This window comes from Saimiri boliviensis, chromosome 18 (assembly GCF_048565385.1).
Source record: "Saimiri boliviensis isolate mSaiBol1 chromosome 18, mSaiBol1.pri, whole genome shotgun sequence".
Taxonomy (NCBI): Eukaryota; Metazoa; Chordata; class Mammalia; order Primates; family Cebidae; genus Saimiri; species Saimiri boliviensis.
In genome coordinates, this window is record NC_133466.1 from 36,549,818 (window position 1) to 36,621,906 (window position 72,089).

Consider the following 72,089-nt stretch of genomic DNA (forward strand, 5'->3'; position numbering starts at 1 on the left):
TGCTGGGTAGTGTCTAAATACGAGGAGCTTGACATGTCAGAGTTACCTGATGTAGAAGTTAATACAAAAGAGTTTGACACACATTTATTCTCTTTGTTTTCTCTAGCTTTTCAATTGTATTCCAAATAGCAAACTGTTAACCTTTCAGGGCCTGGTATGTAATTTCTATTCTGGCTAACAAGCTGATTTACTTTACTGAAAGTTTTGCTGATGTAAGGAGCAAAGAATCAGGAGTTTAATGGACATACACACACAAAAAGCCCAACTCTATGCATTTAAATCTATCTTACATCAGAAGAACTTATGATAAGTTTATAGCAATAAAATGTCAAGGTGTTAATAAGAATTGGCATCTTTCCTTGTGATTAGATGACAGAATTATAGCCCAAAATGTCATCTTTTTGTTGGAACTGTGAAAAACACATTGAACAGATGAATCCAGAAAGATAACGATTGTAAAAAACATCTGTGTAAACTCTAGTGTAAATTATTCTTTAAAAAGAGTCCATTTTGAAAACATGACTTCAAAAGAGATTTAAGCATTGAAATACGGTTTTCATTTGCATTTAATGGTGCTTTTACTTTGAAAAATAGACAACCTGTTTTCAGATACATATATGCTTTTTAAAAAAAAATAATTAAAACCATTAAGAAGTAAAATACAGATGCCCCTTTACATACCTTTCACATAGGGACAGACGATTTTCAAGTTCTTGGTTTCAATCAAAGACATCATATTGATTATCTTTACTGATTCCACAAATCCTACTTTTGCCTTTGTTGTTTTCAGCTGTGCATTTAGCATTAATTGCTTTTAGCCTCATGTCTTACTACTTCCTGAGATTGTAACCTCCATGTGGTCAGGAATCTTTTTTTACTCTCCACTGTATGTTATAGAATCTACCAGATAATTTATAGCATAATAATTTTAAAACATAAAATGAATACATTATTGCATAAAGACAAATACATATAAGTAAGTCCCTTGGCATTGTAATGGTATACATGCATTCTTATGTGTTTATCTTACTATTCATTTAATTGGTTTTCTATTCTAGTATGTTATTTTTTGAAGATACAACTTGATTTCTGGGCACATCTGTGTTTACTTTACTTCCAGCCAATTGGTTTATTAGAAAAGAAAGAGTCAGAATGTTTTCTGTTACATAGTACTTTCAACATAGAATTAAATGTCTGAATTTTTCCTTTTGCTTTTCAGTTTGTAAATGTAGATTTTTGTGGACACAATCTGATTGGCCAGCTTCTACAGGTTAACAGAGCCATCAAAAGAAACATAGTTAGGACCCAGAATGCTCCAAGGCCGTGTCTGATGATTAGCACAAAACAGTTTGCTGCTGATATTGTCAAGAGTCCTCTCTACCTCCTCAACTCAATTTCTTGCTTCATTGCTTTAAACCCCTATGGGACAGCAGGAGTTTAAGGATGTCAACAAGAATACACTTGTTCTCTCAGGAATTTAGTTTGAGAGGATAAACACTTACACAGCTGGCCAGACTAATAGGTATAAAAGTGTGGGACTTAAGTGTTTAATAACCGCATGAACATTTTATCATACAAGGCCCAAAGGACCTTCCTCAGAATTATTGAATTTGACTGATCTATGTGGAGTCTACTTGGTGTAATTTCTTCTTAAAAACAAATTTATAGATTCTTTCTTATACAAACACAATGTTGTTTTGGGAAAAGCAGCAAAGGAGAAAGGACTTGCAGAGTGCCCACATAAATTGGTTATGAGTAACACATACACAAAGAACAGACAACTGCAAAGGGCCGCAGGAGGCCTCTTCAAGCCTCATGTTCCGGTGCAGGGAGACCTCGGCTCCGTTACCATAAACACTGTGCTCAGGCCTCTTCCACTGTGCTACAAGACTTAGCCAGACTTGTAGGCTCCTTGTAAGAGCCACATTTCACCAGCTGCTCATAGACAACAAGCTAGAGATAACCGCATGTTCTTGTTTTGTGAAACTCCCACACCTCCACTGTTATCAATCCTTAGAATGACTCATGGATTCCCTCCACCGTCAGGTCACCCTCTCCCCACCATCACTCCACCCCTACTCAAAGTGATGATTACCAATAAATAGTGATCAAAGTGATTATTACCAATAAATAGTGTGGATGACCAGAGTTCAGGGGCCTTCACTGTCTCCTCCAGTAATAAGTGATGGTCGCCTAGTCCCACTTTCCTCTTAATCAATCTTTTTCTCATTCCTTTGTCACCACCAAACTCAGGGTACCCATGGGTGATGTAGGGCTAGTTCCCTACAATGTTGAATTCATTAAACACTCAGACATAAGGCTGTATTTTGTCAGATATTTCTGTGAGCACCCAATAATGTCAAAGGAAAATTCAGAGAAATACCTTTAGTTGATTTATTTTCTGTTTTGTGTATTTGCTATGAATAATGTTTATGAACAATTTAGGTCCTGTAATGGAAAATGAGAAAGCTATACAGGTATTTTCTGTATTCTTTTAAATACTTGCCTGTACAAATGTTACCTTTGTTAACGAATCTTCATTCTTTAAAAAAGTGTTACAGGCCAGGCACTGTGGCTTATACCAGTAATCTCAGCAGTTTGGGAGGCCAAGGCAGGTGGATCACCTGAGGTCAGTAGTTTGAGACCAGCCTGACCAATATCAGGAAACCCCATTTCTACTAAATATACAAAAATTAGCTGAGTGTGGTGGTGTGTGCCTGAGACAGGAGAATTGCTTGAATTGAGGTGGTGAAAGTTGCAGTGAGCTGAGATCGTGCCATCGCACCCCAGCCTGGGTGACAGAGCAAGACTCTGCTTCAAAATAAATTAAAGTATTAGAGAAGACCAGACTACCAAACGTAGGCACTGGAATTCTGTGGAACACAAAGTTGTTACTTTTATCTTAGGTGTAACTAACTATAATTTACCTGGAAGAGTACTCAGCTATAATATCCAGCCGTTGGGGGGGTATCATATTAGGGTCACACAAGCTTTTACTTGAACCGTTAAGATGCTCAGTGATTTAAATGAAAATCAGCATGATTGAATTACTACTTTTCTAACATGCCTGCAAAGAATTGATCATGATTGTGTGGTTAGGGCTGGGCTTTGACCTATGGATTGTTACTGATAGACCCATATTCAGTTCTTTCAGGTAGAGTTCATTACTCAGAATTCGATCAGTATCATTCTTTTTTGTCTTTTTACTAGTAACTGTAATAAAACTTATCCTTAAAGTGTAGGATATAAAACTAATTGAAAAACAGGGTAACACGTTAAAACCTACTCAGGAAGATAAGCCTTAGAGCACAACAATGAAAAGAGAAAACGAACATGACAGCATTTTACCACTCCCCCAAAAACTGCTGAAATTCACTTTCAAAAATAAAATGAAATGGAAATAATTGGTTCAAAAATATTAACAAGCATATATTCTCTCAATTTGGAGAAACAAATGTTTTTTACCTACAGTTGTCGAATATTTTATAAATAGCATTTCATACTAATTAAGCACACTGGCAGAAATAGATTCCTTTTCTTTGGAAACACTGTTAAAGTCTATTTAAAGCATTGGAACGTTTTATGAGGTCGGGAGGAATTACGTTCTGCATTTTTAGTTTCCTCATTCCACACAAACTGTTATCATTACTGATAAAATCACTTCAACTGTGTCTAAAATACTTAATGGCAACCTACATGACTTGTTTATTAGTGTGTAGAAAAAAATATCTTTTACATATCTTAAGTTTACTTCTCATCTTTAAATAGTTTGAATTAGGTTGAGTCCTAAAATGAGTACATTGCCCAGAACAAGCCTTCAGCAAAATTTTTGATAAATGTAAAGTTTTTCTCTCCATCTTCCACCTCTGATACCCTATTCAATAATTAGTCATGCATTTTCTTAGAGTCTTTTAGCTTCAGTTCCAAGCCTAGGTATATCATCCCTTGATGTTCCTTATTTTCTGAAAGGACCATTCCTTCCTTCTCTTTGCTAACCCATAACCTCCATTAAAATGCTCATATTTTTCAGTGAAATTAGGAAAAAGGTAATCAGATTTTAAATGGTAAATCTCTTGAAGTATTTGATTTTTTTTAAGAACAGATTTTCTTTGCACAAATCTATCATCAGTAATAATTTTCTTAACAGAGATTTAAACTAAATTACTTTTTAATGTCTTCTTTCTCTCAAGATACTAGAAAAATAAATTAAAATGAATTATTGAAAGATTTGTAAAGACTGATTTTTATAAAAGAGCAGATAAATTTTATAAAAAGGCAACAGTTGCAACATTTAGACAACTACACAGTTTTCTTACAAAATTATCCCTTCTTGGTGTTTTGGGATAAGTAATAAGACATGAAATGGAAGGTGGCCAAATTCTGAAAGAGAAAAATAGAAGTTACAAAACTGAATAAAAACTTAATACGAACACAATTAGTCTCCATAAGAGTAAGAGCCATTTTAGTCTTGCATTACTAAGGCTTTATTTTTTCTAAGCTCTAAATTTGGATTCCAAAAGTATGGTTTCAGTTTTAAAATTTTTCTGCTTATATGTCCCTCAAATATGCTACTCAAAAAGTTAACATAACATATATATTATATTGGAGTCCGTGCTATATTTAAAGCATGCTGACTAATCCAGCTTAATGTAGTGTTATGAGTATATTTTAGTATAATTTGTTCTTATTAGTAAATGTTTTTCATAGTAAAGAATCCCACTATATGAATTCTGGGTGGAAATAAAACATAAATATTGCTGTTTATAAGCTTATTATTTAACTTTGCAACCACTGTGACAATATATGGACAAAAAGACAGCCGAATTTTATATTAGCAAATCTCTCACAAACCAGTGATACAGAGTAGATTATTGCTTTTTGGACATAAGAAATAGCAAACCCATGACATTAGTTATAAACTTTGTAACTAAATCATCACATCTCATACAAAATCCATAGTTGAATTAATTTCAATTGTACCTACCCCATTCCCATCTATGCTGGTCTGCTGAAAAAACAAAATACACTTGAAATAGCACATAAAAAATAAAATTTGCAACTTGTAGTCACAATTTGCTTTGACCATTAAATATTGGTGTTAAAAAGAGTTCTCCATAGATCTGAATAAACATTTACTTTACTATTAGCTTCCAGCTATTAGATTTTGCAACAAAAATTTTAGAAGTCACAATGGCTTAGTCATGTAAAAATATTATAGAGATAAATGATGATTATTACTTGAATACATCTTGGTGTTAGTTCAAAGTTGCTCTTTCAAATAATGATAGAACTTTCCAGAATAATTTAACATTTTATTTTTTCGGGGAGATTGCCACATACTGCATTATTTACCAATACAATGACTTAATTATTAGGTTGTACTTTCAGTCCCTTTTGTTGTCATTAATGGACTGATTTGTCCTGTGTAATGAATTCAGTTTTTGACCATTATAAAATAGAAACTAAAACCAGAGGACTGAAACACTTTCACCTTCATTAAAGGTGAAGCCTCCTAAAATCATATCACATATGAGTGAACACAGGCTGTTGTTTAGTTAGATAACACAGATTCAACTCCATTTCTAGATCTTTTGATTATTTATACCTCTATATTCTCAACCATTAAATGAAAAAAGAGAATGCATATCTTAAGCCCTCTAGTGCTGTTGGAGGTTTAAAAAGATAATGTATCAGAAGTTTTCGTGAAGTGCTACAGAAATAAAAATCAGAATCAGTGATGTCCCATTAGAGATAGGGTAGATAGGAACTCCGTATCTGTTGGTCACCAACATTAATTGAGCTTTTACAGCCAGACAGGTAGTGACAAACAAAGCAGACAAAGCCTTCCATCAGAAAGCTTACATTAATGAAGTAAGAGCCAGGAATACCAGCAACAAGCATACAAAGGAAAAGCTATTATCTTTTAGTTAATGACGAATGTTATGAGCTAGATTAAACAAATGTAGCTACTTATTAATTTGTATAAAATAACTGTACTGGTTTGGATAGTGCCACCCAAGATACATCTTTGTGTTTTGATGGTATGCCTTTTTCTTGATCTATATCTACCTAAAGAAATTATTTTATCTGAAATTATATGTCTATAAATTTTGTCTTGCCTGTTTCCTATGTTTTATAATTAAAGACTTACATGACTTTTTGACTCATTGTGCCTTGATGAGCAAGTTTAACATCAGCCACATTTTAATTAACATCTCGCATAATCAAAATATTTAAAATAAAAACTGCTTGGAAAGACCTTTTAAGATTTATTGGAAGAACAGCTGCAGAATCAAGATTAACCCTCCCAATATTTTTGACCAGAGAATATTGGAAAAAAAATTTTTGTCCTTGATTCACCCACTCAAATTGCTTATTACACCATTTGAAGGCCTTCTAATTAACATCAGGGCCAGAAAGAAATTTTAGGGCCAGATACAGACATCTGGTATAAATTGTTGGTACCTGAGAAAGCAGAGACTGAAAAATTCAGTATGAAAAATATAATTAAATTTGGCCTGCCTTCTGGGGAGATTCATACTCTGTTACTACACTGTGAAAATATGCAGTGAAATTCTAATCAGCTATCTTAGATAATTCTTGCTAAATAAATAAATAAGTAAATAAAGGGAGAGGAAAGCTCAAAACTATGTCAATTGATAAATTATTCAACCATCCGTCTAGGAAATAGACACACATAGAGTTCAATTGAAATTAGTTACACCTTGTCTTTGAATTATGACTGTATAATACATACCTGGTAAATTATAAGTGAAATTAAATATGGCCCATTTCTAAGATTTTTCTCATAACCTAAAAAATAAATCTAATCATATCTATTTCTTCATTTTTTATTTGAAATAACATTTTGTGATAGGTCAAAATATGCAGCATTCTCCTGAAATTTCTCATACTATTATATTGATGCTCCTTCTCTCACACATCTTTTATTGGTCATTAAATTCTTATTGGTAAAGGAAATTTCTCTGCTATGGGTTTTAGCAACTACTATCAAAAAAACATTTATCTGTCTAATAGTTTGCCATCCCACAAATGTGCTATCAAAAGTCAGTTTCCAGGCTCAGTCCTCCACTTAGCAAAGGAATTGTACTCTAATAAATCTCCTATTGTGATTACAATGCAACAGAAGTTCAATACAAAGAAAATTTGAGGCTCATAAAAATCAAATATATAGTGAAAGGATGAAGATAGTCTTGTAAATTGCTACACACACACAAAAAATGTAAAGTTTAAGTACTTAGGCACCCTTTTGACTTTTTCTAAAAAGTAACATCTTTAACAATTTCCATTAGCAAATAGAAAATTTTCATTTGTAGGGTCTTTTCCTCCCATTCTTCCAAAATTAACTGTTTACATAGATAATTTTTTCCCCATTTTGTCTCTCCTCAGCCATTTTAAAGACAAAAATTTTTGTTTTTACTTCCTTGGATTCATGTTAGGAGCAAAGAATTTAAGGGAAAAAAAAGTACCAAAAACAAATAACTCAGAACCCAAAGCTTTGCAATGTATATTAAATTGGCTATTAATTAGAAACTCTGTTCTTGTTCTTCAGTCATCCAATTTATATGATTTTTACTCTTCTCATTAAGAGTAAAAATATCTAAAGATCAATATCTCCAACATAGACTATAGTTCTATTTATTTATTTGGGACCTATACTCCCAAACATTTGGAATATTCATTGAAAAGAGTAAATCATTAATTTTTGAAACACAAAAAAGGTAAATGCTATCTAAATAAATTTTGTATTTATATTTATTTGTAAAACCTGTCATTACGTCCTACTCAATTTTCACACAAACATTTTATTTAACACAATGCTGTACACTTACTGCAAATGAGTACTTCAGTTCGAATGTCTATTTAAATGACATGCCAGACATATGCTTATAAGGAAATTTCTTGTTTCCACTGGGGTTTCTGAACAAATCTGTGACAAACTGGAAAGGTTAAAATAATTTATTTTAAAAAACACTGTTCTATCATCAGACAATACATCTATGGTTTTAAATGCCTCTGAAAGATGTGACAAGATGTCCTAAGGATGACAGGTTGGAGAAACTCCAAAAATGTATTTTAGTATTCTATCAGAGTTGCTGTGAAATATCAGAGACAATATAGTTTGAGTTAATTATTTGCTTTTCATGAAATAATAGGCACTTGTTTCATAATATGTGAAATAATAGGAATTATTTTATGAAATAATTGCATAATATGACTCTGTAAACTATACCTATGGAGTGAGGTGGTAACAGAAGGACAAAATTAAATTTAAAAATTAAAATCAGAATGTTAAAAATGAGATTATCCTTAGTAATTACCTAGTCCAAGTGGCTCATTTGAGAAAAAGAAGATATTGAAACCAACAAAGAAAAACAGGATCTTGCAGTCACTTTGAAAATAGTTACCACTTATCAATCATGCATTATGTTCTATCCACTGTGCTAAACGCTAAATATTTTGCAGTGCTTACAGTGGAATTTTTTAGAAGAGAAAATTGAAGCTAAGAAAAGTTTAAGTTGTTCAAAGTGACATGGCTGGTATATGTTGCAGTTTGTACTTAAATATGGTCCTGCTTTACTCCAACTTCCAGGCTTGTTGCTCCTTTCTGAAAACTCTGCTCCCCAGAGTTCCATGTGCCTTAATTGTGCTAAGCCTCCTGACTTCTGCACTGATATGAGTAATTGCCCTCAAAAAGACAGAGTGCAATGAGCAATAGTAAACAAAACAAATTGAACACATACAGTCAAGCAGATATTATATCACTTATTGTAAGCATATTTTAACTAAGATTGCCCTTCTATATTGTTTAAAATTGTAAACATGGAAAAATCAAATACAGAGACATTTCTCTGCCAAAGTGGACACATCACAGGGTCAAGAGGAAACCATCCTGGCCAATATGGTGAAACTCAGCCTCTACTAAAAATACAAAAATTAGCTGGGTGTGGTAGCACGTGCCTGCAGTCCCAGCTACTTAGGAGGCTGATGCGGGAGGATCACTTGAACCCAGGAGGTGGAGGTTTCAGTGAGCCAAGATTATGCCACTGCACTCCAGCCTCACAACAGAATGATACTCCATCTAAAAAAAGAAAAAAGAAAAATTACGTTTTACTTCACTGATGAATGCTGAGGGAAAACTGTTTTCTATTAAAACTAGTAGCCTTACTTTTTCTTTTTTTGATAATACGTATTTGGAAATTTGAAAAGAATCATAACATATTCAGAAAAGATAAAATCTGTTTCTTTTCTACAGGGAGAAATGGTTCCATTTTTTTCTTAACATAGTTGAATGAGATTCAGTCGGATTGACTTCCTTCTGCTGACAAGGAAACTGAGGCATTGAAATTCAAAAAGATCTTGCAGCCTAAGGGATGCCAGGGATGTTATAGATTATGAGTACAGTTCGCTTATTTTTCTGGATACATAAAAATGTTAGAGATTATTTAGGACAACTGTCATATTTTTCTGGATAAATAGGTTCTAAGTGATTAGCCAATTATTTCTAAGCCCACGATTTTTGTGGCCTAGCAATAGAGTTATTATGAAAATACTCAACTCCTAACATCCAAGTTTCATTCTGTTTTCACTAAGCCATATTGTCACTTCACAACATTAAAAGCATCTACATTTGCCTTATATAATGAAGGTCATTGTAGTGATGATCAGAACGTGGAAAATCAGTTTATTTGGCTGACAAGTAATACAATTTTACACAGTTTCAAATCTGGCTTTTTGAGGGGCTTTCAGGCAGTACTTCTAGGGTGAAATGGAGAGTATGAGGTGGAAATAAATCGAAAAGCTGAAATATTATAATGCAACTCTGACATTGACCACCAAAAGTTAGAACAAGCGCCCTGTAAAACTGATCTCACTTGAGATGCCAGCCACAACATTAGGGGTCCCCAGTCCATGTCCACCTGTACTTCTGAGCAACTGGCTAGAAATTTGGGGATACCTATGACTCTCTCTCTCAATTTTAATGATTTACTAAAATGACTCAAAAAACTCAGGGAAGTTATGATGAGCATTTTATTTTAAAGAATACAAATCAAAACCAGTCAAATGACGGGACACATAGAGCAAGTCTGGGAGGGTGTTGAGCACAGAGCTTCCATATCCTCAACCCATGGACTCAGATGTATCACCTGCCTGGCACACTCATGTGCTCGCCAGTCAGGGAGCTCAGCTCAGCTTCAGCTTCTGGAATTTTTTTTTTTTTTTTTGAGGTTTCGTTATGTAATCATGATTGGTGAAATCATTTGCCATGGTGCTTGAACTCAATCTTCAACTCTCTCCTTCTCAGAAGCCAGAACATCAGGCTAATATCATGTGGCTCAAAAGTCCCAAATGTCTTCCTACATGGTGGATCGTTCTGATATGACCCGTCCATGCCCTGAGTGATCTCCTTATTGTAAATTCAAATGTGGTTTAAACGCCTACCCTAGTTAACTACTAAACCTTTGAGTTGGTCCTAGCAATAGAAATATCCCAGTGGTTTATCAGTTTAGAAAAACACCAGACAAATATTTTTTTAAAAAATTACAAAAATAATGTATACGTTGAATTAGAGGGATGTGGGGATTTTGCCCTCTAAAACCTGCTATGCTGAGAAAACATTCCACTTAACTTTTGGTAGCCCTACATAAAGGTTAAGTAGTATTCTACAGACTCTGTGCAATTATGCACACAATAAGTACTGTTTCATTAATACTGATCCAAAATTGCAAAAGCCTTAGTAAAAGTTTTGAGTTTTAATCCATTAAAAAAGTAAGACATAGAACGATGGATAAGTAGCATTTAGTAATAGTCACACACATCATTGAAATAACTAAGCACTTAATTCAAACCCACAAACAGCCCTTCAACCACAAAAAAAAAAAATCTGGAGCTTGAATCTGACAGAATCCATTAACTGAGAACATAGTAATAATCCTACCAATTAATAGCCTGTAAAAGGCTTCAGATGGCACAGACAAATACACTTAATTAGAGTCTGTCATTCTTACTTGTACTTAAAATTTCCAGCACTGTAGGACAGTCCTGAAATTTATAGAGCTAGGAATTTTCGTTATGGCCATATCAAAATGCAGTTTTCACATCTTACATTCTACTTTTTTGTTGTTGTTGTTGTTTTTGTTGTGTTGTGTTGTGTTTTGTTTTGTTTGAGACAGAGTTGTTTTTTCTCTTGTTGTCCAGGCTGGAGTGCCATGGCATGATCTCGGCTCACCAAAACCTCCGCCTCCTGGGTTTAAGCGACTGTTCTGCCTCAGCCTCCCCACTAACTTGGATTACAGGCATGCACCACCACACCTGGCTAATTTTGTATTTTTAGTAGAGATGGGTTTTCTCCATGTTGGTCAGACTGATCTCGAACACCCCACCTCAGGTGATCCGCCCACCTTGGCCTCCCAAAGTGTTGGGATTACAGGAGTGAGCCACTGCGCCCGGCCTTACATTCTATTTATTTAACAAACACACAAGTTCCAGAAGTTTTGTGCTTCTAAAAAATTTAAAAGTCATAAATTTCTAAAACAGAATGTTATCAGACTCTTTAATCTTCTCATACAAATTACCTATTCAAAAATCATGTCACAGTTATTAAATAAAGACCATATAGTATAAGAGATTCATTTAAAGGACTTAAGAGTGTGCCCATAAAACAAAGCACAAAAGACTAAAAGTCAAAGCAATCTATTTGAATTTGACTTGATTCATCAAGTAAATGTGGTTTTTCCTTGACAACCCCTGTTTCTCATATACCAATAACCATTACTATTCATACACCGAAAGAAGTCTTCCCCATAAGAGCTGCGGATTTCTTTGAGGGTCAAACATCTGGTAAACGTATTTATCCCAATGTACATCAAAATATTGTTATAGAATAGAAGACAAGAATATCAACTGAAGCACATTTGGCCCTGTATGTCCATGTGTTTGGGGTCTAAGTGTCACATAGTAACACAGTGACCATTCGGGAAACTCCCCATCTAAGCTCTCGGCCACTATGCAGTGTTGCTCTCAAGTCTCTGATCTCATTCCAGCCTGCAATGATTCTGTGAACCAGGAATACTAAAGCCTATTTTTCTGATGGGAAACTAACACTCAGAGAAAGTAAATGACTTGCCTAAGGCTTCACGACTAGCGATGTAAGGAGAATTTAGGATTGTTTGTCTCTTAAATGCATAGTATTTATTTCTGAGTTAGTTGTTTTCAGATGTGGCTGGCAGCTTTGAAGAACTGGGGGAAACAAGAGGATCTAGCTATCATGTAAGGAAGCACAAATATTCCAAGCCTTACCAAATGTACATGGAAGAAGATAAATGATATGCCTCCTAGAGTTGTCTTAAAATTGTGCTGGAGTCCATTGGTAGCTTTAACAATTTGGAAAAAGAGAAACAGAAAAATAGAGAATATCTAACATAGATTTGTGTTTATGTCAGATAAAGCTACCCTGAAAAATTATTATCATGAGATTATGTGTTTTCATCAAAATCATCAAATGTTTTGTGTTTTATGAATACTTTGCCACAGTTATTTATCTGGATATTCATACCATATTTAATATTGGGGAACATTCAATCTTTTCATAGATCTTCAGCCTCCATATCATTAGGAAAACAGATCCTTTAATCTTCTATGCTTTTTTGTAATTCCATATTTTAGGACCCATGGAAAATTTATAGGATATTCCAATTATTTAATCAAAAATCAGACTTTAATTTGTTTTTAGTTTCTATATGTTTATACATTAAATGTAAAACATGTTATATTAATGAGTGACTTATTTAAGATTGAATAAAATAAGTTAAATAGCTTAGTGTAATTTTCTAAAAGTGTATAAAATTAAGAGGATATTTTGATCTTGTTTTAATGTTTAGTTACATGGGGAAAAACACAGTTTAAAATGCTTACAGCAAATGCAAAAAGTTACCTTGCACAGGAACAATAAAGACTACATATACTAAAGTATTGATGCTGCAACGCTAACGTAGCTTAAAAAATTCTACTTTTTTTTTTGTCAAATATCTCCTTTATTATGCTTCTTGATGATGAGGACATTTTCCATATCAGTTGAATGTGAAACCATCCAAAGGTTCATATTAAAGATAACGGTGAGCATTTTCTTCCATAAATTTTAAAAACAACCCTAGGAAGAAACATAACAGACATCTGCTCTTCCAAAAGGGAGAGGCTGAGAGAAGGTGGAAACCTACATATGGGTTACAATATTCACTATTCAGCTGACCAGTACACTAGCAGCCTAAACTTCACCATTATACAACATATCCACATACCCATATCACAGACCCGCCCATGTATTCCTCAAATCTATAAAGACAACACAAAACAAACAAACAAAAAAGGCTCTCTTTTTTTCCCTTTAGAAGTATTTATATCTAAAGTTCTCAAATGAATGGAAATATATTCTACATAAATGCTTTAGATCCCAATAACGTTACAATCAAAGAAATACCTAATATTGTTAACTAAAGCCAATGACGTCTTCAGAGGAAAAACAAAGGAGAGTTTTGTTTTTTAAACAACACCACAGAACAATCTTCAGACTGGGGAGATGCCGTTGAAACAAACATGAAGCAAGCTCCAGAGAACAAAGAGCAGGTCCGGCTTAATGAATAGGGAAGGTTCCCACCTCAGCCCCCAGTGAGGTCCACATCTGCGTGTTCAGTTCCAACTGGTTGAAAACAGCTAAGTTCTGATTGGGTATTTTCCAAGCCAAAATCAGAAGTCTTTTTTAGATGCCCCTTTCAGGCAGCTGGTGGCAGGAGTTTTCCCACCAGAGCTTTCACTCCAATTACAGGAACCATCTTAGCTCAGAGGTGTAAACAAGATGTCACTATGGAGCTGCCCTCTCTGGGAACTATGGGGGTGTGACTACCCTTCTCTCGTTCATCTTGGCTGCTGGATTTTATTTCACAATATACAGAAACAATTGACAGAGACAAAGATATAATAAAAGGTGTTTATGAGTACATTTCTATTTTGTCAAGGGATGAGGAATTGTTTAACTTCAAAATTGAACCACAAATTAACAAAATCAACAAGTTGATCTTAAAATCATTGAGATATGCTATTGACACTTATATTTGTTGCAGTTTGATTTGCTGGAGTATAGTCATCATGATACCAAACCTATGATCTTGGTTTTGAAAATTACATGATTCACAAATGATAAACAGACACTTTTGAAACACAAGTACAGGTGGCAATTGATGTTTGAGGAAAAGATAGGGGATTGTGATCAATTCTTTGTAACTCTACTAAGAGCTAACCATTTCAGAAAAATCTCAACGTATATGTTGGCAGCAGTTATCTCTGAAAAAGAAGGACAGAAAAAATTTTCAAATCACCTGCAAGTAATTTCTTAAAATTTTTATGTTGAGATCTCACAGTTTTCTCAGTTGCCTTCCCAAACATTAGAACCCTTTAGCTCCTTTTTATATTACACCAATATGTTGAAGTTCAAAAATCTTTGAAAACATTATTCCTAAGAGAGGATATCCTAGATGCGCTGTTGTGAATTGTGACAAGGTATCTTACCTGAGCAAATGATTTAATAGGCTTCACCTTAACTTTCATATTTCAGCAAGAACTTCTAAGTAAATGTTGCATGTTAAAATTTGTCTGGAGAAGATAGAAACCGTGTTTGTGAATTTCAGTTTGAATCAGTTTGTCAAAAGACATTTGGACATTATTCATGTGGAAAATATTTATATGCATTAAACAAACAAATAAAATTAAGCCATGTTGTTTCAGTAACCACTTCATTGTATTATATGACAGTTGTGTGGTAACTGCTGTATCATGCAGAAATTGTTTTTCCCAAACAGCTAAATATTTTCCATACACAGTTTCTTTTTCCAAATGAAAAATACAGACAACTCTAGAAAGTTCTGGAAATTGAAAAAAATGTTTTTGACCTCCAGATCAAACAATTTTATTAACATTCAGTAACATGAACATTAAAAACACAACCATCAGCATATTTTCTGTATTCTCCTGACTTACTTTACATGAATAAGAAATTATCCAAAATCAATGTAACCTTGTAACATATTATAAGCTTTTCTAAACACACAGATAACTTAGAAAACACATTAGTAATTCACCACATTCCCTAATGACAACATACAATCTTTTACTATATTTGGGTGATGGATATCCTTAATTGAGTACTACAATAAAAAATCATATTTTTAAAGCATTAATGAGAAAGTCTTTATCCTCTCGGATACTCTTGTGCCTTAAATGTATCAGGAGTCAAGGAATAGTCACTCACTAGCCTTCTAAATTTATCAATCAAATTTAGTATTGTGTGTTTAATGCTAGATTTTAATCAGAATAACACACTTACCTGCAATCGATACTTGATAAACAAATTTTTAACTCGTTGAGTTACGGAGGTGTGTATCTTATCCTCTGAGTTATAGACTGAAAAGCCAACGAAGACCTTCAGAAGGAAGGAAGGCAAGAGGAGGGCTTGTACTTCCTGAAACCGACTCTGAATGAAAAATTATATGAAAGTCTGTTTCATAGGTAAGATTAAGCTTACAGGTTTCTAGTACTCACAGTGGGGTGTGTGTGTGTGTGTGTGTGTGTGTGTGTGTGCGTGTGTGCGTGTGTGTGTTTGTATGTGTTCATTTTGCCTGGGTCTTAAAATTCAATTAAGATTCTTTAAGAAAATTATGCATTAACCAATTTGTCACTGCTATCACCATTTCCTATTGTCCTACACACAGCCAATTTCATACAAATATCATTTTTAGCAACTCATTTAAGTATTTCAATTTCTGGCACAGGCTCTACATAAACTATACTATCTCTTATTTGAAATAGTGTTTTGTAAAAGTAATGGTCAAAAAAAATACTGGTTTCTGATGTACGACTTTCTGTTTATTTACATAGTTTATTTATATCTAGTTTATATCTGGTTGTAGTTTATATCTAGTTAAATCATTTCATTATAATTTTCATGATAGCATTTTTAACATGTTTTAATATACTTACTCATTTTTGTGTATGACTTGTCAAGGAATATAAAAGTAAACTTGCTATCTGAAGAGCTACAAGTGAAGATAAAAAATATATAAAAACACAGTTTCTGGCTTGAATGTAAAAGAACAACTATGCGATAGTGTTTAAGCCATGAAATGAAGTTATTACAATTATTTATATATTTTCCAATTTATGTATAAGCATTTTCTCCCCAAACACAAGTTTATTGCAAAAGCTACTGTAATTTAATCTTCGGTGCGACTCAATTGAATCATCTTTTGACTGAAGTCAGAGGTTCTTTATACCATCTAGTGCCTCACACCTCGCAAATGGGAAACAGCCATATGACTGAATCATCAAGCTTACTTCAAGGCCAATCACTGTCACCATTTCTATGCATTCCTTCATCTTTAATCACTGTCATTTTGATTTAGTCAACTTATTGGATTTATTAGTCACAGGCAAGATAAATTATTCTGAGTTCTGTATGCAGAAAGCCAATTTATGAAAAGGGTACCGGATAATTCCAAAATCACAGAAAGTGCTGGAGAGCCTGTCTGAGGGTTCTTGAGCTTGAAACTGGACCTTAGTCCCATCCTGCAACAAGACAGCATCACAGCTATTGCTGCTAATGATGGCTGAACTCTGAAGCTCTTAAATGCTAACCCCAGATACTGGATCCACCACCGATATGGCTGCCACAACTGTCCCAGGAATCTGAATTAACCACAACTGCTTCTGTCTCTATTGAGACTTAATGGTAGCTCCCTTTCTTTCTCTTACCATCTCCTTATTCCAGATCTAGGCACATGCTTGCTGTGTTTGAGAGCCCAGGAGGCATCTATGCTCTGCCTGTAAGTGATGCTGGGAAAGGATATGCATGCCACTGACATCATTCAGTCTGGAATTTTCCAAGCACAGGATAGCAGTTCAAATGGGGTATCTAAAAAGGCAGATATATGTCCACTACGATCACCTGCAAATTTTCCCTAAAATTGGAGACTAACGTAGGAGACTGATAACATTAATTTACTTATAAACAGTCTTGTCTCTACTAGAGACTCTTCGTTTATAAGTAAATTAGGGACGAAAGAAGTTGGCTGAAATCTGAAAAGTTCTTTTTATCCAAGAATTTAGATTAAGTTTACTTCTTAGTTTCATTTAGAAATAAGCAGCTTATACCAGATTTGACTAATTGAATGCGGATTGCAATGCCCCAAGTTTGAAATTTCTACAATATGGCACCCTATATTTTATGATGTGCCTGTAATTTAGCTTCTTTGAGAATAGGAAGTTTACATTTTTGTAAAACGCCTTTTGAATTATAATGAACAATAAAAATGGTCTGATAAGCAAGATTTTACTATATTTGATACTACAGATTATAAGCATTCCTGTATCTCAGCTAAGCTTTTAAAGTATGTATTTGTTTTACTAACACTAGAAATCTTTTGTTTTGATGTTCGGAAGTCAGTTGCCCATGGGCATCCCTTGGACACCCAAAATGAGAGTTTAACCAATTTGCTGTTCTGAACTGAAGAACTTTACCAATGGCCCCTACTGTGAGCAGAATTGACCTAGATTGCAAAATCTACAGGTACAGCAAGAGCCGGGGGTACATCACATCATTACAAGAGAGTATCTCCTGCTAGCTGCAAGCCACTATGAGAAGAAAATGGAGAAGACCATGAAGGCAGAAAGTAAACAACAACAATAAATCTCAAAAACAGTAACTATACAAGGAAGACTTCTCTGAACTTTTAACATTTAAATTCTGTCTCACTGGAGAGGTTACTGAGATTTAATTACAACTCGAGGCTTCATTTGTTTACGTTTTTATTTGAACTCTTTTATGGAAACATAAACATATATTTCCACTATATTTTGATAATCTTTTACTGTAAGACTTCATTGTAATATAATACTTAAGGTAAATAATAGATGTCTAAATAATAATAACTGTAATTCTACCATTCATTAATTGAATGAATTGAATGTAGGCATTTTTACCTACAGAAAAAGAAGGCAACAATATACTTTCAAATAGAATTATGATGTTAATTTTTCTCAAACGTTCATTCATTTCTTTATTCATATTACTATGACTCTGGTACTGGTCCCTTCATTGAATTTGCAACTACATTACTTGTATATATGAACTGTACATTTTTTGACAGATATTTGATACACCTATGGATCCATGAATCTTAACAAAAACTGTCACCCGAGTTCCGTAGGTTAATTTAGAAAGTACTGCTCCAAATTATAAGTAGCTTTTCTTGCCTACTCTGCACCAGATAAGAATATTTACCCTTTTTAAATATCAGTAGCCAATCACAGCTATGTAGCATTTTTAAACCAGAAAGGAAGAAAACATATTCTGGGACGTGTTCATAGTGAGTTCTCTTAAATTTTAAAGGAAATTATCAGGAGAACATATTTATGATTTTCCATTGTAAATGTCAATTGTTAGACTCCTACTTTGCTATTAGGTAAATAATTTGGGAGTCAAATGATTCCATTTGGGGAATGGAAGAAATACATGATTCATGTTTTAAAATAAAATTATATATTTTATTGATGTATCAACATATGCTTATTTTAAAATAAGAAGAAAATGCAGGAAAAAGAAAAGGTGGCCCATATTCCTACCACACAAAGATGCCCAGAGTTATTTTGGTGTATTTTCTAGTATTCTTGTATTGATTCTTTAAAATAGGCTAACATGCTTTAAGTAATTATTTGTATTTAATGCTACATTATCTATATTATTCATATTTTTATAGATTTTTACTGTAATAATAGCTACATATCTTATAAAACTACTAGAATTTAAACATTATGACATTTTAAAGTATTTACATGGTTTCTAATATTTTAAAGTAATAAATGACACTGAAATTTCAGCTAAATGCATTGATTTTTTGGGGTCCAGATTTACAGGAATAGAAATATATAATAAGAGATTATAAAATCTAAAGGCTTTGTTACCTAGTTAAAAATTACTTCCCAGAGTTTTAACTAAGTTTCTGGAGGCCAATATAAAAATACATATTAATATCTATAATATATCTATTATTTAAGTTGGGTATTAGACATTTACATTAAAAATAATTATAATGGATAGACTAAAATAATCAGAGCTCTGTATTTATTTTAATAGAGAAAATCCAACAACAATGCTTGGTTTTCAAAAGCTTATAAACAAAGCTCTATAGCATGACGTATTACTACTGAAGCAAAAATAATGATAGGAAATTATTTTTGATAGAGTTTAGATTACAAACTTAGTCATAAAACCATATATAAACACATATATATTTAAATATATTGAAATGTGTATTATATATACACATATATCTGATGAGTAAATTTTTAAATATTAATTTTCTCTTGTTTTTGTACATGTGTATTTTTATGGCAAAAATATATATTTTAACAAGAAAAAATATTAGTTTTTAACACATTTCATTTACAAGAGCCTTGGGTGAGAATGACATTTTAACACTATGTACAGCCTATAAAAGAGGAATGCAAATTTGAAAATAAACTATGAAAACTACTTTTGGAAAAAACTGCCCTATTTTAGATACCTGGCAGTTATAATTTCAAATAAAGATATGGCATATTGTGTAGCATTAATTTCTACTTGTAATGACTACATTATATTATACCTTTCAACATAAATTAAAATCTGTGAATAAAATGTCTACTCCTATCATAAGCGAGCCTAGCCTAGTATCAAAAATAAGACTCTATGCTTGGAGTATGAAGTGGAACACAGCAAATGCACACTTCTTTTTTCTCATTTTGACTTTAACTTATTAGTGATTATAGTTTAACTACATTCTTTAGAAAACCTTTTTAGGCCAGGAGTGGTGGCTCATGCCTGTAATCCCAGCACTTTGGGAGGCTGAGGCAGGTGGATCACCTGAGATCAGGAGTTTGAGACCAGCCTGGCCAACATAGTGAAACCCTGTCTCAATTAAAATAAATAAATAAATAAACATGTAATAATTTCATAATTTCAGTACGCTATCTTCATTTTAAGTTTTGTATTCCTGTAAGCACCAGTTTCCACAGAAAATTTTAATAGATTATCTCCTATAAATATAAGTGTTGCATTCATACTTGTATACAGTTTTATAAAAATTGTGCTTTTCTCTGAGGATGTCATATCGATGGCAGCAGTGAGCAGTCTGAAGCAGCCAGTGCCATCAGGCTGCTGTAGCAGGAGGGCACTGGTCATGGTCACATGCTCCACAGAGCAGGCAGGAGCCCCACCTTCCAATTCCCAGCTGTAACTACACAACCCACGGCTGTTCATCCATGCATTCCTGAACTCTTGGGGTCTCAGGAAGACCCCTCTTGCCCTTGCAGGCTTGGAAGTACCAGCTCCTGCTGCCTGGTTTCTCCCCACTTTCAGCAACGTGGGGCCAAGCCTGGGCACTGTTGCAGCCTCGCCAGGAGTGCACACACTTGGGACACACAAGGCGCCTCCTGACTTGAGCCCCTGTGGACTTTGGGCACCAGCAAGCACAGGAGGGAGGCTGAGGTGGGGGCCAAGGACAGCGCAGTGCTGGCCTACAGATGCCCCTTGGCATGAGCTGCCTGGGCGCCGTAGATGGTGGCAGAAGACAGACAAGCTCCTATGTGAAAGGGGGCAGTCCCTGGTGAAGCTCCGTCTTCAGACCAGGGTGGACGTAAAGGCTGGTGGCCAGCTGCCAGTCGTGCAGACGAGTGAGAACGTGTGGTGCGTTTTCAGGCCATGGCCACCCATGGACCAATCGGCACACATTTCCTGTCATCTGAGGCCCACGAAACCCCAGGGCTCAGCCAGAGCAGAGCAGACATCAGCCAGCTGCGGAGAGGACCAATCCACTCCAGGGCCTCCTCTCTGCTAGGAGCTGAACAGTCCTCAGGACACCCTGGCTGCCTGGCTGTGGCAAGGAGCTGCCCTCTGCAGGAGACTTAGGTGCTGTATCACTCAGTAAAGCTCTTCATCTTGCTCACTCTCCACTTGTCTGCATATCTCATATTTTTCTTTGTGGTAGGACTAGGACTCTGGACTTGTCAAACGGTGGGGCTAAAAGAGCTGTAACACAAACGGGGCTGAAACACGCCCCTTGCTCAACACATTGCAGCTGAAGAGTGGAGAAGAACCGTGGCCCTTCGGAAATCCCTGACCTGGAAGCTTCCCAAGCCAGGGCTGTGACTCCCTCCTTGGGGCTCTGTAGTTCCTGGCATCTCCAAGCTTCCAGATGCAACTGCGTTCCCCAGTGCCAGCTGCGGAAGTGGCTTGCAGTGCGCCGTGTTCAGACGCAGCTTTGTAAAGAGGGAGCACTCACGTCAGCACCTGGAGCTGCCTGTCCTGCAACTAGCACATCTGACTGTGCCCAGTAGCTAGACCCCACGTTCATTCATACACCCGTCGCTGTTCCACACCTGACTCACCCTTGGCAGGCGTGGGATCCAGACTGGTACGTGAGCTGAGTGCAGACTGCCAGGCCACGCAGGTGAAACAAGCCCAGCAGGCCCGAGCAAAACCAGGGCAACAGTGCCACCAGCCACAGAGGTTTCCGTCCAGAAAAAATGACACCTCAGTGATCCTGTAACTATAGAACAGGGTCAGAAATTAATTATGAATGCTAATGTTATAGAATAGTAATTTCCCAGATTAAGAGTACAGAAACTGGTTCAAATGTAAATTGGCCTTTCAGAAGGAAAAAATGATATTCATTCTTTTCTATTAATGTTAATTTTAAGACAAAGAAGTCATATGTTTTTGTTCCTTTTATAATAAATTTCTTCCCTTTCTATGATATGTAATATTAATTGTGCCCAGGTTCTAGGACATTTTAATCTTTGCATCAGTCAATTCTCACTATATGAAAAAAGTTACTTCTCTTAGCTACAGATAATTATAAAGACCCGGTAAGTTTTTCATACACACCAGGCGTCACTCACAAAAGCAAGCACATCCCCTGGCAGGTGAGTAAAGAAAGGGGCAGTGGGAGGCTGATAACAAGCTCTTTTTACTGAGAAACATTTCAAAGGGAAGATATTAACTTATCAATATTGTCCTTGAGTATAATGAGTGCTTTAAATAATACACACCTGAACTTTTCATTCTGAGTGTTTTATTCTAGAAATGGATGGTTTTCTCTATTTATCATTTATTTTAAAACTACGTATACCTGCTCTTGCTTAACAACTCTTCTTTATTCAGGAAAAGACTGTCTACCAGACAGAAGAGCGTGAATGTGCAACCAATAATCATTTTAGTCTGTCTAATTATTATTCTATCTAAATAACTTCAATATATTTTTCTGCTTTTATAGGTAATTAATTTCTAAAGTATTAAGACAACAAATATGTCATATATATTTTAATTTGTTATGTGACGTAACTAAATGAACTAGTGTACATACAAGCGCTTAAGAAACTCCTACACAATTACAAATACGTAAACAGTACATGGTAGCTAGTTAGACTTTTAAAACGTCATGTAACAATTGACAGCAACTTCCTTTGGAGCCTGATCTGGGAGATTATGCCTTATGGGAACAGTTTTATCCTGTTTATTCTAACCTTGAAGTTTTACATTTTGTAAATAGCAAAGCAAGCCTTGGAAAACCTTGTAACTGAAAAGGTAATATATGAATACCATACAACACATACACTGAATTCCTATTTCTGTTTTCTCATAACTTTATGTATTAAATGACTGAGTCTGTAATTCCAAAATGTAAATTCCGATTCAATTAGTTTTATACTAGCCTTTAAAAAGAAACAATCTGTGGAGTATACCACTAGGTGGCAGAGAAGGATCAGAAAATTTCCATTACCCGCTCATCTATTAAAATGTGTATATAGTACATTTAAAAGTCTTTCTTGAATTACATTATATATATATAATTATGGTTGGTTTCAGTATGCTTTTAGTTATTATGAAAATGTGATTTATAAAAATTTTTACCCAATATGTTTTAACAGAAAATATTTTATTCATTTGTGATATATACATATGTGTAAAAATATTTATGATATGTAAACACTATGTGTGTGCATACGTGTATATGTACTAGCAAGTTTTATATCATATATAGAATAATATTTTGGGAAAAAACAAAATGTAAACTCACCTTCTTATATCCTACATTCATATTTTCTTTTGTGCTAAAATCTTAATTTAAAATTTTTCTAGCTAGGAATAATTCAACGTCACTATTATATTCATATACTCAAACATTTTACTTTTATATCATTACATATATGACTGTATTTAAACTGCAATATTTTATAATAAATATAATTTGCTATTTGTAGGTATCTTCCAAATTATCTTTTTCATATTCATATTATTTTTATAGGGTTATTGATTAATCAAAAGTTTCAAACAGCTACTGATATGTTTTTTTCACGGTTTCAATGGACATTTTTATTGTTCATTTAATGGATCATCAATTTCACCTCCCTACTTACAAAGGCAATTTCATCTTGTTTTCACGCTGAGTAGTGAAACAGTGACAAAGCTAGTAAGGATAAGCTACCTCAAAAGAGAACTAAGCTAACACAGCTGACTAACAGGCAAAATATAAATATATGCACTCTAGAATGCACAATGGTTTAGTCACTAAGAAATTCAAATGGGATCCTGAAGAATGTAGGCATATCCAGGGTGCAGTAAAGATGAGCAGAGATGCTGTGCAAGGGTTCTTGGCACTGCATTTCTTGGCCACTAGCTGAATCGACATGGAAGGTTTTAGCTAATGCCAAGTGAAGATGCAGAAAATTCTAAGTTGACTTGGGGGCTGTGCACAGGAACTAAAAGGCAAGAAAGTTCTGAATATTGCTGAGAGCATCCACCCCAGGAAGGACTTTACCTTCCAGGAGCTCTAGACTGGCACCTCCCCCAGTGCTCACATGGCTGACCTTATCCTCCGTGTTTCATTTGGCACAGCAAGTGGCAATGTCTCCACCACCTATGATGGTGATGCAGCCCCTAGAAGTGGCTTTCACCACCTCGTTCACGAGGGCTTCTGTTTCCCGGGCAAAAGCTTCCCATTCGAATAACCCCACAGGACCCTTCCACACAATCCGCTTAGCCCGAGTGACAGCCTCAGCATACTTCTTGCTGCTTTCAGGACCACAGTCCAAGCCCATCCAGCCGGCAGGAATGCCAGAAGCCACAGTGGCTTGGCCAGCCTTGGCATTCTCATCAAACTTGTCAGCAGTGACAAAGTCAACGGGCAAGGTAATCTTCTCAGCTTTGGACATTAGGTCTTTGACAATCTTGGCTCCCTCTTCATCAAACAGAGAAGTACCGATCTCCGTGTTGTTGAGCACCTTAAAGAAGGTAAAAGTCATTCCACCCCCAATAGTCATCTCATTGACTTTGTCCAGCATATTATTGATCAGGTGGATCTTGTCTGCAACTTTAGCTCTGCCCAGCATGGCCAGGAAGGGTCACTCTGGGCTCTCCAAGGCCTTGGCAAAGTAGTTCAGCTCCTTCATCAAAAAACCACCAGCTTCCTGTGGCAGATTGACTCCTACCATGGCACTGTGGGCTCTGTGAGCAGTGCCAAAAGCATCGTTAACATAGACATCCCCTGTATTGGAAAGTGAAGCTCGGAAAGCTTCTATTTTGGCTGGCTCAGCTTCAGCCTTCTCTCCAGAAGCATCTTTTCCCTTCCCTTCTTCCTCCACGTGAAAGCGGACGTTCTCCAGCAGGATGACAGACCCAGCAGCTGGGTTGGCACAGGCTTTCTCGACTTCTGAGCCTACACAGCCCTTCAAGAACAGAACATCCTTGCCCAGCAGAGATTTGAGTTCCACAGCAACTGGCTCTAAGGAGTATTTGTCAGGCATAGGGACACCATCAGGCCGGCCTGGGTGGCTCCTAAGGACTACTGACTCTGCTCCATTATCTAAGCAGAATTTGATGCTTGGGACAGCAGCCTTAATCCTCTGGTTGTTTGTTATCTGGTTGTTCTTCATAGGAACATTGAAGTCGACTCTCATAACGACCCGCTCCCCTTACACGTCCAGCTCGTCCAGCGTCAGCTTGTTAGAAAGAGACATTTTGGACATACAGCGGGGAGAGAGGTAGGTAACTCCTACTGTTTCTATTCAGTCCAGAAGAAACAAGTCGGATAAAAGCCATCACCTACGGGGAGTTTCAGTAGCCTCTAATTTCCAGGCTGAATTGAAATTCCCCTTTTGAGGCCCCCAAATTAAAAACAAGATCCAGGTTCCTCTTTGGCAGATTATGACTGAACACATCTATTTTGAACAGTCTGTACGTTCACTCTACCTTGGGATCGTTTTCTGTCCAGTGGTAATCAACATAAGCACAGGTTTCTTAAATATGTGTTAACTGCCGTCTTCTTATTTAGAAGTGGAGTTCTAGGGTCCAACAGGTCCGTTTCTCAGATTTGCCAAATTACTTAGCAATCCACTAATTATGACTTCATAATTATGACAACATAATTATGACAACAATATCACCAACATAGATTGATCTCTCATAATATGCCAAACACTATCCTAAGAGCTTAAATGGATTTAATGCATTTTGCTACATGTGCTAAGATAACAATCTCAAAAACCTTAACAACAAAAATTGTATTTACTATGTCACCTGTAGGCTAAAATGGCCTGAGTTTTGCTACACAAAGCAATGGGGGAATAATTTTTAATCTATTAACCTTGATATACAATATATTCCTAATATTTTGAATTTTTTTCCCTTGATATGTTTAACTCACTTTTGCAATCATCCTTACCACAAATCAATTTGCAAACAGCTGAATAGATTATTTCCTTACTAATTCTTGCTAATTTCTAATTCTTTCATTTCAAAGGAAAAACAATATATAGATATATATCACACCACACACACACACACACACACACACACACACACACACACACACAATCTAATTATTTTACTTTCATGAAAAAAAAAAAAAAAACCCAAACCTTCTATGACCATATTTTCCTTAGATGTAATGGACATTGAGAGACTTAAAGAAAGGAGAAAAAAAAAATCACCAACTAAAGACACTAGTTGATATTACTATCCTACTAAACTTTAAATATGTGCCTGTTTTTTTGGATTCTTGACGTTAACTAGAATTTAGCAACTACAAACTTCTCATTTAAAAATATTTTGTATTTGAGGAACATCCTCCTCTCTTTTGCATTGATAAAACCATCACATTAGAAAAACGTGTTTTAGCATCAGTTATGTCTTACTTGAAAAGTTTTATTTGCTGTTCTCTGTATGTTCCACATCTGCCTATATTAATAGAATATGATACTATACAAAGGGGTTTAAGACTCTAACCAATGTTTAGAAGAAAGAAAAGATTTTTTTTTCTACACACTCTATATCATCCCATTAAAATATTTTCAAATAACACAAACCATTGCAAAGCAATACACTGTTACTGGCCCAGTATGTTCTCAGTGCCATGCATAATTGATTGTTCCACAGCTGGGTCTTCATTTTACTTTCACATACAGCAAATATGATAAATATTGTCCAAATATGATAAATATTGTATTTTGTATTTTATTTCTCTATTATATTTTATACATTTATTGTTATCTTATATCTATCTCTTGTCTTTCAAGGAACGTTTAAATCCCACTGAAAGCTAAGTCATTTATAACATTACAAACATAATATCATGTGCTTATTTAAAAAAAGAAGCTTTATAATAGATTATCTAATTTTATTTTGAGAATCTAGCAAGCAAGGAGTCATGTAACTCATAAAACATTAGCGATCTGCTTTTAAGTCTTCTAAGTGTTGGAGGGAATGCTAAGGAATTACAGGATAAAGTCCTCATCCACATGGAGCTTAGAGCTTGCCTTAGTCTATTTTGTGCTGCTATAACAGAATATCCAAGCCTGGATAATTTATAAAGAAAATGTTCATCTCATAATGGAAGGCAAAAGGATAAGAGAGGGGCAAAAAGAGAGGGAATGAGAGAGAAAGAGAAGAGAAAAGGAGACCAAATTTGCCTTTTTACAGTGAACCCACCCCTGGGTTCCCCAGCTGCCCTAAAACTCTGTCCTTCTCACAAGAAAGATACATTTATTCCATTCTAATAGCCGCAAAGTCTTCACTAATTGTGAACCAACTCACAAGTCCAAAGTTCAGAGTCTCGTTTGAATCAGATATCAGTGGAAACCAGGCACAATTAATCCTAAAGCAAGTTCCCTTCCTACCGTAAGACTGTGAAATCAAAAAAAGTTGTCTATCTCCAAAATACAAAGTAGAACAGGCATGGGATAAACATTCCCATACCAAAAGGTAAGAACAAGCAAAACGAAAGAAGTAATAGGACCCAAGTAAGTCCAAAACCAAGCAGGGCAGACGACATTAAATCTTAAGACTCTAGAAAAATCGTTTGCTCTAGGTGCCACCCTGTCGGTCACACCGGGGCCTCAGACAGCCTTACTCATGTGGCTTTACTTGGCTGGACCCACATAGCAGCTCTCACAGGTTGGAGTCTCGTGCCTGCAGCTCTCCAAAGTTGGTGTTGCATGATGGCAGCTCAGCAGTGCTGGAGTCTGTGAAGTGGTCTTGCTCTGTTGGCTCCACTAAGCGTTGGCCTGGTGGAAGTTCTCTATGGCAGATTCAATCCCACATTTCTGCTAGACATTGTTCTACTGGGAACTCTCTGCTGTTGCTCCACGCTTATGGCAAGTCTCTGCCTGAACCCCTAGGCTGTATGCAACATCCTTTAAAATTTAGGTGGAAGAAGCCATACCCCTGCAGCTCAGGAACTCTGTTGGCCTGCAGAGTCAGCATGAAATGAATGTTGCCAAGGTTTGCTACGTATACTCTGTTCGAGGCACAGGTGGACAGCGAAAGAACACGGTGCCTGATGCAGGGATCAGACACTCAAGGCGGCACAGGGCAGCAATGGCCGAGATCCTGCAAGTACTTCTCTGGAAACCTGGCCCTCAAGGTCTTAGCTTGTCTTAAAGATCTCTAAAATGTGTTTTAGGATTCTATGTGTACGAATTTTTTGAGTAAACAGACTTTTGGCCAAACCCTTGATTGACTCTCTTAAACATGCCTTTTCACTCTTTATGTGGCCGGCCTGTGAATTTTCCAAATCTTTCCACCCTGCTTTCTCTTTACTATATGTTCTATCTTTACATCATTTCTATCCCCTCATATCATATGATACGTAATTAAAAGTAACCATGCAGATCCTTCAATGTTTTCTTTAGAAATTTCTTCCACCAGATATCTTAATCTCTCTTAAGCTCCGCCTTCCTCAAAGCCCTGGGATATGGACACAATTCAGCCAAATTTATGCCAGTTTATAAGAAAGACGGCCTTTACTCCGGTTTCCAACGAGGTATTTCTTACTTCCTTCTGAGACCTCATCACAGCAGCCTTTACTGACCATATTTCTACCAAATTCTGAATACAACTCCTTAATTAATCTCCAAGATGTTCACACTTTTCCCTCTAGTTCTCTTCTTCTCATCCCTCACCAGAATTGCTCTTAATCCTCTGTTCACAGCAACACAGAGTTTTGTAGCCTGCTCTTCTAAATTTTTCCAGCCTCTATCCATTACCAAGTTTCAAAACCATGTCCACATTTTCGGGTATTTGTTATAGCAACATCCCAATTTTCCATTTCCAAACCTCTATCTTCATTAATTTTGTGCTACTGAAACAGTACCAGAGACTAGATAATTTACAACGAACAGGCACTGATGGGCTTACAGTTTCATAGGCTGAGAAGTCCAAGAGCAAGGGTCAGCATCTGGCAAGGGTCTTTTTGCTGCATCATCACACGGCAGAAGATGAAAGGGGGAGACAGGGTGAGGCTAACTGGGAAACTTGTCCTTTTATCAGAATCCCATTTTCCCATGATTAAAAATCCTACTCCCAAGATAATGACATTAATCCATCCATGAGGGCACAGAGCTCTGGTGACCTAATTACCTTTCATCAGGTTTCAGCTCCCAGCATTGTTTCTCTGTGGATTAAGTTTTGAACATACTCTTTTTGGGGGACAAATTCAACCGTAGCAGAGTTCAGTAATCTGTGAGTATACAATATCCTAGCTTAAAAGAGTCATCTTTTGTCTCTATCTATTTTCTGCCATATTTTCCTCGGTAGTGAGAGTTTGTATGGCTTCTGTCCAAGAAGTTTTTTCTACATAATCAATGCAAAGTATTTTCTGAAGAGGATTAGTATATACTCTATAAGAACAGCCCCAGGACACATTGTTCAACTGTTTCTTTTCTTCCCCTTAAGAACGCTTGAGGCAATATATGAAGGGTTGCCAATCACAATCCTAGCATCACTTAAATATCAGGTAATTTTGTCCAGTTGTTATTAGTATATTATATTTACTGTTACTTAGTTGGATTGGCCATGAAAACAAAACCTTCTAGTCTTTGTCATTCATTTGATAACTGTCATGAGGCGAAAAGAAAAACTTGTACATTTTGAAATACGAACATTGGTTGGACAGTGCTTTACTATTTTGCAACATGGGCACTATTAGATACGAGGAAGGACAATACTTGGTTGAAAAGAGCTGCCCTATGAATTAGAGAATATTAAGTATCTCTGTCCGCCAGGGAATAAGAGAAAATAGCTTCTTTCCGCCAGTGATCGTTACCACTAGAACATCTCAATTCTTTTACTAAAGGCTTTTAAGTGTGGTAGAGGCATTAAATCACAAGCCCAGAGAACCACTATTACACTTGGGATGTTTTCTTTCCCATTAAAATAAAAATGTGATGTTGTATACATTATAAATTAGTACATTTGTAACACATATACAAAATTTAGCAGAGGAAAGTTTTAAGCAGTCATAAATTCCTAAATAGTGTTATTACAATACTCAGATTAAACCTTTAGGATTATTGACTCTTTAGTAAGCCTGGATGATCATCTAGAAATAAAGGGAATCATACTATTTGTAGAGATACAAATAATTTTAGAAATAATTGCAATCTATTTCCTTTATGTTACAAAATATATGAGAAAATGTAAGTCAAATAGTGGCTGTGGTCATATTTGAACCCTGAACTTGTGAAAAGAGGTATTCAAGACCGTGCTCACACTAATGAAATAACTTAATGCTTCTAAGGAACAGAAGTAAAAAGCATATGTTTAAATGCTTGTTAGTTTATTTCCCAAACTACTTTTTCAAATTAGGGCTATTTCTGCGTTCCATACAGTTCTAGTTCTGCACCACCAGAGAATCTTAGGGCAAACTTCATTTTCACAGAAAAAAAAAAAATTCCTTTGTCTTCCTTTCCATTCTAGCTGGAATAAATAATGCCCAAACAGAACTTTCACACGTAAATGTCATTCTCAATGATTAATGCCATCATAACTCCTTGAGCTGCTGACATTATCTTCTAACCGTAGTGTTCTGAACTGTGGTAAATATTACTTTACACATTCTCAAAATATCCCACTAATCATCAGTAAGGTACTCAGTTTCTTTCATCACATTTGAGTATGAAATAATAGATTTTACGTGATTTAATCTAATTCTTCCTGATAGCAATAATATCCCACAGGTTCCTTTTTAGGCCTTAGTTACAATAGAATGCCACTTCGATCAAGAGTAGATCTTTCGTGAAATTCAAAATTTTTCCACTGATTATTATATTTTAGCTTGCTATTCTCTCACAAAGATAATAAAGTTATTTGGGCCCAATTTATTCTTCACAGACCCTGGCTCTTTACTACTTTGGTGCTTCCTGTTTCTCTGGGTAATATCAAACTGATTATTGACAGAATCTTTACACAATCTTCCAAGCAATCAAAATTAAACTGTTCAGCTAGAATAATATATTTTTCTTTATTATTTATTAAAAAGAGATGCTACATAGTCTACGTTTCTACTCTTTGATGAGTTTTGCCTTTTAAAGTCAGAGTTGTAACGAACTTAAATCCTGACTTTACGAATCTTAACTCTTAGTGTTTTCTCTTTCCTATACTCCTTTTCTATTGACTTCTCCTTTCATCCAAAACTGTATTTGGAAATTAACCTAATAAAAGTGCTCTCAGATTCTGTCATTCTCGATTCTCTCTTCTCTTTTCTACTTCTCATATTTGATGTGAAAAAGATGAGAAACAGTGGGACTCTCCCCTATTACATTCAAGTTTTCTTATTCCCATTTTTTTTTGTCTCTTGGCATTAATTCATATTTACACTCACTATGATCATTCCATCCTCCATCCTCAACTGCCTCTTGAGATCATTTGCAGACCCAGACAACAAATCAGCAGCCTGGAGGAGCAGGTACGCAGAGATCAGCTTATGACTCTACTCATAAGCATGAGTTATTCAAGGGTGGAGAATCTTCCCCAAATTTTCTGAAAGTATGAAAACTGTGGGTCATGTTTAAATAACTTCATAGAAGGTAGTCAGACTATCTCTCTAAAGCTTTTAAAAAATCAGAAGGAAAACAGCAGCATAATAAATTTTGATTCAAAATTAATTTTTTCAAAAGGTTATAGAGCACTGGAAACCAGGGAATTTAAAGAACAAATGCCCCTTGAGCATCTCGGGTATCATTTTTAAAAACCTGAAACTGGTGAGGAAATATTGAATAAAGCAAATAAGATTTACACAGTTGATTATAAATATTGTTCTCATAGTTTGATGCTGGTACAAAGAGACTAAGAAGATTTTTTTCCATATATGGAATAGTATTTTGACATATGACATATGTGCATACTTCCTTTCAAATTCACTTCATAGTATAATTTTCTCAGTGTATTTATTAGATAAGATAAATAAAAACATTTGAAGTTCCTGTGAAGTTTGTTGTCTCGGTAGACATTTCCATGCTAAGCTTTGGAAGAAATAAGAGATTTGGAAGAAATACTCCAGATTATGCTAATAATTTTCAAACTTTAAAGATTATGTAACTGATATAATTTTACAATGAAATTGTATGCCTTTGTTTGACACTGTACAAATAAATGGAAATCTGTTTCTATTCATTGTGGCAAACAGTTTTTGTTTTATCTATTTTGATTTATCTATTCCTCCATATGTTTCCATATGCTGAAACACTATCCATAGTGACCTCAATGGAAAATAATCAGTTTAACATTGCAGATAGGTGCCAAATAAATTAGCCCCGCTAAAGAAATAAGTGAATTGCCAGACCTCAGATCCTGAGGTCAGATGCTTATACAGAATATAGTGAGGTCTTGGGGAAAATGCACTTGCTAAAGTTATATTGCTTTTCACCTCTTATTTTCTTCTCATTATAAAACAGACTCTCAAACTGATCACACAAGCACATACCTGAAGTTCCAGGTTTATGGTAAATGGTGCAAAATTTGTGATGAAATAATTTTGGACATAAAAGAATGAACAAAATACAGAGATTCAAAGATTAAACTTGGTTATGCTCAGGCTAAGTTTAATGGTTGAAACATGTGTGAAGACTTAAGATTCTTGCAAATATTGTCACCTTCGCCTCATAAACTCCATCCTTTTGTTCTCTAAGAAAAGCATATCATAATGATCCTCATTGTTAACTAGCTAACATTTTGATGGCTAAAACACTAAAATCATAAAATTTTACAGCCAAAGTTAGAAAAAGAACTCTAAAATAGACACATTTCCTTGTCTTTTTATTTTCCATTTGAAATATATTGGATTTTTGTTTAAAGAAAAAAGTTCCACACGTCTTGCCTTGACCTATCTTGTGTAATTCAACTTTAATAAAGTGACTATTATTACATTCTAGAAAGATGTATATTTCAGAACACCGAGTGACCTGTACAGACATTAATGGTGTAGGATTTACAATAATTTCTCGACAAAGGTGTAATAAAAGGTTAATGAATGTTAACTTACTAATTAGAGTGTATTAGCATAACATTATCTTATGTTAAAGATATTCAGATATGAAATTATGGATTGCTTTTATTTTAATTTAGCTTTCCTATTTTCGTTTCTAGTTTAGGAGCTCTGACATTTAAACTTTTTCCTGCTACTGAAGATATCAACTGTGATGACTGATGAATGTACCATAAATGTTATGACCACGTTGCCTGAATTTGTATATTCTATCTATATTCTTTGAAGCTGTAACTAATTTAGAATAGCCATATACATAGTGTTATATTTACTTATTAACAAGTGTGCAATGTTTAAATAACACTGGATATACACGCACATACTGTTTCTGTGAATTTCTGATTATGTTTTAAGGATAAATCCCAGAAGAATGAAAGTGTCTTAACCATGTCCTGAAAACTTGTACCATTTGCCTGCCTTCAGCTGGCTTTTCTGTAATCCTCATCACAAGACATCATCATTTCTTAAAAATAATATTTTTCAAGTGGATTAAGAAAATTCATTTTGTTTACAATGCTGTTCAAAGAGAAATTTTAATTTTTCTATCACTTAAACATGAAAAGACAAAAATAACAATTATTTTATGTATTTACATAAAACAAAATTACAAAAATGATTTAATTTCTTTAATTTCAATACATTATTTTTATCTATTTTTGTTTCTACTCCAAAGTGAAAAGTTCTCCAACTTAGACAATTGGTAAATCCTGTGTCACAGGTTAATAAAATTTAATGATTACACACAGTAAGGAGGTAAAGAATTATAAAATTTTAAAAGATTTTTTATTTTGTGTTTTACCCATTCACTTATGCATTCAATTACAAGATATTGGGTAACTCCTACACTCCTAAAATGAGACTCTGTGTACAGTGGCTTCTACAGTTTACATCAGAAAAATATGTATGTCTTTTACCTAAAAGGAAAATTAAAATTGAACTTCATTAAATGTGACATCTGCCTCTACTCATTTACTCATGTTACAATATTTATAAAATACGAGGAACTGATGAATTGTTGCTATCACCCTCATAAATTATTTTTGTATAGAATGAAAGTGGCACATAGGATGCTAAAGAACACGTACAAGGTTACACTGCACATTAAAAGTTGGGAAAGGAACCGTGGTATACAGTTCCAGATCTAGTGTCCTTCCTATGAAATATGTCACAGCAGCAATAAGACCAATGTTTATGAGTAAATTAGAATATTTTGATATGGTGAAATATTACCTTATATAACAAAAAAAAGTGCTTATATATTTGCCTTTAGACTATACTGTGTTTGTTTCTCCAATAGATGGCAAACTTACTGCTCATATTGTAGTTTTATGATTTAACAGTCTGGTCAGCTACAGAAAGCCTCTATTTACTGGAACTTTAAGAATATGCCACTATTTTAAACAAACTCTGCTTTATAAAGGAAATATGTAAGTTTCTTCACTGGTTGCTTAAAAAAATCAGTCACTTGTCAATGATTATAGCAATATGTTGTAAGTCAAATCAATATTTATGCTAATCGGGAAATTTTCTTTTTCTAAATATGTTCTACACAAGTCTTCTATAGTCCTTTAATAGATAAAATGTTATATAACAGTATACAGAATCCAGTATTACATATTTAAACCTTCATGACATACTTTTTCATATTACTGCTAGTTTTATGTCTGGGCCTACCTTCATATTATTCTGCTATACATATTTAGACCAAAGAATAAACTGTTAATAAGTGATTTAATGTACACTTCAAAGAAAGATGTATTCTAATCTTCTTTCTCAACTTTCCTGATAAAGGAAATTGACTGTATTATGTAGATATTTTTTAGCTTCCTTAACACTATTTTAAAATGTTGATTTAGGAGAACTTTATGTTCTAGACTGAAGTAATTCTACTTTTTAAATTCCACTGCTTGAACTTTTGTTGTAAACCAGAAAACCGATTTTCCAAATAGCATGCAAACACTAGATTATTTCTGAGAAATAGTCTAATTTTGTTACATCCATCAAGCAATTGGAATGGTCCATAGATGTGTGTATGCGCTAGTATTTCTCAGGTTTTATCAGAGTGTTCTTTGAGGTCTTCTGATATCACATGCATAGAAACTCCACATTAATAGCTCATGTGAACTATTCTGTGGTGTGATAAACAGAGAGAAGTTATGTATCTCTAAAAGCTGAGTTATTAGCCACAGCTTCCAGAAAAGACTAAGGCAGTGCCTTATTAAGGTATAAAGAATCCCTCACTTTTTAACCTTTTAAGTGAAAACGCATAGCTACACTTCATTCATCGCTGTTAGTACTTGGCTCACTGATGTTTTCATTGCTACTCCAGTCATTGTCTGTGGAAATTCAACATTGATCCATCTAAAATCATTGATCTGCTCAACTTCTGGGTCTTATCTTCATCTCTTTCATTCCCACATAATATGCATTTTATTTTTGTTTTATTTATTTATATTTTCAAGACAATGTCTTGCTCTGTCCCCCAGGCTGGAGTGCAGTGGCACAAAATGGCTCACTACAGCCTCAACCTCTTGGGCTCAAGTGATCCTCCCCTCTCAGCCTCCTGAGTAGCTGGGACTGTAGGCATGCCACCATACCCAGCTAATTTTTGTTTCTATTTTTAACAAGGATATGGACTCTCTATGTTGCCCAAGCTGACCTTGAATCCCTGGCCTCATGCCATCCTCCCAACTTGGCCTCCCAGAGTGCTGGGATTATAAGCATGAGACACTTCACACCAGACACAAATTTGCATTTTGTACATCCCACTTGACTTCCATGTTCTAACTTTCTCCTTTACTTACTGAAGTAATTCCACTCCAGCTACCTTTCCATCTCTCACAGGCCTCCAATAATTGACTCTATGTTCTTCCTCACCAAGTCAATTTTTACTTTACCTTCCTCCACACCCTGTCCTTGGCGCCCTCCTCAAGCACCCAAGATTCCTTAGATTCCTTGGTGACTCTGTGGACCTATAGCCAATGTCTTTCCAAGGCCCTGGTCTTTTTTTTCCTCTTCACCCTCTGACCTAGTTGCTGGCAAAACCCCAACTATGGTTAAATCCAACCATTTATCCACCAGTCTCAGCAGCTATTTATGACTGAAGAAAAATTCCTTCCATTATGTGAACTGATCTCACTTTAAATTTATATTTACAAATCTCAAAATGGGCAGTCAGCACACATGGAGATTTCAGCACATCTCTCCAAGCTCTTCAATTACCATTTTCACGCCATTTTTCTCTTCCCAAACATACCACAACCCCTTACTCTACCCTGAAGATCATAAATCAAATATTATGGAAAACATTTATCGTAAGAATTGATCTTACCTTTCCACAACGAATTCACTCATGTATCTGCATCTGTACCTAGAGAGTTTGGTCTTTCCTCCTGTTGCATAGAGATGTCAGCTATTATCTAAGGCCAATTTCTTCACATGTGGTTTGAAGAACCTTGTTCTCTGTCATTTATTGATTGCCCTTGCTCTACGATTAGGCCTCCTCTCTCTCTATCATTAAGTTTTTCTCACCTCTAGATTATTCCCAATGGTAAAGTAAACAATGAAAATTGTTTAATATCATTCTATGTTTTCAAAAATGGCCTCACAGGGCTCACCAGCTGTCAGCTTCTATTCATTTTCTCTTTTAAAACTCCGTAGAAGAATTCTCTATATTTATTGATCTTATTCTTGCACTTCTAGTCCTCTTCTCAACCCATCAAATACGGGTGTCAAAGCACCTGTCCCTGTCACCGAAATTGTGCCTTCAAATGTCAAGTGATCTTCACTCTGTTGTCCATTCCTTCCTTCTCAGTAGAATGTCTCTCTAAGCTGCTGTAACACCACCCTCTTTGGAATATCTTTTTTTTTTTTTTTTTTTTTTTAGACAGAGTTTTACTCTGCTGCCAGGCGCCAGGCTGGAGTGCAGCACAATTTTGGCTCCCTGAAACCTCCGCCTCCCAGTTTCAAGCAATTCTCCTGCCTCAGCCTCCCGAGTAGGTAGGACTACAGGTGTGTGCCACCACATCCAGCTAATTTTTGTATTTTGAGTAGAGACGGGGTTTCACCATGTTGGCAAGGATGGTCTCGATCTCCTGACCTCGTGATCCGCCCACCTCGGCTTCCCAAAGTGCTGGGATTACAGCCTTGAGCCACCGTGCCCAGCCTGAAATATCTTTTTAACTTCACTGGCTACTTCTTTTCATGAATTTTTGCTGGTTTTCAGTGGTGGACTTCTCTAGACTTCCTTTAAGCCCCTTTTTTTCTTTCCAAGCTACAATTTCTCATTATGTAACCTTTTCCAAGCCTATGACTTGAATTAATCTTGCATCTTGTCTCCAGCTCTGCTTTCTCTTTTGAACCTCCATACTTGTACATACTATTGGCCACTTCATATCTCTGCTGGTGTATTTAATGTAAAAACTTTAAATATATATGAAACAGAATGTTTAATCATCTCTCTACAAGCCAAAGATAATTCTCTCTTCCTTCCTTCCTTCCTCCTTCCTTCCTCTCCTCTTTCTCTTTCTCTTTTTCTCTTTCTTTCTCCTTTCTCTCTTTCTTTCTCTCTCTCCCTCCCTCCTCCCTCCCTCTCTCTCTCTCTCTCTCTCTCTCTCTCTTTCTCTCTTTCTCTCTTTCTTTCTTGACAGGGTCTTATTCTGTCACCCAGACTAGAACAGTGGTGTGATCTCAGCTCCCTACAACCTCCACCTCCCAGGCTCAAGTGATTCTCCTGTCCCAGCTTTCCCTGAGTAGCTGGGATTACAGGTGTGCGCCACTACCAGCTGGTATTTTTAGTACAGACAGGGTTGCACCATGTTGGCCAGGCTCATCTCAAACTCTTGGCTTCAAATGATCCACCCACCTTGGCCTCCCAAAGTGCTGGGATTACAGGCATGAGCCGCTGCACCTGGCCCTCTCTTTATTTCAACTTTTAAGAATCATGCTTGTTTTCTTTATTTTTCCTGCAGTCTACATGCAGCATGTCATCACTTGTGTTGACATATCACTACCACACATCTAGAATCTTTTCACCCTCTAATGTTTTTATAGCTGAATCTCTAACCTAAGCCATCATTGCTCACCTGGCTTAAAGAGTGGACGAAACAAACTCTTAAATTATAAGATGGTTTTTCATAGCTCAGCACCCCCTAATTCCTCCCCTGAAAGCGAAAGGCCATGTAAGACCTGCATCCTGATTTCCTCTCCATCCTCAGTTCCCAGCACGACTTATTTCTTTCTCTATGCTTTAACCAAAATAGTCTTTCTGCCATCACTTACACATATCAAAATTATCCCTGTCTTGGAAACTCTGGAGACTTTCTGGAAATTTTTTTTCTTTCATATTTTAAATGTCTTCGTACCACATAGGTTCAGCTTAAATGTTTCCAGACATCTTTACAACTACTATAGCTAGTCAAACTCCACAAAGTTTCCATTTTAACTCGAAATGTATTAGTTATGTATTCTGTGTATACGTTTTCTGACTGTCTCCCCTGGGATGGAAGCTTCATGAGGTCAGGGACTTTGTCTCACTTGTTCACCAACACATCCCGAACACCTAGAATAATCCTTCTGAGGTAGTAGGCCCTCAAACATATAGGTAAAAATTTAAAGATAGATTTGAAACATGATCACCTCATCATACATCAAATTATTTTCATTCATAGTCTTAAAAGCAGATATTCAGTCTTATGGAAATCACACTTTACTTATATTTTTTAAGATAACATATTAACTTGTTAAGCCTGCCATGATAAAGCACCTAAGATTGTATGGCTTAAACAGCAGGCATTTGTTTTTCCACTGTTCTGAAGGACAGAAGTCTAATATCAAATGTTGGCAGGATTGGTTTATTTTGGGGCTTCACTCATTGGTTTGCACACAGCCACCTTCTTCCTGTGTCTTCATATCAGCTTTCCTCTGGACATGGCTGTATCCAAATTTCTTCTTCTTTTAAGATCACCAACTATATTGGATTAAGACCAATCTTAATGGCCCCTTTTTAACTGAATTGCCTCTTTAAAGATTCTATTTTCAAATACAGTCACATTCTGATACATTGGAGTTTGAAATTCAATACGTAAAAATTTTAAGTGAGGGAGGACACACTTCAGCTCATAATAGATACCTATTCAGGAAGAGTTAAAGCTGCATTCTAACTAGTTTCCCAACTTGTAAAACCTTGTGGAAATTACTTAACCACAATAAATCTCTTTTTTCATCACTAAAATGGTAATGGTAATAAAACAACTTGAAAGGATTACTGTGAACATTGAAGAATATGTGTATATATATTCAATGTTCACAGTAGCAGTCTCTCTCCCTCTCTCTCTATATATGTATCTTTCTCTCTCTATATATATTATATATGGATATTATATATAGATATTATATATAATATCTATATATTATATAGATATTATATATTATATATAATTATATATTATATATAAAATAATATCTATATACATTATGTATAATGTATATGTATAAAATATTTCTCTATATAATATCTCTCTATATCATATAGAGAGATATTTTATAACATAAATTATATATATTACATATATATCTGTATATAATATATAATTATCTGTATATAATATATACAGATATAATATGTGTCTATATAATATATAGATATATATCTATATATAACATATATGATATGCCATATCATATGTATATATATCATATAGAGATATATATCTATATATCATATAAAAATAATATATCTCTATATACTATATAGAAATATATATAGATATATATTATATATAATAAAATAATATCTCTATATAATACATAATATATATCTAAAATATATCTATATAATATCTCTATAAATTATCATATATTATATAATAGATGTGACATATTATATAGAGATATTTTATATAATATCTGTATATATATATTAAATGTTCTCTCTCTCTCTCTAGAAAGAGAGAGAGAGAAAGAGGCTGTTACTGTGAACATTGAATATATAGAGAGATATTATATATAATATATGTTATATATAGATATATATATATAGAGAGAGACTATTTTGTGAACATTGAATATATATAGATATTATATACAATATTTATTATAGATAATTATGTTATATATATTGTAATATAGATATAATTATATAGTAATTATATATAGAAAGAAATATTTAGAGATAAATTGCGTCTATATATAAATTATATATAGAGAGAGATAAAGAGACAATTTATCTCTATATAGATAGATATCTATATCTATATAGAGAGAGATAAAGAGAGAGAGAGAGAGAGAGAGAGAGAGACAGAGAGTGAGAGAGTGAGCAAAAGAGAGAGAGGACTGATAAATTGTCACTCTGTTGCCCAGGCTGGAGTGCAGTGGTGCAAACACAGCTTACTGCAGGCTTGACCACCTGGGCTTAAGCTATCTTCCTGCCTTAGCCTCCCAAGTAGCTGGGAACACAGGTGAAACCCACTCTACTCAGCTAATATTTTTATATTTGTTTTTTCGTGGAGACAGTCTCACCATGTTGCCCAGGCTGGTCTCAAAACACCTGCACTCAAGTGGTCCTCCAGTCCCAGCCTCCTGAAGTGCTGGGATTACAGGCATGAGCTAACACGGCCGGCCAAGAAAAAAATCAATAGATTAAAATATGTGCTAGTCACATAGTAGGTAATCATTTTATATTAGAAATTACTGTTGTATCCATTTCTTTGTCTTTTTTGGTAAATATTATTATTTTTTCTATTGTGGTGTGTGTGTGTCTGTGTGTATGTGTGTGTGTGTTTCTTTTTTATTATAATCTCTCAAGCTAAACTGTCTCCATATGTAAAACGAAGGTAGAGAAAGTAGAATAATTAATTATACGGAGCATGTGCTCAATGTGCAGTGCTCAATGTGCAATCACTCTGTCCTGAACATCAGGAGCCCTGCTCACATGCTACAAAATCCCTCTGGGTCACAATACTCAGTTTGCTAGTAAAGCTTATGACTGTTTTGAATTGGCAGTCATGCATGGGGAGTGAGCAACAGTGAATTATCCTTGAGCACCTTCTATGTTTTCTTCAATCTGGGGTAAGTTTGAAATGTACAAAATATGGTCTCTGACCCTAAAAGAGTAAATAATTCAATTTACAGGTCTGCAAGCTTTTAGTTTAGGGTTTTTTTTTTTTTTTTTTGTAAAGGACCAGACAGTACATATTTGAGGCTTTGCAGGCCATATGATCTCCATTGCAATGATTCAACTCTGCTGTTGTAATGCAAAAGCAGTCATAGACAATACATAAATAAATGAGCATGGCTGCGGTCCAGTGAATATCTATTTATGGACACTGAAATTTGAATTTCATATAATTTTCATTTGCCATGAAATATTATTCTACTTTTGATAGTTTTCAACAACTTAAAGTTTCTTTGTAGCCTAAGAGCCTGCATAAATAGGTAACAGACTACATTAGACCTGAAGTCCGTAAGTTATCAACCTCCAACCTAGCTTAAAAAATGAGAAAATACTTCGGAAATGTATTGTGACAAAGACATAAAATGTATTGCCATGTTTCGTGGCATGGCCTTTACTTGATTTCAGTGATCTAAGGCTATAAATATTAATATGAACATTAATCGTCTCTTAAGCATATTAAAACAGGGTTTGATAGCTCCTCTACTTTCTACCCTCTCCCTCAGATGATAACTACATGGATCACTATTATTGTCACCTAGATTGTTACCGTGTTGTTCATATAAGCCCAGTCTCTAACCTCTGGCTTAGACAATTTGGCTTTTTGAACACTACGGTGACCTGGGAAGTGGCAATTCTCAGAGTCAATTCCTTTCTGGCAATTATTCAAAAATCCCAAGTAGAAGTCATTTCTTGTCCCTTGGTCAAGCAACTGGGTATTAAAACCTGAATAGGAAGACAAGTATATTGAACAGAGTTCTAAGTGCTGAAGAAGTAAAATTCCCAGCCCGTAGCCCATCTGGGAGTCAAGTTGCCAATAAAATCTCTATGAGCTCCAACCGTGCAAGGCATCCACACACTTCTTAGATACTTTACTACTTTCATTCACCTGACTTGCGGACTTTGCAATGCCAATGTTTAGATGTATGGGATCATGAGAAGTAGCATAGGTGTTTGGGCAAGTAGGACAAGTTATCATGAAGGAAAACAATGAAATTTAACTGGGATCACTTCTAGTGGAAAGGGTACCTGGGTAAAAGGTAATGCCCCAGTAGATAGTTTTATGAAATAATTTAGAAGTTCCACAAATCCTTTCTATTTTTCAAACCCAAAAGTTCTTAAAAATAAGCTGGCAAATAAGATATGTTTGCCTTTTATTTATGAAATTCAGTGCGCATTCACAGTTATAAAGTTTGCCTGTTACAGCATAAAAAGCCCTCTTCTTGGCATTATCAGTTTTTAAATTATAGAGACTAAGAAGCATTAATCTCTAGATTGAGAAGCTTTTTTCATTTTTCTTTTTCCTTTAAAGTGAATGCCTGCAAAATGCACTGCCCTAATTTATAATGCTATATAAAGTTTATATCTCATCTATTATCTTTAACTGTAAACTGCAATTCTAGAAGGTAAACATCAGCTCAATCAATAAATGACTATTTGAGGTATACATATGTAATTGGCATATTTCTTAAACATCGGGTGGGTAAATTAATTATTTTTAACCACACATGCCATACAATAAATAACGTTATTTAGTATTTGCTCCTTTAAATTAATTTTCTGTGCTTTTTAGTTATGTCATGTTTAATTTTTCAATTGAATGCAAATCCTTTTTGAAAATAAAGATGTATATCAATAAAATTAAGAACATAAATTTAATTTTGTACTTCTATACCATTAATCTATAGTGCCAGATATGACTATGTGGGACAAGACACATGCCTCGTAACAGTGGTAATGTGATCAGTCCAAAATCCAAAGTCAAAACTCACATAAATTTCCTATTTAATAGCTTTGAAGGCAAAAATCTTTTTTTCTCAATTGCCTTGTATTTGAATATAATCTTCCTTTTTTTTCATTCCCTTAATATAATTGTCTTTGCACACAGCACAATGGCTAATGCCATCACTTGTTTTACATTTGTTTTGCTTCCTGCTGTTGAATGAACAACCAGTGTTTACAGATTAGCAGCATTTGTAGTCTTCTGACTTTTACTCTTTCAAACTGGCGAATGAGAAGCACTTTATATTTGATGCTCTGGCATTTTTGGAGTAGCTAGGGCATTCACAGTGTAAACCACTGTTATTCATACTGTAATAATTCCTTTGCAGTTAAGTCATTACTAGTAATCATAGCAGGCTTGTAGCACAATACCTTATTTGGGAATGTCATGTGAGATGCCCACAGCAATGCAAAAAATAAAGGCTAACTTGTCTTGCTGAGGAGGGGATTTATCACTGCCCCCTGGCAGAGGAATCTTTTGGGAAGTATTATGTGCTTCTGTGGGGTGGATCATATGACCTGAAATCTAGCAGGTGCTCTAAGCCTCCAATTAAAGGTGCTATGAAAACTCAGCCACATGCTGTTTCTTGTATAATTTATCAACAATCCAGTTGTATTTCCTCTATGCACAAAGCCTTAGCAGAAAGTATTTTGCTAATTAAAATATTAACCAATTTGAGTACAAATAAGCAAAGACCACAATGAAACTGTGGAAATTTCACTAGACCCCTCTCCGTATTTACCTCCCTGCTTAAAAGCAAACTCAAAAGGCAAGTTCACTTTTCCTACTACAAATCTTTTGCTGAGTGTCTGTAACTTGCTTTGAGATCATTCCTTTTGAAACAGTTGTTTCAAAAGAAAAGTAGAATGAGGGCTTTTCATTGTCAATCCCAAGGGCCTCAAGACTTTAATATAGGCTGCCCTAGTTATGAAATCAACACCTTTTCTACCCCAGACCTAAGCTCCATCTCAAGAGAGAATTTGGAATTTTTAAACAAGTGCCTCCAAAAAAAAAAAAAAAAAAAACAAAACACGAGAGGGAAAGATAGCAAAAGTGAAAGTTCTAAAACTATCTCTGAATGAGCTCATCGAGTCACTTTGCCCTGTGTGCTCATGTGTGTATGCCTTTACTGTTTTAATTAAAAGGAAATAACGATATCTTATCCAATGGGTGCTAAGAGAATAAATTATTATTAAGAACCAAAATTTGCATAGCATGGTACTGCTTACAGATCTAACATCTCTATGTTTGACTCTCACAGGCACATGATGAGAAGTGGTAAGAATGGATGTAAGTGAGAAAACAAAGTATAAGAGAGATTAAATGAATAAACTAAGATCACATTACATATAAATGCTTATTTTCTTAAAACTAAATAGCAAATCCTCTCTTCAATACACCTAACATTCAATATCAAATTTTTAAGTTATTTCAAAAGAAAAAAAAAGGTTTAAATACAAACCAAAAGCTCTTTCTAAATTCAAAATAATATTTTTTGAATTCTCTTAGTTGCAAGAACTGGCAAAAACATTTATAACATCCTCCAAACTGCTTGCTCTGAGAACAAACTAGAATATTCTACAGACTCTCTGAAAAACTCAAAGAAAAAAAAAAAGGGTTATTTTCCCTCCCCGTGGAGTGCCAGATTTTTGAATCAGATAATTTTTAAACTTTTGAATAGGCATGAAAATAAAGATCCAATTAATAATGTTGACAAGAATTGGAGTGATGATGCCAACCACAGTCACCCTCGGACCTACGGTTCTAATATGCCTTAATCTCGTGCTTCATTTCTGCTCCATAATGCGCCCTCCAAAGATGTCTATAGCTTAATCCCCGAAACAGGTAAATATTGTACCTTACAAGGCAAAAGGAATTTGCTGATGCAACTAAGGTAAAGACTCAGGTATGAGAACACCATCTCAAAGTATTCTGTTTGACCATATCTAATCCTGAGTTCTCAAAAGCAGAGGACCTTTCCCAGCTGGGTCGGAGACAGAGATTCGACAATTGAAGAAGGGTCAGAAAGATGCTGTGGCTGTTAAGATGGAGGATGAAGCCTATGGGCCAAGAAATGAGTGAGAGTAGGCTTAATAAGCTAAAAAAAGATGAGGAAAAGTTTTTTAAAGACCAGAAAGAAGGCAGCCCTGTGGACATCCTGAGTTTAGCAAAATGAGACCCATGTCAGACTTTGAACTACAAAATTACCAAGATAATTAATTTCTGTGGTTTTAAGCAACTATATTTGTGGTAGTTTGCTATGACAAAAATTAAATAAATAAACTAATATATGCTATTTAAAAAAATCTCAGACCTTACTGGTTTGAAACTGCAATGTTGTAAGTTGTATCTTGTTATTTTGAGCAGAATTCAGACACTGACTCAGAAAAATAATATGGAAAGTATTTATATGTAGACATGTATAAAATCATAAGCAGATTATAAACACTTATTATTGATTCAACCTGAGTTTATTATCATAATTGTTTATTTTACTGGAATTTTTATACCATCCTATGGTGAAGTTGTGATTCCATGGTGATTTTTATATCATGTAAACTCCGGGAACTGAAAAATTTGATTGAATGAAAGTTATATTCATTTGATGACTAATATTTTGTTTGGCAATTAACTTATCTTTTCACAGAATTGGGTGAATATATTTTTTTAAACAGGAAATGATTTTGACATTAAACATATTGTTTCTATAAAAGTGGCAATATTGGTCATCATTCACAATAACATGACAGAAAGATGCATGGAATAGTATGATTATGGTCACCGTATTTGAATTAAGTATGCCTTCTGTAATATAATGGACTTCTGTTTTGAAATTCTTGCAAAGCAGTGCCTGTCCTGTGAAGATTCTAATAAAGAAGATCTACCTGTCATTTGGCTTTTCTGTCTGATTTTTTGATAAATAACACTTCTGTAATACTTGAGGAGAATATTTAAAATCATTGATGAAACAAGAAGATGCTGTTACATTCATAGTTAACGTGCATCACGTTTCCGGTGGATTTTCTATCTTCATATGTGCTTGATTTGGCTGGCTCAATGGTTATATATCATTCTTGATCCATTTCAATCCTGCTTTGAGACAATAATGAAGTGAACTTAAATATTTCACATGTCACATTTTTAACAATGTATACAAACACATGAAAGGGTTTTTTTCTAGAACATTGAAATATTACTAATATTCCTTTCACTTACTTCTTACACTGATGAAATTCATAAAATATGTGACACAGCTAACTTCTCCTGGCAAATATATATAGGTTTAAGAAAACTATTAATTAACTTTTTTATACTGGAAATACTATGACATGGTCTATAGCCCCAATTTAGGGTTCAAGTTACCCCATTGACTCACTTGCCTTTAGTGTTTCCAAAAGTTTTTTCCTTTTATTTCATCTAAAATGTCCATATGTTGGGGAATTATTTCATAAACTCTCAGTTGTAAATTAGAATGTCAATAAATTAATGCACACTGAGAGATGTGTTACCTTATCATCTGGAACAATGAAATTGACTAGTTGAAGGTTTCTCATCTCTGAAGAGAGGGATGCTTGAAAGAGAAATCAAATCAATATGAGAAGGCTGTTTCAGCGAACCAGTTTACTCTCCTGCACTGACAATGTCCTTTGAGATTTTTCTAATCTAATCTCCCACAATGAGATAATGACTGCTATGTCCAAAGATGTTGAACCCAGAATATCTAGGAAAGACTGTGTAAACAATGTTGGCATTAAATATTTGTGGTACCTGACTTTTTACAAGTAACCAAGTGAATAATCTATTCAGAGTTAATCAAGAGTTGAATGAAATTAAACTATTATAAGAACTTGACATTGAAACAGATTTAAATGACTTCTAATGGGTGATTCACTGAGCAAAGCATAGGTTATTGAATATCTAATATAATCTTTTCAATATACTGTTAAAATATCATTTCTAAGATGTAAGTATATTAAAATCAAGCCTTGTGATTATGCTGTTGATACTAGTAATTACAGCATTTACATTTGTATATTGAATTGTCCATGATTGCACAACATATTAATCTAAATCTATGCCCAAAGTTCTTTCAACTACACCTAAAATTAAATAATTTTTTTAAAATACCGTTTTATCTTAATACCCAGTATCAGTGCACTAGGGTAGGCTGGCGTACCAGTCTCCACCATAAGAATGTCCTAAAGGTGAATTGAAACACTTTCTTGAACAACATGTGAGCTAACTCTGGTTGGTTATTTTTTCGTGTTCTTGATTTCATGAACATATATCTATTTAATATATTTCCACACTAACTTTAAATGTAATGTGGTACAGCTGATTTGTTTATACCTTACTTCATATAGTTTTATTTTGCTCTTGCTAACATGAGATGTTGCAGAAAGTTTTAACTAATTTTCTCAATCTTTAGTCAGTTGTGCCTTCTTGTGATTATAAAATTCACATTATCCTATTGCCTCCAAAACACCAATAGGTAATATTTTGTTCTTTCCCTACTCCCCTGATTTCATTCATAATATTATAACATACCCCCAACAGCCACAAATATATTTCAAAGCTGTAATTTTTCTATAGTCAAATTTCTAAAATAAATATTTGGGGAACATAAAATGGGATATTAAACCACTCACACCCACTTGCCCTCTTCTGCCAGCACTCATCGGGTTCACTGAAATCACTTGATGGGATTTGTAAAGTGGTCTAGCCCTACCAGCAACTCTTTTGCCACAATTAGTGTCAGCTAACTAGCATATTATTATAGAGATCTTATTGTGCATAACATTACATATAAAAAACATCACATGCATTTGATTTATTTTATAGGTAAGAACTAAAAGGTCTGGAAATATTAAGTATCATGCAGAAGCTACGAAGTAGCAGAGTCAGTTTGGACCTCAGGAAGTCCTATCCCAGCTTGTGGCTTCAACGTTCACCTCACCTGCTCCTGCCCTCCTTCAGTTGAGTGCCCTCTACATCTAGCCAGGTGACCTTCATGCCTTAAATGCAACAGGCACTGTCTGGCCTTTCCCAGTCCATTCTTTCTTCCTGGAATGCTCTTTCTTCAGACACGAGGATGGTGAATAGCCTTATCTCCTCCAAATTTTTGTTCAAATATTCCTTTTCCATGATACTAAATACACATCCTATTTAGAACTGCAACTTGCCCCTCCCCAAACACTGGCACTCCCAGTACCCTGTTTCCTATTCTTCTTTGTTCATAGCTGTTATCACTATATGCCTTTTTTTACTCACATTTCTCAATTTTAAGTTCCTTAATAATTAACTTCCTTAATGTTTTAAGTTCTTTAAGGGGAGTTTTCTGTTTTATTCTTTGGAGAAGAATCTGTTTTGAAAGGGCATTCTCTATTTTATTCTTGAAGGGGAATGGAATCTGTTTTGCTTACTTAAGTATACCAAATGCCTAAGGCACATAATAGTCACTCAATAAATGTTTGTTGGATGAATGAATACATGAATCATGATCTCTGCCCCCTTTATGTACTTTGAAAAGTTTTACAACTGTCTTCATGAAGAAATCTTCAAAATGGATACATTTTTATCTCTCACTATTTAGGAAGCATCTAGATACAGTGATGTCACCTATCTTTTTTTCCATACTGAAAATAAGAATGACAGTTAGAGTTTCTGCATGAACCTTCTGTGAGCCAGTGTCTTGTGAGTGTGTCTTGCCATTTTGGGGGGATTTAAAATGGCTAAATGTGATTTATATAAAGAGAATGGAAAGAGAATATACTGAATGTACAAACATTACAGAAAACAAAAATGATTGCATTGTTCCACAGTCACCGATTGAACCTAACCATAGTCAGTTGCTCACATAAATGTATGTGAAAATTTCAGGAAGAATTCTGCCTGAAGTATTGAAAGAACTCTGCCAAATATTCAAAGAAACTTATAAAAACTTGTGTAGACAGTGTGGGATAGACGTTTACCTCTTCATCACAAATACGTAAACTCAAAGCTTCTATCTCTCTAAATGTAGTAATTATTTTCCAAATGAATTGTAAAATTTTAATGTGATATTATTTGATACAATGTAGAATCTGTATTCCCTTGATCACCAAAACAATGTGGATTACTTCTCTGCATCCTACTGAGCACCGACTGTTAGTAAATCATTTGAGATTTTACAGCCATGTAGAATCACTTAATTCAAGGTGCTGTTAACCAATATGAATGTGATTAAATGTTTTCTCTGATATGCATTTATTAATAATTTATTCAAGATTACTTTCATTATGTAAAAGTGACAGAATTTCATTTTTTATTTTACAACAATAGTAGATATGTTGCTTATTGGTCACTCAGCTTTGGAAGCATTTCTTAGGATTGAGATACTCCCCACAGTAGAACTTCAAAGTGTCAACAATGACATTCCCAGATGCTCTTGCAATAAATATTCAGACACATAATCTAGATTTTTGCCAGTCAGAGTCCTTCATCTCAGACTTTGAAATGAAAGCAATAACAAGGAGACTCAGAGTCAACAATAGAATTTTTCTTGATGCTGAGAAGCAGAAGCAGCAAAGGCAGCAGTTATATCTAATTTTCAAAGGTAGTCATAATAAGAGGCTTAGCCCTGGAGTCAAGTTGGCAAGGTGGGGAATGTGAGTGGCAGTATTCAGAGACAGTGGTAGGGACTGTGGTGTCATTACCAATCTCTCAATGATGTTGGGTGAATGGCCCTCAAGCTGTGCTCTCTGTCGTTTCCTGTGATTTCTAAAGGTACTCCATGCCTTCACAATATTTTTTAAGTTTCTGTTTCTTATGCTTAAAAATCTAATTTCTAATAAGTATCAGATTAAATGATAGATTCTAATAAATATTTGCTAGAACATAATAATTGACAGAACACAGTGATATATTCATATTTCTAGGTACTAATATAGTTGCAACCTATATTTATGTCACATCCAACATTTTAAATCACTTCTAATTTTGTTATTTAATATTTAAACATAACCTAGTAAAATTAAATGAGCAAAGCAATGTATAAATGATGTAAGGTATAATTATCAGTCTTATTGTTGTCACCAATACAGTTGTGGAGCAAGTTACAGTATTTATACAAGTTTCATAAACAAAAAAGTTCTATTAGGTAATCTGAATTTAATTTCTCAAAGTGTGATCACGCCTAATAGGGCACACAACTGGATTCTATCATCTCCAAATGTCAAGCCTTTAAAATAGTGAAGAGAATACTAACTGGGACTAAGGAAATTGTTTTTAAAATATCTTCACACTTCATTCCATAAACCAAACATTACTTCGGAAGAAAAGTCTTAGAGGAGTCGATTATTTGTAACTCATAGGATAAATGCCTGAGGGGATGAATACCCCATTCCCCATGATGTGCTTATTTCCCATTACATGCCCAAATCAAAACATCCCATGTACCCCATACATATATACACCAACTTTGTACTCACAAAACTAAAAAAAAATAATAATAATAATCCATAAATTTCCCATGAAGTTGACACTAACAAAGTGGTCTTGATACACAGTATTAAAAGCATTTTCCATTTAAAGTAATAATATATGAAGCAATATTGTAAAATGTTAATATCATTCTGTTGAGTTTGTTATGTAGAAGTCTTCTATAATTGGTCTAAAAACTTTTTGAAAAGTATTTTATATTTCATAATTTAAGTGTTTTAATAGAATTAATAAATATTTCAACAGGATTAACCATTTTCTTCCATAACAGTGTCAGTTGCGCAGTAAAAGTCAGTACACAGGACTAAGTGTGACATATTTTTGGAGTAGTTCCTTTTGAATTTTCCACATCTTAAAACTCAAACCTTCTTTTACAAATATATCAGAAAGTTACCATATAATAGACATGAGTTACAGATTAAAATGCATATGTGGATGCAGATATAGGTATATTATTTATATGTACACATTTAAGTAACTTTCACTGACATTATTAGTAAGGCTATTGTCGCTATCTGTGCCTATGAAAAATACATAACGGGTAATTAATTAATAACCTCTGAGAATTGTCCTGGGGATTTTTTTATGGTCAGATCTTTATGTGATTTACTTTGCGGTTATAAATAGCCTTTTCAAATTGCCATTTGTTTTGTTTATTTTTAGTCTTAACATTGAAGTCCTAAACTATGGTAACTCCTTTTTCACCTTGTAATTAAATAGAAGAAAAATTGATATCAAGAGGTGGGTGCTGCTGAACTTTTTTTAAACTAATATTTTTCCTGCTTCAGTCTTCACTTTTAATAATAATCTATTTTTCGGAAGCAGTTGCTCACAATTCTCCCACATTGTCATGACTTTAAGTCATGGAGACAGCCTAGTTAGGGATAAAATTAAATCTAATACAATTTTATATTAATAAGCTCAAATAAAATTGGCCTTTGAACAAAAGAATGAAGCTATAAATTAAACTACTGAATCTCACAGAATTATTAACAAAAATGACATTTGATTGGTGGATAACACATTTTTCTGATGTAAATGAAGACTAAAGAAATGTGGTTTATTCAGTAAGATAGTTGCTTTTTTTTCTTTCTTTTTTTTTCTTTTCTTTTTTTTTTTTTTTTTTTTAAGACAGTCTTGTTCTGTCGCCCAGGCTGGAGTGCAGTGGCACAATCTCGGTTCTTTGCAATCTTGCCACCTCTGCCTCCCAAGTTCAAGTGATTCTTCTGCCTCAGACTCCCGAGTAGCTGGGATTACAGGCCCCTGCCCCATGCCCTGCTGATTTTTGTATGTTCAGTAGAGTTAGGGTTTCGCCATGTTGGCCAGGCTGGCCTCAAACCCCTGACCTCGTGATCTGCCTGCCTCGACCTCCCGAAGTGCTGGGATTACTGGTGTGAGCCACCGCGCACGGCTGATAGTTGCCTTTCTTTTTCTTTTCCTTTTTCTTAAATTGAATTTTAGGTTTTGGGGTACATGTGAAGAACATGCAACATTGTTGCATAGGTACACACATGGCAGTGTGATTTGCTGTCTTCCTCCCTTCACCTGTATCTGGCATGTAAGTCTCGCTCTGTTGCCAGGCGCCAGGCTGGAGTGCAATGGCGCGATCTCGGCTCACCGCAACCTCCGCCTCACGGGTTCAAGCAATTCTCCAGCCTCAGCCACCCAAGTAGCTGGGACTACAGGCACGTGCCAACACACCCAGCTAATTTTTTGTATTTTTTAGTAGAGACAGGGTTTCACCATGGTGGCCAGGATGGTCTCGATCTCTTGACCTCATGATCTGCCTGCCTCGACCTCCCAAAGTGCTGGGATTACAGCCGTGAGCCACCGTGCCCGGCGATAGTTGCCTTTCTAAAAAAAATACATATATATAGTGTGTGTGTGTGTTCAAAGTTTGTTCAAAAATGGCAAACAAAACAAAACACTATTCTATTGAGAATTGGGGCATTCCTCTTATTTAGTACTATTACAATCGATCGGCCTAGCATGATTCTTCTAGTTTGTTATTAGGCATGGTTCTGTCCCCAAGATCTCTTGTATTACAAAGCAATCCATGTGATTCTCTTTGGTTAAGAGTTGTGTGGCTAGGATGAGAACCAAAGTACCTGCTTGGAAGTAGCATCTCAGCAGTTTTCCATGACATAACTACAGATATTATATATATATATATATATATATATATATATATATATATGATATTACAAATGTACTTTTCATGAGTATGTTAAGTCCTTCAATAGAGAAGTAACATAAGTAATTTATAAGTTCTTATTAAAGACTGTTAACCCCAATTACCAATTATTCAGGAACTTTAAAATTGGAAAGATTTTCACTGAAACAAATCCTACTATCAGTCTTTTGAAAGTTGATACTTTTTGTAAGACATTAGCTTTCATGCTCTTTAAAACATTGATGGTTCTGTAAGAATGGTTTATTATTGGGTTTTGATCTATAATATAGATGTGACTTAGAGAGACATCCTGTAACTGTTGTTTCACCAAATTGACAATTACAGGTTTCAGTTTTTCTATGACAAAGAATGACATAAACATATTTCCTTACACACAAAATTTGCCTGAAAAATAATCAAGCATTAAAACTTAGTCAAACAGATTTATTTTAAGAATTAAAGAACTGATCAGTTATAATCCTGAATTCAAATGTTTATTCTTAAAGGCCAGCAGTAATTTTATTAAGTAAAATCAATGTTAGAAGCATTTATTTCTGTACTTCCTAAATATTTTTTATGAAACAAAAATTAAGAAAATCTATGACCAACTTACCATGTTTTATGCTTTTGTTTCATTTTTGTGGATATTATCTACACATATTTTATTTTTAAAATGTTTTCAGCTTTCAATTTATAATTGACAAATAAAAATTATATCTATGATGTAAAATGTAATGTTTCGATATATGGATACATTGTGAAATGACTAAACTAATTAACGTATCTGTTATCATACACATGTATCACTAACATATGGTGAGAACATTTAAAATGTAATCTCTTAGAACTTCTCAAGTATATAATACATTACTATCAACTACAGTCACGGTGCTGTCCCATAAATCTCCAGAGCTTATTTATTCTGTCTACCTGAAACTTTGTCCCTTTGGCCAACATCTTCCCATTACCCACCCACCCTACCCCCCTAGCCTCTGGAAACCACCATTCTATTCTCTGATTCATGAGTCTGACATTTTCAGATTTCACATATGAGTGAAATCATTTAATATTTGTCTTTCTGTTCCTGGTTTATTTTACTTAGACTAATGTCCTTCATGTTCTTTCATGTTACCTCAAATGACAGAATTTTTATTGGTGGGGTAATATGTCTTTGCATATATATATACATATAGACATGCAGACACACACACACACACACACACACACCATAGTTTCTCTACCCATTCATCTATTAATGAACACTTAGATTTATTACACATAGTTACTGTGAATAATGCTGCAGATATCTTTTTAACACACTAATTTTATTACCTTTAGATACATATTTTAAAAGGGTGATTGCAGAATGAGATGATAGATCTATTTTAATTTTGTGAAGATGCTCTGCACTGTTTTTCATAATAGTTGTACTAATTAACATTCCCACCAGTTGTATACAAACTTTTCCTTCTTTCTACACCTTTGCCAACAACTGTCATCTTTTCTGTTTTGGATAATAGTTATTCTAACAGGTGTGAGGTGATAGCTCACCATGGTTTCAATTTCCATTTCCCTTATGATTTGTCATGTTGAGCATTTTTCTGTATACCTATTGGCCATTTGTATGTCTTCTTTTGAAGACATGTCTATTTAAGTGCTTAGCCCATTTTTAAATCAGTTGTTTTCTTGCTAGTGAGTTGCTTTAGTTCCATATATATATTGTATATTAGCCTATTATAAGATGTATAATTTGTAGATGTCATTTGTTTGTTTGTGATTTTGCAACAAAATCACAAATGAACAACTCACTTTTTCAGAGACGAAAAAAGAGAAACGTGACCAATACTGAAGAAATTCAACTAAATACCAGTAATTAGATAAACTGGAATAAATCATAAATTCCTATACACATACAATCCACCAAGACTGAACCATGATAGTGAGTGAGTTTTCGTGAGGTCTGATGGTTTTATAAGTGTTTGACCATTTGTCTTTCATGCAGTCTCTCTCACCTGCCACCATGAAATATGTGCCTGCTTCCCCTTCTGCCATGACCGTAAGGTTCCTGAGGCCTCCACAGCCATCTGAAACTGTGATTCAATTAAATCTCTTTTCTGTATAAATTACTCAGTCTTGGGTATTTCTTATAGAAGTGTGAGAACAGAATAATACAATACCAAGTGTGACTTATCCCAGGAATGCAAGAATGATTCAACATATGCAAATCAACTAATGTGATACATCACATAAACAGAATGAAGAAAAAATCATCTCATTACTTCAATGGATGTGAAAAAAGCATTTGAAAAAAATCAACATATCTTCATAATAAAAACCCTCAAAGAAACTGCTCATAGAAAGAACATACCTTAATATAATAAGAACCATATATGAGAGACCCACAGCTAGTATCATACTGTATGGGAGAAAATGGAAAACTTTCTTCTAAGATTGGGAAGATGACAAGAATAGCCACTTTGACTACTATTACTTAACATACTACGGGAAGTTCCAGCTCATGCAATCAGACAAGAGAAACAAATAAAGAACATCTACAATGGAAAGCAATAAGTCAGATTATCTTTGGGTGCAGAAGATAGGATCTTAAATCTGGAAAAACCTAAAGACCCCACCAAAAAAGTGTCAGAACGAATAAACAAATTCAGTAAAAGTGCAGGATATAAAACCAACATAAAAAATCATTAGCATTTCTACAAGCCAACAGCAAGCCATCTGAAAAAGAAATTTTAAAAAGCAATCGTTATTTACAATAACTACAAATAAAATTAAATATCTAGAAATTAACTAAACAAGTGAAAGATCTCGATAATGAAAACTATAAGACATTAACACAAGAAATTGAAGAAAGCACAAAATAATTAAAAGATATTCCTGTTCATGTATTGGAAGAATCAATATTGGTAAAATGTCCAAACAACAAAAGGTAATCTACAGATTCAATGCAATCCTTATCCAAATGCCAATGATATTCTCCACAGAAATAGAAATAACAATCCTAAAATTTATATGGTCCCCCAAAGGACCCAGAATAAACCAAAGCAATCCTGAGCCAAAAACAAAAACAAAACAACAAAAACACCCAGAAGAATCACATTACCTCACTTCAAATTCTAATACAGAGATATAGTTACCAAGACAGCATGGTACTGGCATTAAAACAGACATACAGACTCATGGAACAGAGTAAAGAACCCAGACACAAATTCATACAACTACAGTAAACTCGTTTTTGACAAATATGCTAAGAATATATATTGGGGAATGGATAGTCTCTTCAACAAATGGTGCTGGGAAACTGGGTATCCACATGCAGAAGAATGAAACTAGACCTCTATCTCATACCATATACAAAAATCGAAACAAATGGATTAAACCAAAGACATCAAACCCTGAAACTATTCCATGAAATCATTGGGAAGATTCTCGAGCACATTCCGGGCAAAGATTTTTTTGGGTAATACCCCACAAACAAAGGCAACCAAAGCAAAAATGGACATATGGCATCATATCAAGTTAAAAAGCTTCTGCACAGTGAAGGAAACAATGAAGAAAGTGAAGAGACAACCCACATAATGGGAGAAAGTATTTGCAAACTATTCTTCTAACAGGATTAATAACCACAATATGCAAGGAGCTCAAGGTAAAAAAATTCTAATTATCTGCTTAAAAAATGAACAAAAGATCTGACGAGACAAAAGAAAACATAAAAATGGCAAACAAGGATATGAAAGGTACCGGATATCATTGAACATCAGAGAAATATAAGTCAAAACCACAACGAGAGATCATCTAAGTTGAAATAAACTTTATGCAAAAGACAAGCAATTATCAAAAGCTGGTGAAAATGTAGAGAGATGGGAACATTCATATACAGTTGGTAGGAATGTACATTAGTACAACCACAAAGGAGAACAGTTTGGAAGTTCCTCAAAAAACTTAAAAGTGACTCTATCATATGATCCAGTCATCTCACTGCTGGGTAAAGACCCAAAAGAAAGGAAATCAGTATATTGAACAGATATTTACACTCCCATGCTTACTGTAGCACTATTTACAATAGCCAAGATTTGGAAGCAGCTTAAGTGTCTATTCTCAGATGAATGGATAAAGAAAATGTGGTACATAAACACAATGAAGTACTATTTAGCTATTAAAAAAAAATGAGATTCTGTCATTTGCAATGACTGGTTGGAACTGGAGATCATTATGCTAAGTGAAATAAACCAGACACAGAGAAACAAACTTGGCAGAGTTCTCATTTATTTGTGGGAGGTAAAAGTTAAGACAAGTGAATTCATGTCGATATAGTTTAGAAAAGTGGTTGCCAGGGGCTAGGAAGGGTGGTGGTGATGGGTAGGAAGAAAGTGAGGATGATTAGTTGTTACAAAAAAAAAAAAAAATAGAAGAATGAGTAAGATCTAGAATTGGATAGCACAACAAAGTGACTATAGTCAATAATAATTTAATTACATATTTTAAAGTAACTAAAGTGTATAATTGGATTGTCTGTAACACAGAGTAAATACTTAAGGTGATAGAAATCCCATTTACCCTGAAATGATTACTATACATTTATGCCTGTATCAAAGTATCTTTTGTACCCATAAAATATAAACTTACTATATGCTCTCACAAATTAAAAATTAAAAAGCAACATATATATATATACACATACATATATATGTTGAAATGTTATATTATTGAAATGTTCATACCACCCAAAGCAATCTACAGGTTCATTGTAATCCCTATCAAAATTCTGATAATATTTTTCACAGGCAGGAAAAAAATAATCAATTCTAAGACATGTGTGGAACTGTCTAAGACCCAGAGATAGCCAATGTAATCTCAAGCAAAAAGAACAAAGCTGCAGACACCATACTCTCTGATCTCAAAATATACTAAAAAGGTATGATAACTAAAATGGCATAAAAATGAACATATAGACCAATGGAACAGGTTATAAAGCTTACAAATAAATCCATGCATTTATGGTCAATCCACCTTAAGTTTCCAGGAAAGGACAATTTCTTTAATAAATGGTGTCTAGAAATCTGAATAGCCACATATAAAACAATGAAATTGTGTCCTTATCTCATATCATATATAAAAATCGGCACAGAGAATAAATATATTTTATTATGCAATACTTTTAGTTAATTGATATTTTTAGTAACATCAGTATGAAAAACTATTTTAAGTTAATAATTTTATTTAGAAAACTGAAGATAATAAAAAATATGTTTGAATAAATAAAATATAATATTTATTAACTTAAGCCAAATTAAGATCCTAACTCTTTGCATATCCCTAAGAAATACTTTGTTTTGATCAGTTTAGTTAATTATTAATGCAAATCATTATTGAGCATAGGGTAAATAATAGTTAATTAACTATGTTACGTTTGACTTACATTTGAGTATTTCCTTAAGAAAGGTTTGTGTATTTCAACGTTGTTTCCAGCTTCCCAATAGTCCATATATTCAAGGCAAACAATAGCCATTGAATCTGGGATTTTAAAATGGTGATGTTTAACAGCCATCTCATTTTATTGGGATTTTAAAAGAATCTTTAAATTGTTTGATGATTTCTGATCAATGTGTTTTTACTGTTTCAAAATTCAGAAGATAAGTTAACTTCATTGCTTTAGTTCCTTCAAAGGTAAAATGTCATAGTTAGATTAATTGGTCTTCAAGTTATCTTCCACATCTAGAACTTTGTAAATTAACAGTAGAATCATTTATGCCTCTCTTCCTTTCACCCCAAATTAAAGCTAATTCTACACATAATAAAATGTTGAATGTTGAATATTACTAAATAAAGTGAATACATAAATAGGTAGATATATAATGTTAGAATAGCAAAAATAATTAACATATAAAACAAACTGACTCAATGTTTGCTAATTTGTATTTAATATTGTTACATAAAATTTCCATCTTGTTATTATGACCACTTAAGATGATATAAAACTGTCATAGAAAGCCAACATGTCGAAATGATTCATGTGTCAATGAAAATTTCTCTGAAAAAAAAAAAATATATCCTAGTTACTTGCCACTGAAAAATATGTTCAATGTTCTTATTTTTTAATCATACTTTAATTTCTGGGGTACATGTGCAGAATGTGCAGATTTGTTATGAAAATATAATTTACATATTTTGTAATTTTAGTTTCAGTATAGGAAACACAATTGTCATTGATCTGTCAAATCGTTTCTTTGTGATGACTATAATGAATAAAATGTATATATTTTCCATCTTCATTCAAATGCTTTGTATGAATTTTCTCATTTAAAAATAATAATTTATGGTAACACTGCTAAAATACAAAAATAAAATAAATAATTTTTCAATATGTAGAGTGAATGACAAATTTAAATAGGAATTTTACCTTTGACTTTTAGGAGTATATTTTTTTGCTCTTTTTTTACATGTCTTTCTTGACTAATACAATTTTAATTGGACAGAAAAACATGTTTAAACAACAAAATAATAATTTGGTAATATAATCTAAAACTGGAGTGCTGAGAAATTTTTGTTGTTTTCTACATTGTTCTGTATTTTGTACTGTGATTGCCATTCATGCGTTTTAAAAAATTCCCCTGAGTATGCACAGTGTTGATTGGCTCAATTCATGGGAATGACCCATATATGCATTGAAGGGCCAAATTTAGCCTGGAATAATAAAATCAGCTTGTACTAGGCTCATCACAATGTTAATAAGTGATTAGATGCATTTCGTATTAGTGTTTGTTGAGCAATAAACTTCAAAACTATCTTTTAGGCTAAGAGGATTTTCCAAAATGATTAGGCATTTTAACTTATGACCTGCCAATGATACATTTACATTATATACAGTATTTGAAATAGGATAGATTCACTGGGTCTTCATATACCAGTTCCCTGGGTCAGTCTGAAAAGATTCCTGGGACAGATCCTGGAAATGCGGCCTGAGGGAGAATGTTAGTTATGCAGGGCATTCACAAATGTATGCAGTGCCACTCACTGACATCTACAAAGGGTCCATTTTATAAATTGTCAAAGAAGTCATTGTGGCGGAATGACACCAGAGAAGAGCTGTCAATTCTATTATTAAGTTGACATTCCGCACATGCTGCTTTCAGATGGAGGCCCTTAATGAACTTATTCTCCCTCCTTTTTTCCCCTGCACTATTTTGTCTTCTTTTTTTTCTTTATCTCCTCTTCAAATAGACATCAATTGGTGTTAAAGTGTTGGACAAGTGAGCCCTACAAGAAGCCATCCTTCTGGTACATTGACAGCTATTTCAAACACCTGGGAGAGAGAGTCTTCACATCATGTCTGTGGCTTCAGGATGCTGCAGCGATTCCTACAAAAACTATGACATCTCCTGGGGTATTGTCAATCAAGCATTTGAGGGTAAAAACAAGAAAAACAAAAAAAGTGTGTTTTCAAGCAAGATGATAAATAGTAATGTAATCCTGTTTGTGAAAAGGAAGAAGAGCAAGGTATTGTCTTGATCTGCAGAGCACAACACCCAGCTCTTGGATGTTTTGACAATGAAAAGTGAAGGGCACATGTCTTAGTCCAAACGGAAGGTTTGATACAAGCTGGTTGTTAATTCTCTTGGGAATCTCCATTGTTCTCCTAGTCACTGGAATTGTGTGCTAAACAAGCATTCAATGAAGAAAGTGCCCTATCATCCTTGTTCATTTGTTTAATGTCATTCTTATTGTTACACATCGTCCAAGCATGCATTGACCAGGTAGCCAGTCTTGTTATCCTGCCTGCTGTGAATCCTCTATGATGATGACGAGCTCGAGGAGATGGCTAACTTTTGTTCTCAGGAGTGTCTTGTGGTGGATAGCCTGTGACTGGCAGCTGTTGCGAAGAAGGACAGGGAGACTTTTACATTTGTTTACTGCCTTGACGCCTCCCGAGTCCGTCTCACATTTACTACTATTATTTGTGGAAAAGCTGAAATCCCTACCCTTCCAATGAAGAACCCACAGAACTACGGTGCTATAGGGCTACGAAGAAATCATTATGAGCAATAAAAAGTAGCTCAGGTTCACTGCATAATGAAATATGCTGACAGTCTAGCTACTAGAATATAAACATTCCTAAGATTCTTAACAAGACGTTTCATCTTATATTACTCTTTGTCTGGAGCAGAAACCTTAAATATTTGTGTATTCTCATTATGTTGTCAGCAGAATTAGGTCTCCATTAAATTTTTGAGTTGTGTCCCACCTGTTTTGCTTTAAACTTTTGATTTATTTTTACAGCCAGGATTTCTTATTATTTCTTTTTACAGCTAGTAAACTGGCTGAGTAAAATGAAGATTTCTCTGGTAATAAGATGACTTACAGTGAATCTTACAGTAATAAGATTCACTTACAGTTCTGCACTTTTAAATGGTTAATTTTTAAAATTTTCTTTTTATATTCTTTCTTTTAGCTTGTTTACTGCTTAATAATTGCTATGACTCATGACTTTATAATTTGTTGCTTGACTATAAAATCTAAGGGTTTTTTACTACAAATCTGAGAGTGGTAACATCTGAGACTTAGAAACCATGTTACAGAACTTTCCTGAATGAAGAAGCCAAACTGATGGAATTCTCGTGCCCAATGTGATCTAAAGCTTTCTGAAAAATATTTCACTGTAGCATATAATTTACTCAACATAAGTGGTTTCTACAGTGCTATTGAAAAAAATGTCTGTCACTTACTGGCATTAGGAAGATGGTATTTTAAGCCGCTTAATCCAGAGCCTATGCTTCACAGTCAAGACTAAAAGCCAAGACTAAAGCACAATTGCGCTTCCCCACTTAAAGAAAGATTGAATGATGCACAGTCTGAAGGAAAAAATTCACTATGTCTTGAGATGCAGAAATATGTACTAAGTGATGAACTAACTATATTTGTGTGTGTATATACGTGTGTGTATGTATATCTATATATACATGTGCATATATACATTTTATTTCATGTTGTTTAATAATAAAAATATCTAAAACACTTTAAGAAACACTTTGCATATTTCCAATATAATAATTCTAAGTATTTTGAATTGTGTATACAACTTAGATGTTTCTCTTCTGTTTCACCTCTCAATTTCATTATGTCTTAAAACAATATATATGATTGATATAAAGCAATACTGCCAAAAATTCAACATTTATTGAAATTTTATCTTTATTATGTGATCACAAAATCAATAAAAATTGTTATTAAGAATGTTATAAGATTCTTAGACTTCAGACGCTCTGCACAGGAGAGAGACTCTGTAAATATTAACAAGATATGAAACGTGTCAGTGAGAATTCAAGTCTTCAAACCCATCACAGAGTCCATACTGGGAAGAAACCATACAAATGTAAGCTGTGTGGAAAGGACTTCAGTTGGAGATCAAACCTTCAAGATCATCGTAGAGTACACATAGGAGAGAAACTGTAGAAATATAATACCTGTGGGAAGGGTTTCCACTGGAGCTCAGAGATTCTAATTCATCAGAATCCAGAGTGGTGACAAATTCCATAGAAGTGAAGAGTCTGGTAAGGATTATTCTTTACCAGAGAATTTACAGAGAAACGAAGTTTTGTAAAATGGTTTTCTGTTTTGTTTTGAATTCCTCAAATGAAAGCTAAAATTTTCCAGTCACTAGAGTTCTTTTGAAAATGTAATGTTTCTACCCAACTTCAACATTTATAAAGATAAGGAGACCACTCAGCAGAAACATTTATTGAGAGGTGCCCCATAAGTGAGACTATCAATATTTTAAGACCAGTCATTGTGCAGGAGCTAGGGCTTATAAAATATAAAAGAGGTCAGACATTTAACAAAAGTACAATAATGAATATGCCTGAATCAATGTCCACTGGAATGTGAGCTAAATGAGAAAAGGGACTTTGCTCATTGCTAAGCCTACAAAACTATGACATTGGTGCTTTTTGCTAATAGAGTATATGTTTAAAAATGTATTAAGCTCATTTCAAAAATATACATATTTGAAAGAGGAATCCTACCAAAAATCTTTTTTAATTTTTTTTTTAATTTTTTAATAAAACACCTGAATATATATGAATAATACAGTATTTCAAACACTGCTGTGAAATCTTGAAAAAAAATTTTTTTTTAAATTGCATTTTAGGTTTTGGGGTACATGTGAAGGACATGCAAGATTGTTGCATAGGTACACACATGGCAGCGTGGTCTGCTGCCTTCCTTCCCCTCACCTGTATCTGTCATTTCTCCCCATGCTATCTCTTCCCACCTCCCCACCCCCCGCCCCTCCCCCATTTCCCCCCAACGGACCCCAGTGTGTAGTGCTCCCCTCCCTGTGTCCATGTGTTCTCATTGTTCAACACCCACCTATGAGTGAGAACATGCGGTGTTTGATTTTCTGCTCTTGTGTCAGTTTGCTGAGAATGATGGTTTCCAGGTTCATCCATGTCCCTACAAAGGACGTGAACTCATCATTTTTGATGGCTGTGTAATATTCCATGGTGTATATGTACCACATTTTCCATATCCAGTCTATTATCGATGGGCATTTGGGTTGGTTCCAGGTCTTTGCTATTGTAAACAGTGCTGCAATGAACATTCGTGTGCATATGTCCTTATAGTAGAATGATTAAAATCTTAAAAAAACCATTCCAAATAAATAAATATTCTTTTTAAAATGTAGAATATCCAGCAATATTGTAATCTGAAATAGTGTAAGTTTGGTTGTAATCATATTAAAGGCACAGCATAAGCCAAATGAAATTATAAGGTTACAGTTCAGAGACTATTTCATTATTTTAGCATATGCATATACATTTATTATGATTTCTAACATTCTACATGTGAAATTTGTACAAATCTTTTTTCAGTTATCAATTCAGCAAAAATCAGCTAGTGTTGTATAACATTATGTTATAGTACTGGAGATATAACAACAAACAAGGAGAAAAACATCCTTGCCTTCGTGAAGCTTATGTTGGACTACAAAGAGATAGCAATTAGCAAATTTGTCAATCGTAGGATTATTAGACAGTAATAAATGAGACAAAGCATGAAAGGAGGAGGCAGTGATTTTTAAATAGGATGGTTAGGAAAGCTATCTCCGATAGCTTTCAATAAAACAATAAAAGACATACATGCACAATTTCAGCAAAGACTTGAGTCATGTAGGTAAAACACATTATCTAGCAGAAGGCAGACCGCTGAGGCAAGGTTATATCTGGCTTAGTTCAAGAAGGATGATGATATAGCTTGAGTACCAAGAGCAAGGATAAGGGTAGTAAAAGATAAGGTCAGAAATATGAAGGAGGTCAGACTATGTAAGGATTCGTAGGGTTTTCTACACACTTTGAATTTTACTCTGTATGAAACGGAGGTCATTGGAGAGTTTTGGGCAAAGGAATAATAATAGTTCAATTCTGTTTGTATTTTATTTTATTCTATTTTTTTCTTTTAGAGACAGGTTTTCACCATGTTGGCCAGGCTTGTCTCAAACTCCTAACATCAAGTTATCCACTCGCCTTGGCCTTCCAAAGTGCTAGGATTACAGGTATGAGCCACCACACCTGGCCCTCTATGCAGCCAAGATGATTTGCTGACGGATTATACACGGAGTGTGAAAGCCAAGTATTTTCCCCAAGGTCGTTCGCCTTGTGAAGGTGCAAGGAAAAGATGGAGTTGTCATTAACTGAGACTGGGGCAGCTGTCTAAGGAGCATTTGATGAGTAAAATGAGAATATTTACTTTGGGTATGTTATGTTAAAGATACCTATTACATAATTAGATATACATCATACACAAATAAATGTACAAGGCTGAAGGTCATGGATGAAGACTACTTAGGAAAACAAATTTGGAAGTTTACCTCCCATATAAACTATACAGTTGATATATAACATCAGGAGATTAATGAAATCACCTACAAACTATCTATCTATCTAACCATCTCTTTCTATCTATATCTATATATATATATATATATATATATATATATATATATATATATATATATCATAGAGGGGCAGATGGAGATAAAGAGAGAGAGAGAGAGGAAACTCAAGGATTGAGTTCTGAGAAGTTTCAGAGCTAAGAGATTGGGAACAAGCCAAAATACTCAAAAGGCATAGGCAGTGAAGTATAAGAAAAATCAGGAGACTGTATCCTAATAGCGAAGTCAAAACAGTGTTTGGAAGAAGAGGGATGGATCAACCATAACGTAGGTCAAGGATGAAGAAGACTAAGAATTCGACATTGTATTTAGCAACAAGGAAGTGATTAGAAACCTAACCTTGAAAAAATTGCAATTTCAGTACATTTTGAGGGAAGAATTGTAAGCCTAACTAGAACGCTTTTCAGAGGGACTGGGGGAAATGGCATTGGCTGTAGTGTAGTTTTGGCATTCTTCATAAAATAGTCATAGCAACTAGGATAGCGAGACTAAAGTTCCACAATGTCTACAACAAAACCTAGTGATTAATTCTTTGTGGGAAATCAGGTTAATTAATACTGGCCAGAGAAGAGAAATTATTCATGTTTTTGCAACCCAGAAGTAACTGGTGAACAACAGGTTTATTGTGACCTGACTTTCAAAATAAATAAGCTAATAAACAAGGACTTTTAAATTTTAATTTTTAAAGTATAATTTTTAAATAAAAAGAGATTTTTTTTTTTTTGGAGACAAGGTTTCACCCTATTGGTCAGGCTGGTCTTGAACTTCTGACCTCAGATGATCCACCCACCTCAGCCTCCCAAAGTGCTGGGATTATAGGTGTGAGCCATCGAAAATGAGATCTTTTGTGTGTGATGTATGATATGGTATAGGATGATAATGACTGAATTAATACTATATATTATGTAAAAATGTTCACTGTAAAACACTGCAATCCTTATTTACTAAATTAAAAATGTACAAATATAGGAAAACTAAGAAAAGCAAGGAACTAAAAAATATAGATAGATGAATATATGGGTGGACTAGTAATACAAGAAAGACATGTTAGTAGTACTTATCTTAGGAATAAAAGATTGTGAATTAATTCGTTCTATCTTGTTTTCTTTTCTGTCTTTCAAATTTTCTATTATAATTACATGTTATTTTTCTCATTAAACAAAGAAAAGTACAATAATTTCAGAGGATTCTCATCGCTTTGAAATGAACAATGACATTTTCTCATGAGCTGTACTCCTCCAAGGCTTATTTGCCACACTGGCCCTAGAACCCTGCTTGTGCACCAGAATTAATGGACTATTTTTAAATCTCCAAATAATGTATGCTGTCTTAGGCCTTTGCACTGTTGCAGATATTACCTATTAGTAATATCCGACTCTCTCTCATTTGCCTGGTGAATTTGCCACATGAGTTACCTTTGATGCCTCCCCTCAAATGTTTGTTTTTCTAAGAAACATTACAAAACAGAACGTATTTTTAAAATTTGTTTTATAATTATGTTAAGTTTTTGTGGATACATAGTAGGTGTACATATTTATGGGGTGCATGCAATGTGAAATAAGCATATCTTGGAGAATGGAGTATCCATCCTTTCAAGCATGCATCCTTTGAGTTACAAATAATTAATTACATTCTTTAACTTATTTTAAAATGTACAATTATGTTCTTATTATCTATAGTCACCTTTTTGTGTTACCAAAGAGTATAACTTATTTATTCTTTCTACTTTTTGTACCCATTGACCTTCCTCACCTTTGACAATACTTTTTCCTCTATCTTCTTTGAATCCCTTATTTCTTGTGGTTCTAGAATTAAGAACAGCTTATTTCTAGTCACCTTATTCCACATACATGTCCAATCAAATTGAGAACAGGAATGAAAAGGGGGAAACGGTTTTTTTATCATGTTCATTGAAGACAAAAATTAGTGATGTTCTTCAAACTTGCATCTACTTGATCTGCTTGAGCTCATTTTGCATTTGGGTCATTTATTTCCATGCTTTTCTCCACTTGACCTGCCTAGGATAGCACTGTGTCTTATTTGCTCTTGTATTCTTAGTACCTAGAAAGCTACTAGCATGAAGGAAATGTCTAATAAATATTTTTCAATCAATAAATGAATATGTAGATGAATATCGGAATGTTTGAGGCATAGCTCCTGCCTTTAAGAAGTTCACAATTACAGGACTTAAAACAAATGTATACATAACTATAAGGCAAAGAAAAACTATAAAAAGCCACAGATAAAAGTGCCGATTTATTTCAAAAGTTATTTTTACTCTATATTATTCTAATGTGATGGAAGAGTCATTTTGATTTAAACCACATCTTCATTATTGAGTTATCAAATGCCAATAATAAGAACATATATGGGATATATTAACCAGGCACGGTAGCTCACTCCTATAATTAATCTCAGCACTTTGGGAGGCCAAGTCAGGCAGATCACTTGAGGCCAGGAGTTGGAGACCAGCCTGGCCAACATGGTGAAACCCCATCTCTACTGAAAGTACTTAGCTGAGCATGGTAGTGCGTGCCTGTAATCCCAACTACTGGGAAGGATGAGGCAGGAGAATCACTGGAGCCCAGAAGGCAGAGGTTTCAGTGAGTCAAGATCACACCACTGCATTCCAGCCTGGGTGACAGCATGAGACTCGATCTCAAAAAAAAATAATAAATAAAAAAGGAATACATATATATATATAATTTATATACATTTGTAAGTATATATAGAATATACATTTATAAATATATATTTTATATAGAATATATATGTAAGATATGTGTGTATATATACATATATATATATATATATATATATATGTATGTATCTGTCATTTCCACATTTAATCCCAGATATATATATAAAATCCCAGATATATACATATATCTGGGATTAAATGTGGAAATGGCAAGAAATTTGGGGAGCAAATTTTTAAAGTGAGAGAGATGATATTTGTTGTTAACAATATAAATTGACACAAGTATCCTCAAAATAACTGGTAGTACTTACCAAAATTAAGTAAAGATATGCTCTTTGACCCAGGGGTCACAGTTCTGGGTGCATGCCAGAGAAATTCTCACATGGGGAGTATGAGAACAAGCCTGCAGATTTTCACTGTGGCCTTTATTCAAGGGCAAGAAGAATAGGTGAGTAAAATAAGGTATACACATGTATACCATGCAGCAATTAGAAACAACAACTAAATGTGTATATAAAAATGGATAATTCTTAAAAGCATCATTGAATAAAAATTTATATAATTCAATTTCATAGTAGAAATTAAAACACACTTATCCAAATGACTCTACACATTTTATTAAAATTACATAAATCGCTAAAGATATGTCAAACACAACAGAATGGGTTCCAACTTTATGAGACCAAGGCAAGTAGAAATCTAGAGTAAAGAAAAAGTAGGGCCGGGTGCGGTGGCTCACACCTGCAATCCCAGCACTTTGGGAAGCCTTTCCTCAAATCTAATATGTAATAATATCTGGTTGATAAGATTACCAAAAGAATAAGTATGTTTATTTAGATTTCTAAGCAGGCCTCACTTAGAAGGCGTCTTAGTTCTTTCTTGCTGTTATAGCAAAAGACTGGGTAATCTATAATACTGGCTAATCCATAAAGAATAGTCATGTATTTCTTGAAGTTCTAGAGGACAATAAGTCCAATATCAAGGTGCCAGCAGATTTGAAGGAATATGGGCCTGTTCCTAACGGGTGGAAACGTTTGTGTGTCTTCATATGGAGCAAGAACAAAAAAGAATGAACACTATACCCTCAAGTGGTGGAAGAGATGAAAATTTCAGAAAGCTCGCTAAAGCCTTTTCCATAAAGGCATTAATCCCATTCACAAGGGTGGGGTTCTCGTGTCTTAATCACTTCTCCAAGTGCCCACATCTTAATACTATCAAATTGAGAATTAAATTTTAACGTGATTTTTGAAGAGACGCAAACATTAAAACCATAGCAGAAGGTAATATTTAAGCAGATAGTCAAAGGAAGGGAAGAAATCAGACCTGCGCATATCCTGGGCAATAATATTCTAGACAGAGCAGGTAATAAGTGAGAAAAGCCCGAAAGAGAGAGATTTTACTGGCATGTTATAAGCACAGCCAGGAGACCAGCATGTCTAGAGCTGAATGAATGAAGAAGAAAAAAGGGGCCGGACATGGAGGTTCACACCTGTAATACCAGCACTTTGGGAGGCTGAGGCGGGTGGATCACCTGACATAAGGAGTTCAAGATCAGCCTGACCAACATGGTGAAATCACATCTCTACTCAAAATACAAAAAATTAGCTGGGCATCTTGGTAGGCACTGTAATCCCAGCTACTTGAGAGGCTGAGACAGGAGAATTGCTTGAACTTGGGAGTTAGGGATGTTTCAGTCAGCCAAGATTGTGTAATTGCCCTCCAGCCAGGGCCTCTCCAGCCTTTGTAGAGGGAGACTCCATCTGAAAAAAAAAAAAAAAAAAAAAAAAAAAATTATTGCCTACGCCTATGTCCTGAATGGTTTTGCCTAGGCTTTTTTTCTAGAATTTTTGTGGCGTTAGGGCTTATGTTTAAGTCTTCAATCCATCTGGAGTTAATTTTAGTGTAAGTTGTCAGGAAGGGGTCCAGTTTCTATTTTCTGCACATGGCTAGCCAGTTATTCCAATGCCATTTATTAAAAAGGGAATCCTTTCCCCATTGCTTGTTTGTGTCAGGTTTCTCAAAGATAAGATGGTTGTAGATGTGTGGCATTGCCTCCGAGGCCTTTGTTCTGTTCCGTTGGTTTATGTCTCAATTTTGGTACCAGTACCATGCTGTTTTGATTACTGTAGCTTTGTAGCATACTTTGAAGTCAGGTAGCCTGATGCCTCCAGCTTTATCCTTTTTGCTTAGGATTGTCTAGGCTATGCGGGCTCTCTTTTGGTTCCATATGAAGTTTTAGGTGTTTTGTTTTTTGTTTTTTGTTTTTTTTTCCAGTTCTTTTCCTTGCCTGATTGCTTTGGCTAGAACTTCCAATACTATACTGAGTAGGAGTGGTGAGAGAGGGCGTCCTTGTCTAGTGCCAGATTTCAAAGGAAAAGCAGTGGCAACAAAAGCCAAAATAGACAAATGGGATCAAATTAAACTCTAGAACTTCTGTACAGTAAAAGAAACATTCATTAGAGTAAACCTGCAACCAACAGAATGGGAAAAAAATTTTTGCCATCTACCCATCTGACAAAGGGCTAATATCCAGAATCTACAAAGAAATAAAACAGATTTACAAGAAAAAAACAAACCCATTCAAAAAATGAGAGATGGATATGAACAGAAACTTTTCAAAAGAAGACACATATGAGGCTAACAAATGTGAAAAAATGCACATCATCACTGGTCATTAGAGAAATGCAAATCAAAACCACATTGAGATACCATCTCACACCAGTTAGAATGGTGATCACTAAAAAATCTGGATACAGTAGAACCTGGAGAGGTCGTCGAGAAATAGGAACAGTTTTTACACCGTTTGTGGGTGTGTAAATTAGTTCAACAATTGTGGAAAACAGTGTGGAGATTCCTCAAGGACCTAGAAATAGAAATTCCATTTGACTCAGCAATCCCATTACTGGTTATGTACGCAAAGAAATAGAAATCTTTCTATTTTAAAGACACATGCACACCTATGTTCATTGCAGCACTGTTTACAATAGCAAAGACCTGGAACCAACCAAATGTCCATTGATGATAGACTGGACAAGGAAAATGTGGCATATATGCACCATGGAATACTATGCAGCCATTAAAAATGATGAGTTTGTGTCTTTTGTAGGGATATGAATGAATCTGGGAACGATCATTCTCAGCAAACTGACATAAGAACAGAAAAAACACTGCATGTTCTCACTCATAGGGGGGTGTTGAACAAGAAGAACACATAGACACAGGGAGGGGAGCATCACACACTGGGATCTGTAGAGGGGAAGGAAGGGAGGGGCAGCAGGGGGCAGGGAGGTTGGGGAGGTATAACATGGGGGGAAATGCCAGATGTGGGTAATGGGGGGATGGAGGCAGCAAACCACATTGCCATGTATATACCTGTGCAACAATCCTGCTTGATCTGCACGTGTACCCCAAAACCTAAAGTACACTTAAAAATATATGTATTTTAAAAAAGGAAAAGAAAAAGAAAGAAGGAAGACATGAAATTGGAGAAATGTTGATGACAACCAGGACACAATGTTTTATAGAGCATTTTAAGAATTTTGCTCTGAGAAAGAGAGGAAGCCACTGGAGCGTTTTGAAGACTAGTCACATGATTCACTTGAGTTTCAAAAAGAAGCATTCTGATACCAGTTTTGAGAATTAACCAAAGGGATCCAAGTGCTGAATTAGGGAAAAACATCAGGATACCTGTCCAATAATCCAAGCAGAAATGATGGTAGAGATGGAAAAGAGAAAAAATATTTTTTTTTTTAATGTGCTGTGTGAAAACAAAACATTGAGAGGACAATTTGATTTTTTAAATTTGGAGTTTAGGAGATCAATTTAGGCTGTGGAAATAAACATGAGAATTGACAGTTGTCAGAAAATATAAAACCTGAGAATTGTCTAGCAACACGAATCTCATTGGAGACAGGAAGAGTCCAGGAAAATAATAAGGTAAAAGCTATTTAGACTTAATTAAGAGATAATTGAAGGAGGGGAATTGAAGAGAAATAGCATAGGTAAATTTTGGAGAATTGATGTAAAGAGGGGCAGAGGTGGAGGACTAAGTCAAGAAAAGATGTTTAAAGTTGATGTATCTTGGCCTGTAGCAAGAATGATTTCAAAAAGAGGGAAAACGTGGTCATTCCATAAAGTTGGGAGAATTTCTGAAGCTATGTTCACAATCAAGGAGAGTTTTGTTTTGTTTTGTTTTGTTTTGTTTTGTTTTGCTTTTGTATTTGTTTTTGTTTTTGAGACAGAGTCCCGCTCAGTTGCCCAGGCTGGAATGCAGTGGTGCAACAGTGGCACAATCCTGGCTCACCGCAACCTCTGCCACCTGGGCCCAAGCCATTCTCCTGCCTCAGCCTCATGAGTAGCTAGGATTACAGGTGCCTACCACTACACCTGGCTAATTTTTGTAATTTTAGTAGAGACTGGGTTTCACCGTGTTGGCCAGGCTGGTCTTGAACTCCTGACCTCAGGCGATCGGCCCGCCTCAGCCTCTTCAAGTGCTGGGATTAAAAGCCTGAGCCACTGGGCCTGGCCAAGCAAAAAGGGTTTTAATCACATCCAAAAGTGATTCCTACTTAGCCTAAGATAGGATTACAGATAGACAACTTACAGTTACAGGAGAGAAAACAGTGCATATATAGCAGTTAGAAGTAGTACCTCTGGTTACAACTTAGGTGGTTTTTCTCTTCTGAGAGCTAATCAATTTTCTTAAAGAATTAGGAAGCAAGGTTAGTAAGTTTAGTAATGTTGTGTTGGTGATTTGAGAAAAGAAAGTTTAAGATACAAATTAAATGTAGTAGGAAAACCAATAGGCAAGGAATATGTATAAATTTCAAAGTCATAAGTTAAAAGTGAGAACAATCTGGATGCTAGGTGTTTTGTTCCAGCTACACTCACGAGCAAA

At 34.8% G+C, this 72,089-nt stretch overlaps 1 protein-coding gene and 1 pseudogene across 1 annotated transcript; both read right to left on the reverse strand.

The window, feature by feature from the left end:
- Positions 1-23,601: 23,601 nt before the first annotated feature.
- Positions 23,602-24,571, reverse strand: LOC141582030 (phosphoglycerate kinase 1-like). Its single transcript, XM_074389356.1, has one exon. The coding sequence runs from the start codon at positions 24,493-24,495 to the stop codon at positions 23,989-23,991; it is 507 nt and encodes a 168-aa protein (XP_074245457.1). The 5' UTR covers positions 24,496-24,571; the 3' UTR covers positions 23,602-23,988.
- LOC101040574 (phosphoglycerate kinase 1-like) lies at positions 24,508-25,122 on the reverse strand (annotated as a pseudogene).
- Between the last annotated feature and the right edge of the window lie 46,967 nt (positions 25,123-72,089).

Excerpts from the sequence above, each read along its gene's own strand:
- LOC141582030 (XM_074389356.1), bottom strand. The coding sequence starts at position 24,495 with ATGCTGGGCAGAGCTAAAGTTGCAGACAAGATCCACCTGATCAATAAT.